The sequence below is a fragment of the Dermacentor silvarum genome, chromosome 4, assembly GCF_013339745.2.
Source record: "Dermacentor silvarum isolate Dsil-2018 chromosome 4, BIME_Dsil_1.4, whole genome shotgun sequence".
Taxonomy (NCBI): Eukaryota; Metazoa; Arthropoda; class Arachnida; order Ixodida; family Ixodidae; genus Dermacentor; species Dermacentor silvarum.
This window is the reverse complement of record NC_051157.2, coordinates 148,324,318-148,396,406: the sequence shown is the minus strand read 5'-3', so window position 1 is coordinate 148,396,406 and position 72,089 is coordinate 148,324,318. Positions and strand designations below refer to the sequence as shown.

At 47.8% G+C, this 72,089-nt stretch overlaps 2 long non-coding RNA genes across 2 annotated transcripts in view; both read left to right on the top strand.

Moving 5' to 3' along the window:
- Positions 1-6,634, top strand: part of LOC125944809 (uncharacterized) — a 26,252-nt gene extending 19,618 nt beyond the window's left edge. Inside the window, exon 2 of the long non-coding RNA XR_007466515.1 lies at positions 6,365-6,634. This is a non-coding gene — a long non-coding RNA (uncharacterized LOC125944809). The remainder of the gene's footprint in view (positions 1-6,364) is intronic.
- A 23,594-nt stretch (positions 6,635-30,228) lies between these two features.
- LOC125944810 (uncharacterized) lies at positions 30,229-63,444 on the top strand. The gene is made up of 3 exons (XR_007466519.1): positions 30,229-30,307; positions 47,342-47,464; positions 63,226-63,444. It is a non-coding gene; the product is annotated as an uncharacterized LOC125944810 (long non-coding RNA).
- Positions 63,445-72,089: the final 8,645 nt, after the last annotated feature.

Here is a 72,089-nt window from a genome sequence, read left to right as displayed (position 1 = left end):
GGCAACTGCAGCTTATGTAACCGTAATGTTTCCCGGGAAACGCTGGCGGTTAACGCTATGCACGAAGGCGCGCTTTTGTGTGGGCCGATCTTGTGTTATTAGGGCAATAGCCTTATATGTCTCATCGTTCAGTCAACCTTCAACGTCCTTGAGCGAAAACCGTGCCATCGAAGCGAAATCGTACAGGATGACGACTCGCTGTAGTAATTCACTTTTTACGCCAACCCGGCAGCATGTCTCACCTATATGCAAACGCTCCCGCCACAATTGTGATGGTGCGCGGGTCACCGTCGTCATCGTCTTCTATGAGTAAGGAAGCAACGCTCGCGCAACAATTCTGATGGTGCGTGGGTCACCCAAGCAACGCTCACGCAACAGTTTTGATGGTGCCCGGGTCGCCGTCGTCACGATCACCCGCGTGACGACGGTGACCAGTTGATACTTGGTCACTTGATACTGTGATGACTTGTGATCACTGTATCACTGTAGTGATCACTATTAAGTTATCACTATTAAGTGATCACTGATCAAGTGCTCGCTGTACATTGATCACTTGATACGACCACTGCATCAAGATTAACTATGTACCAACTAGCCCAAGCATCAGCACTACTGCAATACCTTTCTTAGTTCAGGTTTGCGTGTAACATCATGCGCCATTGGTGTACAATGCTATGCTGAATCCAGGAATGAACTGAACAATTTCATCGCAAACGACGCAATTTCGCTTGTGAAGTGGAAGGTATAGGACTATAATTTGTTACACCATGAATGAAAACCTTGACTACATGGATGCTTTTTCTGTGCTTAAAAGGACACTAAAGCAAAAGAATAAGTAAACTTAGATTGATAAAGTACTCTTCGAAAACTCTGCTGTCGTTAATTACACTGCAATAGGCCAATTATTAGAAGAAAAATGTCACAGTTTCGCCCTAAGGGCGAAGCAATGAATGCGATAGCAACACAGCAATGTCATACGAAGTAAGGTGAGCGGCTTTGGTAGCAATATGAATTGTAGTAAACATGAGCTGATTAAGTAAGCAGGTGTGCTGCGGCGTAAGTAGACCGACATGAAGAGAGACTCGATGACCACGAGAAGGCGCGTGTGAAACCGTGGTGTTGATGAGAAGCGCTTCCCGTGGGCAGCGCGTGCGAAGGGACACACCTGTAGTGCTGCACTGCCGATCCGGGCAGCATTGCATGTGTAGCGTGCGTTGGAAAATGTGGCCCGACTATTACTAACTGAATGAACAAGCGTGGTGTGAGAGCGCACAACCAAACATGAATAGATCATACTGAATGACTGCAGACAACGACCGTCAAAACTCTGGCAGCAAGCGGATACGCCGCAGCGGCGAAGGTACGTGTGGTCTATCGCTTCAACGGAAACTGAGCGGCGAACGCACGGCGCATAAAGGTCAGAGCCATGTGGAGATAAGAGACGGTGCGGACGAGCGACGAGCGCGGTTGTTGGCAGCGTAAAAGTGCACCCCCCCCCCCCCTCCGCGCTCCCTCCGGCGCTGGCTTCCCGCTTCCTTGCTTGGGCGTGGGTGATTGAGCGCGTTCGCTCTCCGTGATAGCGCGCGTCCCCGCACGCTTCCGCTCGGGCATACTGCGCGCGGCGAAGATTTTATCTATAGGGAACCTCACGGCGATGGCGACGACGACGGCGACGGCAGAAATCCGGTAGAAGTGTCCATATAATTGCTATCGCAATAAAATGAAGCTCAAAGTTAAATTTTTGAATTTCGCGTGGTAGACCCAATGTCAGCACAAGTAATTTTTCGTATTAGGGCCACATTGGCTCAGTAAAATTTTGCTAAACTTGTCACCATTCAGTCTTGGGTTCCTTTAAGCCCGGGATACACGGAGCGAACTATCACGACGAACTTCGCGTGTCAAGTAACAACGCGGCGACACGACGCAGGATGTTCGCTATGTCGCCATACATGCGGCGAACGCCGCCGCGCGTTTGCCGCCGTGTTGGCGGTGGTCCCGGCCGCCCGCTTCGAACTTAATTTGGCGTTGTCCTTGTAGAATTCACTTCGTTGGTAGCAAATGACTGTGTAAACGGCTTTCGCTTAGTCTCAGGCCTTCTACGACAGAGTGAGTGAGTGAGTGAGTAAAAACTTGATTGAAAATAAATAAATAAAAGAAGGCACGCTGGTTGGGGCCCCTATTTCAGGGCTCCACTGGCACGAGCGGCTCGCTGGGCTTGGTCCAGAAGAGCCAATTCGCTCTCCCGGCCCTCGTCCGCAAGCCATGCCTCCCACTGCCTGTTCCTCATGAGTGGATGTTTCAGTATTATTGGGCTGTCTATGTGCGGAGGCCTCTTGGGACACTCCCATGTGATGTGTTTTAGTGTGGGTACTTCTGTGCACCACGGGCACTTGTCAATGAACCTCGTGGGGTGTATTCTGTGTAGGTGGTGCAGGTTGGGGTATGTATTCGTCTGAATACGACGCCAGTCCCTCTCCTGTTGGCTGTTCAAATTCGAGTGAGAATGTCCAAAACGTTTTCGCTGCTGCCTTTGCTGTAAAAGGATGTCACGAAGATTCGGTGGAAGGTCGTCGCTGGGCCCTGCCGTTGCTCGGACGTTTAATCCTCGAGCAATACGGTCTACCCTCGCGTTCTCTGCCAGTCCCTCGTGAGCTGGGCACCATATGATAGTGTGGTGCCCTTCCAGTCGATTGCCCAAAATTTTTATTATTGACTGGGGTGCCGTCCCATTTAGAAACAGGCGGCAAGCTGCTTGTGAGTCGGATAATATGACAGCCAGATTTACGACAGAGTATTATGGATAACCTTGGGGAGTTTTCGAGATCGCTTCTCGTTTCGAACGCGTCTTAGCCTAACAAAAAAATATCCGATGCCAGCGCAATCTATCGGGGAAGTCGGAAGATAGGCGTGGCGACGGCACGTGGCCTCTGAGATCAGAAGATTTCTGTTGAAAGCTGTGGTAGACAGCTTGCACTGCTTGTCTGTTTCCCCGCAGATCAGCGGATATGGAATGTACAAATACAACGCAATTCCTGAAAGATCATACTGGGAACTACTGAATCAGTCAGAGACACGCCGACACGGCAACACCAACGAGATTGTAGACGACACGAAAAGGCACGCGCGCGAAACACCAGCATGCATAGCGACCGGAACTAGTGCCTGTCGTCCACCGCTGCGCGCTAGACGCTTCCGGCTGTGGCGTTCGCCCGACGAAAATGTCTGGACAGGCAGATCGGCGGCAGACGTCAAATTTTTTGACGCCGACCGTCGGGCGTTCACCGCCCGACGAAGTTCGTCGCTCGGACGCTGGTTATTCGCCCCATGTACTCCGGCCTTTAGTACACAATGTAGTCAATCTTTACCGCTAAAGAAATAACTGGAACGTAAAAGATGCTGTCAAAATCAATGACGTCACTGTGAGCTGGTGCGGGAACTTCAAGGTAGCGTCGCCACTTGCCTTCTGTGATTTTCGTTTTTGTAGCGAAAGCTACAGTACGCCAGGTTTTCCCCATCTTCGCCGTCGCCGCACTTTGAGGCGTGACCGACGTCACACCACGGCCCTCGATTCTCCATTAACTCGGCTCGTCGCGGTCGCCGTGCGGCCACCGTTCCTGCCGGTTGGCGCTCGCCGCGCCCTCTATGTGACGTCACACCACGGGCCTCAATTCGCCGGCGACTCGGCTCGTCGCGATCGCCGCGCGGCCACCGCACTGGGGGAATCCGGCGTCTACAGCGAACGGAATTCTCCTGCCACCGAAATTCGCACTGCTTGCCCACCGCGCCGCCGGAACGCGATACAGCGCCATCTGCGGTGTAAAGCGCTAACCTCCAAACAAGTGCCCGCAGCCTCGAAACTGCACAGTTATCTCCGCTGGCGTAGAGTTCGCGTGGTTTTATTTTGCGCCTCATCGCTGCAAGCAACGACAATGAACCCTGAGCAAGAAGAGGCAGTACTGCTAGGCTTGTTGGGAAGCACATTTCTGGCGATGCATGACGCGCAGAAGCGTTCGCAGAAGAGATGACGCCAGCGGCGGTGGTGGGTTCGTCCTGCTTTGCAAGAGCGCGAAAAGCTTGGTCACGCCACCAAACTACTACCTCTTCTGCTGGATCGCGACGTGGAGTACTGCCGAGAGTAAGTTGAGATGTATTGTTATTCGTGACAACAATTAAGTTTCGGACCAATTCGATCAGCATTTCCGACGTCGCGACAGACTTCGACGACTGTGACAACGCGCGCGCGTCCGACTCGGCCGCCATCTTCGAAATTCTTACTCGCGCTCCTATTGGTCCGCGGTGAGGGAATCCGGCGGCAGCTGCCGCAAAAATCGGTCCGAGACCGATCGGCGCGGAAAGGGCTATTCCGGCGGATCTCGCCGCCGCCGAACTGGGTTCCGCACCGCTCCAGACGCCGAATGTCTCAGTGTGAACGCGCCCTTACAGGCGCGCGTCCGCCGTTGCCTGGCAACAGCCACAGCTGGCGCGCTCGCCGCGCCCTCTGTATGACATCACACCCCGCGCTCCCCAGCTGTGATAACCGGGTGTATAGAATGGGAGAGCTCGCGTCGCCGCAGCCATAGTTGAGGCCGCAGTATGGATGGTGAGAAGTCGGCCGGCTAGCCTGAAGAAGGCTAGAGATCGCCGTAGAAATGAAGAGGAGACAGCGCGCTGAAGAGACTCAAGAGGAGCGTGCCGAATGGTTGGCACGCAGTAAACCATTGTAGGTTTCTAGCAGGAAACCACTAACTTTAATAACATGTCTAACTACAAGCGAAGCCTAAGCGCAGCCGGGGGTCTAGCTATCGCTACTCGACTAGGTTTAACCAGAGCTAAACCACAGCCAATTTTTCTGGCTTACCAAGCGCCTTATCGCGGTAAGAGTGGTGTTTTAACACGAAAGTGTTTTATGCCGGGGTCCACCAAGACTTCACTGACGTATTTCCGTCACGGAAATACGTCATAGAACATAATACAAAGAAAGAAACCAGAAGAAAAAGTTCCACAAACATGCAAAATTTGGAAATCGAACCCACGACCTCTCGGTCCGCGACGATAGATCGCCGAGCGTTTAACCCATTGCGCCACAAACGCATTTGCAGAGCTACACAGACGCGCCTTATATATCTAACACTCCTCCGTGTACCCGCGCTCTTGCTCGGGGCGGTGCCGCCGCCTACGAGCAGAAAAGAGAAGTACTGCATTATGACACTAACGCGCACCGACAGTGAACGCTTCGGTGGTCTCAGCACTACGACGCCTCGATGCCAGCATTCGAAGGGACGCTGGCATCAAGAAGCACTACCAACGCCACCTAGGTGGCGTTCACCTGTACTCAGCACAGCGGAGCGTGGCCTCCGCAATTAGCTCTGAAAATGTTTCTGAAGTTGATCGCGGAGGCTGCAATTACGACGCGCTGTACGCGCTGATTTGACTCGGTGACGATTCAGTTACGTGCTTTGTCTTGCGCGTTGTATTAGTGTGTCAGTTACGTGCTTCGTCTTTCGCGTTGTGCTAGCGTGTGCAGCGTAGTGCAGCTTCCATATGCACGACGGTTGCTCATGGTCATCGACGTTGGTAGTCGTGATGGAGGAGACGTGCCACCAGGCGTCAGCGTGGGTGCATCAACGCCTAAGGGCGCTTTAGCCACAAAACACCAATAGACATTATATATCAATGTGCAATAAACATTACACTACTTCTGTGAAGACACGTTTCACTTTCGTGTTCTATACCGATTCCTATATAAGAGGGATCAACCACATTTTTTATTTGGTATCACAGAAGGGTCATCTACTGGTACAGAAGAAATCATTTTCCCTTTAGTGTCCCTTTAAGACAAACTACAGACCCATTCACTTAAGTGAGCACAGCCAGAAGCTCTCGTTTTTACAACAGAGATGTGCATTTGTCGCGCGCCCTCAGAGCTCCTTTACTGTACAGGTCTGGAAAAGTTGAAGGGTATTCACGTTGCAGCAAATAACAGTTCCATATCCCCAACGCCCCTCAGAGGAATACTTTCTAACCGGAAAGTGGCATAGCGTATAATCCACCTGTCTTTCCGGCCCGCCTAGTAGCCTACAAAATAATTTTAGCATTTTATAAAGTATAATATAGAAATTATAGCTATCTATTTTTACCCATGCGAGTGAGATACCAATGTGAAATAGGAATAGATATCTCGTAAGCAATCTATTCTTCAAAAATTGTCAATAATATGGTCCACAAGCCAGAGAACGGCAGAAAAGCAATATTGGACTCTCCTGCGTTTTCTTTGGGAAGTCATATAAAAAATAACGATTCATAACTCTCGAAACGTTATTTCTTTTTCGCTAATGCTAACATTTTGTGTTCCCGTACTATGCAGGAAGAATGAATGCCTGCTCTTTGGCTGGAGGAACTTGTGAAGTACAGTGCAGAACCCGAATTCCAAAAGTCAAGTGTCCTGGATTCAAGAAGTGCTGTGCCAAGGTGCCTAGTTAAGGAAACGCCATTATAGTATGCAAACATGCCATATTTAACGCTGTAGTAGGGCATAAAAACAGCATTAGGCATTCTCTTTACCTTTCTGTTCATCACATGTCTGAAACGAAGTATTAAATGAGCACAAAAAGATGAATAAATTTCAACACAAGCGTAAACACGTTTTCCATTTAGTCGTATTATGCGTCCAAAAGACTCCCATTTTGACATTCGCGCTCAATGTATAAAACCTTTTTTACGTGTCCTATCGGTTAGCATTCCACTTTACGCAGTCATCGCCACTTACGAAGTGCAAATAAAATAGTCCTATTTCCGACTAACATATAGCAGCACATTAAATAATTACATATGTTCAACAGAATTGCCTTGCCGCATACATCCTTCAAGTCATAGGAAATATTTCACCGAGCTTATTTCGATTCGGAACCGTTATACCGAAGGAGCGGCGCTGCTCCGCAAATCAAAGGTGTCGTGGAAAACCCGTCCCACACCTCGATGTTGTGGAGAGGAATGAGCGTGGGCCGGGTAACAAGGTGTGCTTTTTGTGTGGACAGCGTTGCAGGGTGGGTCACCGATGTTCTGCATTCTACCCGCACGGTGCCGAGGAACGCGGGACCCTCAAGACAATGTCAACCCCCATCAACGCAAGCTTTCGCGCTGTGACTCCGGCGCATTGCGTTGCCTGCTGCCAGCTGATTCGTGGATTGCTGAAACCGTCGGCGCCAAATCCTGCGCTCGCAACTGGACGGCATGTTAAACGAAGTCGAAGGCAATACCACGAGGACAGCAAGAGCTCTCTGCCAATTAGGTGAGCGTCCTGTGTGACCGGATCGATACGCTCTACCTGCAGATCAAGAAGATCGATGAGAGCGTTTTAGACGAGGCACCTGAGAAGCTGATCGAGAGGGAGACCTTAGATGCTAGCAAATATAGAGACAAGGTTGTCACAACGACATCGAAACTATAGTTCGAACTTCAATACAGCCGTACGTCACAAGCTTCGCACCCGACTAGCAACCAAACTTTGATCAGCGCCAAGTCTAAGCTGCCGCAACTAGAACTGATGAAATTCGATGCAAACAGAAAATAATGGCAGAGATTTACAGCGTAAGCGGTTATGGGCTCATCCCAATAGCCGTTTCGGTTGGCGATGTTGTCCGCCGCCGCCGCCGCCGCCGCCACCGTTGTCCGTCGCAGCTGTCGCCAGGCTTCTACCTATTACGGGGGTTGGCCGAGAAATGGTTCGATTTTCTTGAGGAAGACAATGAAGATTAGGATGTATAAAAATGCTATAATCAAAAATATGTATGGCATTCATAATTAAATCAAGCAGGCTAGGTGACTGTTTGTCACCGCCCCGTTGCAAGAGGGATGCCAATAAATCACCAGTAACATCATCATCATCATCGGTGTTTTCAACTGCTGAAATCAACATTAGCCCTGCCGAATGTCGCCCTGACTTTATCAGGGCTGAGCCCATGGCGGACGTTGTATTCGATCAGCGAGGAATTGTGTCGCTCTTAGAAAGACTGAAAGAAAACAGTGCCACCGGACCAGGTGGCATACCCACGATCCTGCTCTCTTCTTGTGCGTTCTCTCTGTCAAAGTACCTCAAGATTCTTTTCGCCAACTCATTACAGGACGGATCTCTACCTGATGAATGGAAACTTGCAAACGTTGTGCCTATACATAAATCTGGACCTAGAAATATTGTTTCATTTTATCGAGCAGTGTCTTTGACCAGTGTGATATGTAAAGTTTTATAGCACGTGTTTTATACTAATATTATGAGCCATCTTAGTGCATACTCATTATTAAATACCCATCAGCATGGTTTTCGCAGTGGTTACTCGGGTGTCACCCAGCTTACCGAATTCGTTCATGATTTAACAAGCGCACTGGATAAAATGAATTCTGTTGACTGCTTATTTCTTGACTTCCTCAAAGCATTTGATGTAGTGGAACATTCGTTATTAATAGAAAAATTGTCTTGGTACAACATAAATGAGAACGTTATTAGATGTATAAAGGAGTATTTGAGCCTGAGGCGTCAGAGAGTTGTTATCAACGGGAAACAGTCGCATGACGTTGATGGGACCTCAGGGGTGCCTCAAGGATCCGTCCTGGGTCCTTTACTCTTCATAATTTACATGAACGACATTGTCACAGGTATTTCTTCACACATGCGACTTTTCGCGGATGATTGTGCTTTGTATAGAATTATCAACGATCGAGGTGACTGCGCAGCATTACAACAGGACTTACGTACAGTAGCTCAATGGTGTGATATTAATTTACAAAAGTCTGTACATATGTGTTTCACTAAAAAAGACTCCTCATGATTTCACGCATAGCATTAACAGTAGCAAACTGCTGTCAGTCTGAGAATTTAAATATCTTGGTGTATATTTGACCAGTGTAATGTCTTGGCACCGCCATGTCGATTTTGTTACTGCCAAAGCCTGCCGCGCTTTGGGCTTCCTGCGTCGTAACGCCAAACATTTTCCTGTAAAAACCAAAGAACTGTTATATATATCAAATGTTAGAAGCATACTTGAGTATGTTTGCACAGTCTGGGACCTGAAATCTCTACTTGACATACAAAAGCTAGAAAGAGTTCAGAATTTGGCCGTTCGTTCCTTTTTAATGACTATATGGTAGGTTTTTCAGCGTATCGAGTGCGAAAAACACTTTGCGCTGGGACCCACTTCAAAAACGTAGGGAAGTTCTTCGGTCAAAATTTTTTCATAACATTTTTCATTCAAGAACTGGAATTGACCGAACCCAATATATATTTAGCCCAGATTATGTGTCCGTCCGAAGAGACCATTCGCTCAAAGTTAAAGAATACAGGTGCCGGACTGACCTCTTCAAAATGTCTTTCTTTCCCAAAACAATTTCTGACTGGAACAAATTGCCTGAGGAGATAGTGTCCATAACATCAAATGACTCATTTTCTTCCTTGCTGTGAAATTTTTATGTTTAATAATTTTGTGTTTTTCCTATCTCAATGTTCTTTTTTTTTCCGCCGCGTGTGCGCGGTAGTACTTTGTGCACCTTTTCCTTCTTCAACTCCCCCCCCCCCCGCCCCACTGTAATGCCAGAAATGGCGCTGTGGATACTGTGATACATAAGTGAATAAATAAATAAATATCATCATCATCGTCATCATTAGCATCATATTGAGCCACTTGGCACGCGATGTGAGATGCGCGCCGTATAGCGTCGATACGTGCGCACTTTGCATTGCAGTTGCACATTATTAACCAGCTGGCACGCCGCGCACAAATAAACGCATACGCGCAGGCGCAGCCCCAAGCTCATTGTGGCGCACTCCCGTACATTTGTGTATGTGTGCACATACGTGGGAAGGAAGAAGAAGTTTGGTTCGACACAGTTGCACTGCTGTCTCTCTCCCTAGTGTTTTTGCATTTTTTCGACGTTTCGTGAACCAGAATTGTCGAAGACGTCGGACGACTCGCCAAGATACCTTCCCTACCGGAGGCCGGGGGCACCTTCGCCTCCCGCCGCTTCGATAGGAGCCTGCAGAAGAGCCCGATCTGGTAGCAACGGGCGCTCCGTCATGACTACGCCTGACCTGACACCGGGACAGAGGCAACCAACTGACCCTGAGAGCAACCGTGAATGTAAGAGCCGCTGCCCTGCTGAATGTGCAGCCGCTGCCCGGCTCCGAGGATTATATGTGGGGACTTTAACGTACACCATACTCTTTGGGGCGACAAGGTGACTGATGCACGTGGGAAGAAAATTGTTAGTGCTTTAGATGCTGAGGGACTCTGCGTGGCGAATGACAAACAACCAACGTTTTAGGGGCGAAGCTCCTTACGCCGTGGGTCAGTCTCTCCTCCGTCGTAGCCACCTCGTCTAGTTCGTGAAGTGATCACTAGATGGCGTTGGTGGCGCTCGCTCCATGTATACATGTACATACATACATACATACATACATACATACATACATACATACATACATACATACATACATACATACATACATACATACATACATACATACATACACACATACACACATACATACATACATACATACATACATACATAACATGTATAGTATACCTGATTAAATCAAGCAGGCTAGGTGACTATTTGTCGCCGCCCCGTTTCAAAGGGGATGCCAATAAATCATCATCATCATCATCGTGCCAAGTCCGTGTACCGGGCTTGGCAACCAAGTACAGGATAATCGAAACTGTAAATAGACAACCAGGAGTCATCAGAAAGAAAGTGAGAGAAATAGACACCGTGAATTGGTTGCAAAGAATGGAAATAAAAAGGACAGTGGAGATTTACAAGAATGAGAAGAAATAAATTGGGAGGGAAAATGTGTACGTAACAGAATGGGCAGTACCTTGCTATTTGAGGCTCGAGCCGGTTGCCTAAGCACCAAAATATACCGGAACTAGAGCAAATATTCGGAACTAGATGAGGCATGTGTATGCTGCAGTAAAGATACAAAGACCACTCAGCACATCCTAATGAAATGCGACGGGATCCACCCAGCGAGAACCATAGGTAACGTGCAACTCCCATAAGAGCTTGGGTTTAAAGTGGAGGAAAACATCAACAGATCAGCCGTAGAGATAAGCAAGAGACGATTAGAGTACTGGTGGAAAAAAAGCAGGGAGAAGATGGATACGACCTGATCTCTTAAAATCATAGGTAGCGGTACAAGGTAAATTTTTGAAGAAGAAAAAGAATTATGAGAGGTATACAAAAATGCTAGATAAAGAACATGTATAGTATACCTGATTAAATCAAGCAGGCTGGGTGACTATTTGTCGCCGCCCCGTTTCAAAGGGGATGCCATTAAACCATCATCATCATCATCATCATCATCACCACCATTCTGATGTATTGGAGCGCATAGTGTGATGAGCGATCACTAGATCATTGGATGGAGGCGATCGTTCGAGATGTTTCGATGCAGTGCGATGGGAGACCGCTAAGGGTGAGAACTATAAAATGCGCTCGCTCTTCGCGCTTCCTCTTTCGCTCGGAGTCGCTGCGCCATATGGAAGACAAGGCGGCGGAGTGGAGGGCACGGAAAGCGGCTGCAGCGCGCGCTCGCAGACAGAACCCGGAGGTGAAAGCCCGCGAAGCCGAAGCTGCACGGAGGCGCCGAGAAACGGATCCCGACGTTCGAGCCCGCGAAGCAGAAGGTGCAGGGCGACGCCGAAAAGCAGATCCAGAAACTGTGAGAGCCCGAGAAGCGGCGAGGAAACGCGCGTACAGGCGGGCGGATCCCGAGGCTGCGCGAGCGCGGGAAGCTGCTGTCAAGCGCCTCAAGCGAGCTCTGCCCGTAGGCGCAAACGCGCGTTTCAAGCGCGACTTTCTAGACAACAGTTTCGGCCACAGCTGCAATGTCTGCGACAGATTGTGGTTTGCCAACAACTTCGTCACGTTATCCGCCATCAGGAACGAGCAGGCTCGGGGCAATGCCATCGCCGTTCTCCATCGCGAGTTCCCCGCCGGCAGCGGTGAGTACAAGATATGCATTTCACGGACCCGAGCAGGCTCGGGGCAATCTCAGCATCACCGAACGTCCAACTGCAACCCATACAAGAACCGCTCTGCTTGCATTTCACGGACCATAAAGCCGTCATTTGGAAGGGACAAGGGAAGCCAAACCTCATCTAAGAAAATGAATTAAAGTTCTTATATAACCTCACACACTGGTTCTCACGTCTTTCATGGTGATGTAATGGGCGAATTTTCACATAAGAGTCATGAACCTCCGGAGCTTCGCCCACTCATCATCATTCACCCCGTGGATATGCGGTGAAATTTTTTTTCGACCACCGGCCTCTTACATTGTCATTGACTTGACATTATACTCAGCAGACATCCTCACATCGTCAACGACGAGTAAAGATAGAATGGGTAGTGACCATTTTCCTGTCTTCGTCAACATTACTGGATATAGAACCAACGGCCGAAAATCCTGTCCTGTGACGCATTGGGATACATACAGGGATAGCCTAAGTGAATCATCTGGAGAACTGTTCGCGGACATGCTACGTAGCAAGAGATTAGCTACCGCTGAGCTCAAGCTACCCGACCACTTTCCCGCTCCGGATCTAAAGCTAAAAAATCTATGCGCTGCTCGTAGAAGAGCGGAACGAAGGCTGATGAGGACGAAGGGTGACCCACCAATTAAGACAGTATACAACAGAATTAACGCAGTGATTCGACGTTACACGAAGAAACTAAGAAAAGATCAATGGGCAGCATTTTGTGCAAGCCTATCGGTCTTCACGCCAGTTCCAAGGATATGGTGGGTCGTTAATAACCTTGCTGGAAACATTCGACCAAACAAGCCATTTGAAGCCCTAGCATTTAAGTTAGGCAAGACGCTCGATTGTCTTGCGAATGCCTTTGCCCAAGTATACTCTTCTGGAAGGTCAGCCGGCACAACCAACCCGCCTCCGACGCTATCGTCGTCTCCGATGGATGCTCCTTTTACACTGAGAGAGATGGAACTAGCTATGAGCAGCCTCCGACGTTGCTGTGCGGTGGGACCTGACCGCATCAGTAATCAGATGCTGACGAACCTACCGATTGAGCAACGACGTGACTTGCTGGCATTTTTTAACAAAGTGCGGGCCAGGGGCAATATCCGACATTTATGGAAGGTAGCATGGGTGGTACCGGTTCTGAAGCCTGGAAAAAATCCTGCAGCTCTGGACTCATACAGACCGGTATCGCTGACCTCCTGTGCAGCGAAGCTAATGGAGAAGATGGTGTGCGCAAGACTCACTTGGTCTGTCGTGCAGGGTCGAAAACTACCGCCGTGCATGACTGGGTTTCGCCAGCGTCTAAGTGCTCAAGACAATGTGCTAGACCTGCTAAGCCACATAGAACATTACAGTGCGGATGGCCTGTCGACACTTGCTGTTTTTATGGATATTTCCAAGGCTTACGACTACGTGTCTCCAACAGCCATCATCAGCCAGTTACAAGTTATGGGCGTCACGGGTCATCTCTTGCACTTCATACATACGTTTCTCAATGATCGCCGCATCAGAGTCCGTCTTGGTAACACTGTGAGCGATGAAATAGGTATATTTCGCAGCGTGCCACAGGGGAGTGTTTTATCTCCCTTATTGTTTAACATCGCCATGGTTAGTCTCCCAAGAGTACTAAAGTTATCTATAGTTAAAGAGTACAAGAGTTATCTATATATGCCGATGATATCTGCATATGGGTCTCCGGCTACCAGCATCGGCGCCTCGCACGAATAGCCCAGGGAGCAGTAAATGCCATTCAGGGCCACTTGGCAACGCTTGGACTATCACTATCAGCAGAGAAATCATCATTCGTACTATTTCCTGGAGTTAAAAGAAAATCTACACTCTTGAAGCTGAATATGGACGGATACCACATTCTACAAGTCACCAACGTCCGATTTCTTGCCGTTACCTTGGACCACAGGCTACTCTGGCGCCGCTCTGTTGACCACGTTGTGGCGTCATCGTCACAGAGGCTACATGTGCTCAAGCGAGTCGCTGGCATAGGCTGGGGCAACCACCCGACGTCGATGCTACGGCTACATACAGCGTTGGTTACCAGTCGGATCCTATACCAGCTATCCCTGATGTCACCCTCAGCTAGCCAATACGAGCGCTTAGAAGCCATCCACAGAAAAGGTATTCGACTTTGCCTTGAAGTCCCTCAGCCAGCGTCGAACAAGAAAGTGCTCTACGAAGCTGAGTCACGCTCTCTGCGACTTCAGGGTTCCCAGAGTCTCATGATCCAGTTACTACGATTGAGTGAGTCTACGGCCGGCAAAGCCCTGTAAAGACGCATAAGTAACAGGCCGCGGTCACATTTTTATGCAGCACTGAACACACTTCGCGTCTTAGGATTGCGCTGCTCGAGACAGAGGGAAAAGATAGAACCGCCCTGGACATTCGAGGACATCACATGCGACTTAAGTATACCACGATTGAGCAACGACGTGACTTGCTGGCATTCTTTAACAAAGTGTGGGCCAGAGGCGATATCCGACATTTATGGAAGGTAGCATGGGTGGTACCGGTTCTGAAGCCTGGAAAGAATCCTGCAGCTCTGGACTCATACAGACCGGTATCGCTGACCTCCTGTGGAGCGAAGCTAATGGAGAAGATGGTGTGCGCAAGACTCACTTGGTCTGTCGAGCAGGGTCGAAAACTACCGCCGTGCATGACTGGGTTTCGCCAGCTTCTAAGAGCTGCATTCCATCTGCAGAAGCCAAGTCATTAGTCCTGGAACATTTGCACACGACTTACCCGGACCACCTACAAGTACACACAGATGGCTCTGTCAAAGTAGACGAAGACCGCTGTGCAGCTGCATTCTGTGTTCCCTCCCTGAGATATACATGCTCTGGCCGTCTGGACTGTATGGCCTCGTCGACAGTTGTGGAAGGCGTAGCAATAGTTTCTGCTCTGCGCAAACTAAAGAATCTACCTTCGCAGAAGGTTGTTGTCCTTGCGGACTCAAAGGTCGCGTTACAACAACTATACCGCGGTCTGCCATCCACCAAAGTTCCCACGCAAATCACTAGCCCTTGTGAAAGAACTCAAGAACAAAGGCTTCACGGTAAAGTTTCAGTGGATTCCCTCCCACATTGGTATTACTGGCAACGAAAAAGCTGATGCGCTTGCACACGCAGCCCTCTATCATCCTCCCAATATCAAGGCTCCAAAGAGTAATCAAGTGAAAAAAATCGGACATTCGAAATCACTTTGGGTTGCTTTGGGTTCAACCACATATGCCCTGCGTAACCAAGAGATTTCATCGAGAGGAAGCATCACTTTCATATCCAATCAGGACAGGATCGGCTAGTACACCGGCCTGGTTATTTAAGACGGGACGAATCAATTCTCCGAACTGTATGGCATGTGACGGGACAGGAGATATTGAACACTTTCTGTGGTCGTGCCAGCAATTCCAAGTTGAAAGGGACGCTCTCCTGGAGAATCTACAAAAAAAGGACCCTTCCGCATGCGTGCCTGCAATACCTTGTATTTCCCGAGGGATCAATTATAGCCCGCACAGAAACTTCTCGTCTCCTTATGGAATTCTTAAGAGAGACTGGTTTGATGGACATATGATGAAACCATTCAGCGATATTGTAAGAGACGCTCAGGCGGAGCAATTGCCGGCCTTGTTCGTCAGGCTAAACCCGCCTGTTGCTACAATTTCCCACCACCCCCTCCACCACTACCACATACGTGCACACATACACAAAACTAACCGAAAACACGCTGAAGAAAGACATCCGGTAGGCAGCAACAGCAGTACACGACCGCGCGAGAGAGAACCAATATGGCGCCGGCGCTGTCGAAAGGCGGCGAGTTAGCGGCGATACAGTGTCCTAGAAAAGGGTAGTGTGTTCAGGGAGTGCCCGTGGTGGACGCTCCTCTTGTGGACGTCGCGAGGTGGCACCACTTCTGCATGCGCTGTATGGGAGCCGCTTATTTCCCCCGATACGCTCTGCAAAGACCGCAAAGTTGCATTGGTTGCACTTGTGAATGTTTGAAGTTTTATCTATTTATTTTATCAAAGATCATCACAGGCTCCGTGGTGGAGTGATGCATGAGGGGGTTTAGGAAAGGCTAACAATAACTAAAGGGAGTGTACGTCAACTTGTTACATAAAAGCATGAAATCAAAGTTATACAATACTTAACAGTAGAAGTTACTATTGTTGCTTATAGATTGTTAGGCTCCGTAATATCAACAACTCTGAAGATGCGCATACAATTCTTACAATTACGTGTGGCACTTGAAAAAAAGGTATCAAGGCAAACCTACTCCTTTCTATGCAGGGACAACTCAACCAATTCACTGTGTAAAAATCCTGCGCTTGTGTAGTTCAAATCCAGCGCTAATGCTGCTCCACTATTGTGAAACCTGGGGAAGTGCGAAGCAGTGATGCGCCAGCGTTGTCGCTCGATGCGCGCCTGCAGCTCGGCGTCCATGGCACAAAGGAAGTTCCAGAGCGCACCAAATGCTCATAAACCCCTGTTCCTTCTCTCTTGCCACACGGCGCGCGCTGATCTAGCGCAGGAGTAGCGCTGGAGTAGGAGGAATCGAGCGCTTGTTGGATGGTTGCACCCTCTCTTGCGCTGCGCTTGTACCAGACTGGCGTTTGGGAAACGATTTTCGCGAGTTTCTGCTAATTAATGCGTTTAATGCTTGATTATTCCTATCTTTTAAATTATTCTGCATCATTTTAGTTTATTTTGAACCGGTTTTGATCAATCCTGCACTTGTTTCGACCCTGTTTTTGCGCGTGACAACGACGACATGAGATCACATTACACGCCGACAGCCCGGGCCACTAAAGTGCGTCGCACATAAAAATGTCGCAGCTTCCCCGAACGTCGAAGCATCTATTGCAAAGCAAATTAGTATACAGCTATACGACGTAAGGATATTAGTTTTATCGGCAGTATAAACTTCCAAACATCCGTTTAAGCACGGTATCACGCGCGCACAGTTATACATGAACACGCCTCGCTCTATGACCGCCGAAACTCGCTGTCAAAACGCTGCAGCCAGGAAGCGCGGCAGCACCAGCGAGCGAATTGACCTTTGTGCTGTCTCGCGTTTCAACGCAGCTAAACGTCGAAAGCACAGCGCATACGAAGCTACCGGAACTCGGCGCATGTACTTTGTGCGCACCGCACATCGCTTTGCGCGCGGGCGCGCACTTTGTGCACGTCGCAGATGGCTGTCAAGATACGGCCCGCGTGGCCGCGCCTTAAGCAGCAGCCGCTGCCGGAGTAGAAAGCACCCCCCCCCCCGCCCCCTCCACCATCGCCTCTACCTGTGATTCCCGTGTGACATAAGACGGCGCGCTTCCGCCCGGCTTTCTCCCTCGCAAATAAGCACGAGATTAAGCCGCGATCGCCGGTTTACAGCTTTCATTCGCACATACAGCGTTCGGTGCACGGCGACGATATTATCGTGCTTGGACTTTACATGGAAAATCGCGGCGACGACGACGGCGACGGCGAAAATGCGCTTGGGGTGTCCATGTAATTGCCATCGCAATAAAAGATTGCTAACTCCATATATATAAGTCATAAGATCAACATTCTATTCGATATGGCAAAAGTAAATAATTACAACACGAATAATTAAGAAACTACTCAATCATTTTGTAACTTCAATATATCGAGCCAATAGTGCATTAATAATTGATTGATTAATCAGTTCGGCGTGAATGGTCCGGCGTCCAAGTGCCGATCTTTCTAAGCTTGCCGCCTCACGCGAATGCATGGCGCACGCCGCTTCTCAACACACTACCCCCTTCTGGTAAGTGTGACGCAATGCACTGTCATGCACACGCGCACTCAGTTGGCTGTAACGCCCCCTTTGGTAGTATGTATATAAGAGTGTGTTTCGTTCAGTAAAGCCCCTGTTGACGCACTTCTCGTGTAAACCACATGGTGTCAGAAGTGGTCGGACTGCTGCCGATGTCCGGTGAAAGAAAAGCGGACGGGTAGCAAGCCAACGAGGGTGGCTCGAAGGTCCAAACTATAGTACGAGAACGGGGAACAGCAACAGCGCCAGCAGACCAGCGCCCCCGTAACCACGCTACTGCCACCTCCGAGAGTCCGGGACACCACAGGAGACGTATGGCAAAGTTGGAAGACGTGGCGGCAGGCGTTCGAGCTCTTCGCAACGGCAACGTACATAAACTAGCAAACCAAACAGGTACGGGCAGCCGCTTTTCTTATGATTATAGGAGAGGACGCGCGCAAGACGTATAACACTTTAGCTTTTGCACCGGATGAACAGAAGTCGGACGTAGAAGTCCTTAAACTTAAATTTGAGGCATTTTACAAGCCGGCACTAAACCTAGCCTATCATGAGTTTCGTTTTGGAAAGCGCGACCAAAATGAGGGCGATAGCTTCAGCGACTGGTTAACAGACTTACGAGTGCTAGCAAAAAAAGTTTCTAGTTTGGGGAAATCGAAGAACGTATGCTCAGAAGCCGTATTATTCTCGGAATAAGAGACAACAAGATGGAAGAAAAGCTCGTCTCTGAAAATGATTCATTCGCAAAGATGACAGAAATGTACCGCTCGCGAGAACATGGCAAGGAACAGTGCGAAGAAATACAGGCATGCCCAAAAAGTCATTACGCTGCCGATATGAACGCGCTATCTGAGGCAAAAGGTCGGCGTTTCACAAAGTGCGAAAAGGTTCATCAGACTGACCATGTCTGCCCCGAAAAAGGGCGCACATGCAGAAAATGCAGCGGAAGGAATCACTTCGCCATAGCCTGCAAGATGCCCAAGAAAATTGACCCGAAAGAGCCAAAGGTATTATCTATTGAAACGCAAGACGGCGAAACGCTAGGCGATTTCTGGTTGGAAACAGTATCTCATGCCCGTGGGAAAGATGATCGCTGGAAGGCTACCGTTCAGATAGAAGGAAAACCAATTTTTTTGTAAGCTGGACACAGGCACAACCTGCACAATTATCGCGCGCAGCCAGCTGCTGAAATTAACAAAAAGCCGCCACACGACTGTAACGTAGTTTTAAACACATTCTTTGGCTTCCAGAAAGAAGCAACGAAACAAGTTCATCTCGATCTTGCAACGAGAGAAAGCAAAATTCAGATAGACTTTTTTTGTTGTGGACGACGAAGCTGCCGTGACGTTGAGCGGCGCAGTTGCTGAAGAGTTAGGCTTACTCCAAAGAGTCTCTTCTGTCGAGCAACTAGAGCTTTACGATGCTGCAAAGCCTTACGAAGACGTGTTCGAGGGCCTAGGTCAATTGGAGGGTACAGTTTACGACCTGAAGCTCAAGCCTGGTTCCCAGGGAGTGGTGAAACCAGCACGGCGGATTCCAATAGCATTGCAAAGCAAGGTGAAAGCAGAGCTGGACCGCATGGAGACATCGGGAATGATCGTGCAAGTGACAGAGCCGACGGAGTGGGCCAGCAACATGGTCGTCGTCACTAAAGGAGAGAAGGTACGAATTTGCCTACACCCTTCTGATCTGAACAAAGCACTGTTTCGCGAGCACTCCTATGCCAACATTGGGAGACATAGCATCTTCGATCAGTGGCGCGCAGTACTTTACAACTTTGGACGAAGCCTCCGGTTTCTGGCAAATAAAGCTAGATGAAGAAAGCTACAAAATCTGTACAATGAGCACTCCCTATGGCCGTTACAGGTTTTTACGCATGCCGTTTGGAATCTCGTCCGCATCGGAAATATTTCAGCGTACCAAGCAACAGGTACTAGAAGGCCTCAAAGGCGCAGCGGTTGTCATAGACGATGTTCTAGTGTGGAGCCGAACGAGAAGCGAGCATGACATCAACCTTGCAAACGTCCTGCGACGATGCCAAGAGTACAACCAGAAATTCAGCAGAAATAAATGCCGTTTTTTACAGGAATCTGTCCAGTACCTAGAACACGTTCTGACACGTGACAGGCTGAGTTTGGAAACACAGCGGCTAGAAGACATCTTGCAAGTCCAGACGCCAAGCAACCAGAAGGAGCTGCAGACGTTCCTGGGCATGGTAAATTTTGTCTCGCGCTTTATTCCGAATATGTCAAACCTCACAGCCACTTCGAGAGCTACTAAAGAAGTAGGTCACGTGGGTTTGGGAAGACCGTCAAGAAACAAGCTTCACGGCTCTACAGGAAGCGCTTGCCACCGCTCCTGTATTAAGCTATTAAAAGAAGGGCAAACTGACCAGGCTATCGGTAGACACCAGCCAGAACGGAATTGGGTAGTAATTATACAGGATGGGCATCCGCTAGCGTACTCGTCACGTTTGTTGACAGAAACGCAGCAAAAGTGTGCCCAGGTTGAAAAAGAAATGCTGGCAATCGTTCACGGCTGTGAAAGATTTCGTGACTACCCTTTCGGACAGCCTGAAGTTGTAGTAAAATAGGATCATAAGCCACTGGAAATGGTATTTAAGAAGCCGTTATGCCAATGCCCTTTACGACTTCAGCGCATGCGCCTCAGCTCACAAAGGTACCCAATAGTCGTCAAATACACACCTGGAAAGCAGCTGTTTGTCGCTGACGCTTTATTGCGATTCCCGAGCAAAGGGCTACTGAAAGAACAGTGCCTGAATTACCATGTGAATACCATTGCTTGTCTTCAGGTTTCAGAAAGTCGGCTGCGCCAAGTTTTCCAAGAGACTAATTAACGAGGACCCAGTGATGATGCGACTTCGACAGTATGATAGCGCGCAGTGGCCGGACAGCAAAGCTGGTGTCAGTGGCAAACTGCGTTGCTACTGGAGCTTTCGTGACGAGCTACATACGCAAGACGGTCTCGTGTTGCGGAGCAACCGCCTCATTATTCCTGTCAAGACGCGCATAGAAGTACTCGCCAGCATTCATGCCACGCATGGAGGAGCAGGCAAAATGAAGGCACGTGCCCGAACTGTGCTCTTTTGGCCTTCTATAAACAGCGATATAGAAGTTGCCCGACGCTGGGAGACTTGCCAGAAACACAAGCTACGAAATCGACGCTTGCCAATGGTGAATCATGAAATTTCAAGACTACCTTGGGAAGTTGTAGGAACCAACATTTGCTATCGCAATGGCATAGAGTACTTGGTGGTTGTTGACTTTTATTCTTTCTTTTTCGAACTAAGGCCCGTGCTGACAACAGCCGACAAGGTGATTGCTGCTTGCGCCGACTTATTCGCCGCACACGGCTTCCCGCAGCGAATATGCACCGACAATGGGCCGCCATTCAGCAGCCAGAACTTCCGTGGTTTTGTCGGTATGATTGGCTTGCACCACATCTGTTCCAGTCCTTATTACCCCCCGATCAAACGGAATGGCTGAACGTGCCGTTCAAAAAGCCAAAAAACTACTGAAGAGGTATCGGTACGGTACAGTGGATTTTTGTGCTACATTGCTTGAGTGGAGAAATACGCCTCGCGATTCCTACTTGGGGTCTCCGATGCAGAGACTTATGGTCCGACAGGCGAGCACGCTGCTACCAGTGACAGAAATCCACATGCGACCGCAAACCATACCCCCTCAAGACGTGCAACGGCGGCTCCATGACATCAGGAGTAAACAACGTTCCTTCTACAACCGAGGCACAAGGCTTCTACCAGGTCTTCCTCACAGTGTACAGCGTGCCATCAAAAACCTGGTGCCCTGCTACAGTTGTCAAGCCTCCCAACAGCCCGAGGGCCTACATTATCGAGACCGAAGATGGGCTCCAGTTGCAGCGCACCAGAGAACACCTCCGTCTGGCACCCACTACTGCGGCAGACTCATTGGCGCCCACACAATAACATCGACTCACAGTGGGAACCATAGAGCCACAACTGCGTAGAAGCGAACGCAACCGCCGACCACCACGAAGATACCCGATGCCAGAACTGAGTAATTTTGATTTAGGAAAAGAGGGAGATGGGACGCAATGCACTGTCATGCACACGCGCACTCAGTTGGCTGTAAACCACAGTAAGTACGCCGTAGCGGCGATGACTGGATCAGAGGGTGTCTCCACTCTGAACGGCGGCGCTGCTATCGAGGCACCTTAAGCTTAGAGTTAATAGACGTCTCCCTGTTTGCAAACAGCGTGACGTCACTGTGGGGGCCCTTCCCTTCTGCCACGCCTCTGAAGCAGGCGCGGCAGAAGCGCGCCTGCTTGTAGTTTTACGATGTTTTTGCTAGGTTTTGCTAGGTGTTTTGGTGCTCGAAACGGCCGTACGCTCCTCCCTTGGTCTTAAGAGCTCGGCGTCGCGATGCCTCGGCTACTCTGTAGTCTGGGTGTTAGCGCATGTTCCGCATACCTATCCGCCTTCGTTTCCTTTCTCGATCGGCGTACTCGGCATCTTCGACTCTGCGCCGTCGCTTGGCTAAGGCTTCCTCGGCTCTCTGTGCAAGATCAGCTCGACACCGACGATTGTATTCTTATTTGGTCAAGTGGCGTGATTCCCAGAAAGCGGCCTCTTCCTCGGGAGTGCGGTTCTTCCTCGGTCTCCCCATGACTGCTACTACCACCCGCACACTAGCAACTCCGCCTTCACACCTGCTACACAGAACGTTTATGGCAAGCGGAGCAGACGCGTTGCGCGCAGTGTCTAGGCGCGGAGTATTGCGAAGCTATCGCACAGCTAGTATAGGGTTGCTAGCACGGTGGTTGCTAGGCAACGCAGTGACGTCATCGTGCGGCAGGTTTTGCGGCTCGCGCCACAAATTATGGGCGGCTGAAACAGCTCCGTTGTTAAGCAGTGTCTAGACGCGGAGTCTTGCGAAGCTATCGCACAGCTGTTATGGGGTTGCTAGGCAACGCAGTGACGTCATATCTCGGCGAGGTTTTGTGGCTCACGGCACACATTACGGCTGGCTTAAACAACTCCGCTGTTAAAAACGACATGCAGAAGTAACTACAGAATAGGTTCTGACCAGGCAAACGCTTAGTTCAAGTGCTCAGAATAGACCTTTATGAATAGCTTATCTATATATTAAGGGATCTTTCGACAACGTAGGCAGGTCCCTGTTATGGGATTTTTTCAAGCACGAGAGCATAAATGAAGATTTCAAGGAGCTGTTGATGGAGATATATAGAGACAACTGAGAACAAATTATATGGGAAGGCAGGAAACGCCATGAAGTTCTAGGAATTCACCGAGGACTGAAGAAAGGGTGTCCTCTGTCTCCATTGTTGTTCACGCTCTATTTTCACTGCCAGATTAAGGTGGGGGCTATGGGGCCTGCAGCCCCGGGCCCCAACTTGCTCGACCATTTGAAAAAAAAAGTTGCAGGGCATCCTTGCTGCCCACATTTTCATCGAAAACCGACGGCCGGGGCAATGTCTTGACAGCCATCACGTTCGTTTCGGCGAAAGCCCCAAGCTCGGCTCCGGTCTTTTCAGTACAGAGCCTTTTGGCAAAACATAACTCTGAGCATGGCACCAGACCACCACAACGTATACCTTTGCAATTTAAAAAAATTTAATTGTGTACGCAACTAATAAAGCTTCAAATTACAATGTCTAGCAGTAGCAACAAGCAGAATAACCAGAATAACATCTTGCAGACGCGACAGAATCGCCAGAGGACGTGTACGTCATTTAATACTAAAATCACGCCAATAAAGTAGTTTCCCGAACCCATAAGATGATGCTTATTTTATCACTAATCGGCAAACGTAACATGTGGGCTTCGAAAAATTCAGCGTCTTAAACCACTCGTTATCACCATCATCGTCGTCATAAGGGCCCCAAGGATGCAGTTAGCCCCGGCCCCCGAAATTTCTTTATCCGGCACTTTCTATGTTAAGAATATAAAAAGACAACTCGAAAGCAGTGAATTAGGTTTTGATCTAACATCTGTAATGAGCCAAAGGCGCAACAATATCTCCCTGGGCTGATTATGCGGATGACATAGTGTTATTAGGATACAATGCAACTAATTTACAGAGATTTTCGAATATAATTGGCAATGTTGTGACGAATCTAGGCCTTAAGTGTAACACACAGAAATTCGGACCTATGATCCTTTACGAAGAGTCGAGCAGTGACGACGTATCAATTCAGCAGGAAGTCATACCCATAGTCAGGCAACATAAATACCTTCATGTATGCATAAATGAAGGAAATATCAACTCAATCGTCCACCAAGATAATCTAAAAATGTATGGGAAGTGGAATGCAGAAACAATGAAACACAGAACACTTTGGGGCTACATTAAATACGATAAGTTGATAAACCAGCGAAGCTGTGACAGTGGTGGGTCTCCTCTAGTGAATATTGTTATAGTGAATTTATTTATTATCATTATTGACTATATTCAGCGTGTTCGGCATGTTCGTCAAAGAGCAAGGACACCGACGTTTTGTTTTCGCCCAGCGCGATGGTGAAGTAGTGCGTTTGAAGGAGGAGGAGAGAAAGAGAAGGCAGGGATGTTAACCAGAAATGCGTCTGGTTGGCAACCCTACTCTGGGGGACGGGAAAGAGGGAATAGAAAGATGAGATAGAGGAGGGGGGGGGAGGACGTGGTAAGCTCGCGCACGCACGCGGGGGGCCTGAGCAATTCAAAGGCGTTCACACAGGCCAGTCGTCCTCAAGTAAGACAACAGTGCCTTCACAACTTTGTGGGCCGACGAGCGATGCACGGACAACGGTCGATCGTCAAGTCGTCGGAATGCGTTCGATAAAGTTTGTCTTTCCGACTGAAATAGATCGCAGTGACACAATAAATGTTCTATGTTCTCTTCGCTGCCGCAGACGTCGCACGTGGCACTTTCGGTCATTCCAATCAAAGCACAGTACGCCTTCGTGAAAGCCACTCCAAACCACAGCCGGTATAGAAGCGATGCCTCACGTCGGTGAATCCCAGGTGGAGGTCGGAGTTGGAGCGAAGGGTTCAGTTCGTGTAGCCTCGTGCGCCGTATATTTGGGGTGTTCCACTCTGTTAAAAAGAGCTTGCGTGCCAGGTGACGAAGCTGCCTTCCAGCGTCTGTCCTGCAAAGAGGAATGGGAACGCTGTGTTGTTCTTGATGTGACTCTCGGGCAGCTTTGTCAGCGAGATCGTTTCCACTGATCCCGCAATGGCCAGGTAGCCATTGGAAGATAATTTCGTGGCCTTTCTATTTGACGTCGTGGTGAAGTTTGACAATTTCATACGTTAGTTGTTCGTGAGCTCCACGTCGGAGAACTGCCTGCATACTTTGTAAAGCCGGTCTCGAGTCGGAAAACACGGCCCATGTACCAGGACTTTCTGCGTCTATGAATTGAAGTGCACTGCGCAGAGCCGTGAGCTCTGCAGCCGTGAACGTCGTGACATGTGAGGTCTTGAATCGCATTGTTACCCACTACGGCGTGCCTCATAATCAGAACTGGTTTTGGCACGTAAAACCCCATAATTTAATTTTAATTTTCCTCTTAGTGCGTTTGCTGCGCCCGAGGAGTTTATATACTAAAACTACTGGAGTGGAGGTCAGTGGCGTAGCCAGAAATTTTGTTCAGGGAAGGGGGCTCAGGTTGCAGCGCGGCCTCCTCCTCATAGAATTTGTCGAGGGATCAAATACATAAATAATAACTGTATTGTCAATGCCAATGCCGTTGTATGTTAGATGCTGCAAACGAACTATTGAACGCTATGCACTGTCAAGTAAAATATGTATTTTTTCATAAAAGAATATATTCGTATGCCCCAAAAATTGTGGCAGAAATAACTGATGTCAATGCTCCCGCAATTTTGTCTATTTAATAAGTAAAGAAAATATCACACGAACTTTAGGACTATATCAGTTCGAAACCAGCAAAGCAGTGCATTCATCTTATATGAAAAACGTAAAGGCCATGAAATGAATAAGTTGAGGACTAATATTTTGGCCTTGTTTACATTTTTGTACATATGCAAGGGCCAGGAAAAAACCTCAATGACGCTGTCCCTCGTTGCAATAGATTGCGCAGGAGCAGGTGTAACCGGTCGTGTATTGTAATTACACCGAGATTATACTCGCAACGGTGAGTACAAATAAAAAGTACGAGTTCTGCAAAATGTACATTAGAAATGCTAAGATAGAATGGAATAAACAAATGCGAAGATACAACTCACTAAAGGGCAAAAAAGAGTCGCTGGAAACAAAGTTCACTGCTTGTATACACAAAACCTCGCAACAAGATATTTAAAATTACGTATAAGTCTCCAATAAATTTACGTATTTAAGCAAACGTCACTGTATATTATGCGTCAAACAAGACAAATAAAAATGTTGCGCAGTCACAGATAGTAAACTTTGCGCACAGCAAGACAGATGATTCAGGCAAGAACGAAACTATGATCGCAGAAATCGTGTTATGTCCTCGGGCCATGCGGCTGTCGCGACAGCGCCATATGAGTAGAATAATACAGGAATAATGGAGAAATCAGTAAGAAGATGTGTAATTTAACTGCCTGCACAACGCCAAGAATTATTCTGCACCCAAAATTAAAGGAGAGTATTGCTTCGTTTCAAAAAATAACTAAAAGTAGGTAGCTAAACAGGAAAGAAAAGGACAAACGAAAGCCACAGATGATGCGGCAAGCTGAACTACCCGATATCCGAGTGTGTTTTTGGCAAACGCCGCGTGGGCCGGGCTTTCAATGAGCAAGGTCGGTCAAAATTGGTTATTGATGTCCTCGTAATTTTCGTATTCGCATGATAATTTTGATCATGATGCTAACTGCTAGAATAAACGGCGAAAATTTCTGCGGTTTTAAAAGCTAATGAACAGTCATACGTTTTCATAATTAAAAGCTTATGGACCTGAAGGAACAGAGCTTTTTACTTGCATTGATTTTTGCTGCTTAGCTATCTAAAGGAGAAACTTCTCTCGGCGGGAAAGTTGAGCGAAGCGGTCAATGACTTCGGACACGTTGATGCCGACGTCTCTGTGGCTGTATAGAAGCGCCAGCCTAACCATGCGTTCCACAGACATTGTAGAGCGCAAGTAGTTTTTTAATAAACTCTTGTTAAAAAATACTCTCTCTGCGCTGGCTGGGGTCACTGGAAGGGTGACTAGAGTCTGCAGTAGCATTTACACATTTACATAGAACCTAGAGTGGCAATGAGAGATGGGCATCTGCTAAAACCTTAAACACTCCCTCGATGTCGTTGGCATACTTGTTTAGGTACCTTGCACAAACAGTAGGCTGTTCGATTCCAGCGGTGTCCGTCGTTTCGTTAGGAAGTATGGAGAAGCAGCCTGCTTTTGCATCTAGGCTTTCTTTGATAACTTCACCACAAATTTCTATAATTTGGTTTTGTGCATCTGGGCTTAAATACGAGACATTACTGGGGTAACCTTTCAAATGGTTCTTCAGATATGTATCTCCACAATCAGCTCCCATGCGAAGAAACGCTCTGAAAATACTTCTATTTTCAGCGGGGGCTATGCTTAAATTCATAGGGCTACTGTCCCTGTGGCCACGGAGAGCCAGACCTTGTCGCCCGCGAAAAAAAAATCCTGAATAATAGTCGTTTACTTTGTTCTGTTTTCTCATATTTTACTTTGCCTGCTCTGGTCCAGCTGATCGATCACATTGGGCACGCTTCCTGGAAATGTTTGGAAAAAATTATCAGCTGCTAGCTGACAGTCACCGTGATCTTTAGTATTTTCGTGTGTGTAAAGGATTGCGAGCGCGTGCTTCCATTTCTGGAACGGCTTGGACACGAGGGCTCCAGTGCGCGCATGTTGGCCCAAGTTAAAAGAACATTAACCCCATAAAGTTCCAGAATTGAAAATATTTTAAAGCACGTCTTTGGAAATGTCAGTGCACCTTTCGCGTCAAAATTTTATGAGAACTTTATACCCATAAAGTTTTGTAATTGAAATCCATGCGCTCCGTAGATTCCGCGGCCGCTGCGAGATGCCGCAACCCGCTCGCTCGCTACCGACAAGCCCTTGAAAGTCTGTGCTTGGATGGGGCTCCTTATGTTACGTGACTCCAGGTGCAAGGGCGTTGCCACGAAATCCAGCCCGAGTTCGCAATGTTCGCGCCGAAATGTCTTTTCGAGCATGAAAAAGACATTGCAGACAAAATCCAGAATGATTCCCGGCGTCGGTGGTAGTTTTTGTCGGCGGTGCATGCCAGCACGAAAAAAATTTCGGGGGGGAGGGGCTGAAGCTCCCTGAGCCCCCCCCCCCCCCTGGCTACGCCCCTGGTGGCGGTGGTTCACCGAAAAAGAAGCCGGTCGCCGCCATCTTGCTCGGGGCAAAAAACCCGCACCACCTTGGTTAGTCGTCGTAGCAGAGCATGGAGTGTACTGCTGTGCTGCTCTTGTAATGGTATTTAATGACCGTTGCATGCTTTTCTAAAGCATTGCAGCACCTCAGTAGGCCATAGTGAAGTCGTGCGTTGCTTTCGGCTATTGAAATCGGCTTATGAAGACGCCGGGAATAACATTTCATCTGTAAGTACACCTTTCTATTTGTTTGCTTACGGCCACCTGCATGGTGTGTGTTTTCTTCAGTTGGGGAACCATTGGGTAGGCCCACGTACATGATGTACTACATGACACGTATTTGATGTTAAATTTATGCCTTAAATAATCATTTATGCGTCGCTGCTTGTGGCTGGGCTGGGATTTCACCGCCAGCTTATTGCGCGCTCAAATTGTGCTCAAATACGCGTACGGTCTGATTGCATGTACCGCAATGTGCCTGCTTGTAATAGGACTTAAGCACAAGGGCGTTTACGTACTAGTAACTGGGTACTAGTAAGGAGGTGTGGACGCACTTTAAATTTTGAGTTTATTAATGCGCAAGCATTCTTTAGCGAGTACCCCAGCTTCGTCACGTGAAAACTGTAATACCTTGTATCCGCACAAAAATGCGTAATTTCCAAAGACATTTAATCCCTACAATAGTGTTGATTTCTAGCTTTATAGAAGATTAGAAACAATTCATCAACAAAAATTCAACAATAAAAAAAATTCATCAGAGAGAATACCCATAGTGATACATACGCGAGGTATCAATACGTGCTACATAAAACTGTTTTACGACCATGAAAGAAGCCCGCGAATACACGCGAAATTGCCCCTCGACTGGCCACTCGAGGCACTTTGCGTGTATTAGCGTCCATCTTAACGCTGGGAAAAACACTTTTACGTAGCACATATTGAGCAACAGAAAGCGGTATCGGGAGTTTTTCAAGTTGCTCTACGTCCAATTTTCTCATTCACACTTTTCATCTAATTATAATAATTGAGTAGTTGAATAAATAATTTAGTATAATTATCTAAATAGGTGGAATGCAAAAAGTAAACTCTATCTCCAAGCGACGGCGAACAACGCTGCCTTGGTTCTGTCCAGCTACGTAGCATTTGCATATTTTTCAAAGTTTGGCCAAAGTGAGCACTCTGTATGGCAAGTGCGTGCAGCCCTGTTCTTCGACAAAAAACAATGATCCTAACCGCTCTAGAAGGCACTCGCATGTCACGAGACATAATATAACTTTTAAGCCACAGGCTCAGGGCAAAATAATGCTATGCCGGTGAAGCACGCCGCTAGAAATAAGGGTGAAACAAGATTTAAACGTCGAAGACAATGCGCAGTGCCGCGTACAGTAGCGATTATTCTCATTGCTTCTAAAAATATTTTCTCTCCTCCTAAGAGAGCCAGTTGATTCTGCGGAGTGTAAAATGAAGCTGTTTGTTCAAAACTCGCAGAGACTGCCGACACCTGCGTGCATCAAGTAGGCACCGCACATACAACCTGCACGATAACACAAATTTAGAGACCTACTCTGTATACGTTTCCACTCTCTTTTTCCCTCTGGCATAACCTTCCGGGTATCAAAATTTTTTCCGAAATCTGGCCTGAACGGCACTCGCTGAATTAGCGTATCGAATCAATGGCGTTCGTGAAGGACAGCGTCTATAAGATGGGTGCCTATATATTGCAGATGGCCCAACTACGTGGGTTCAAACCCGCAAGTTTATCTTGGAATGTTGCAGTTACACATACCGGCCATAAATGTTACGTATATTTTGACTGTTTTCCTTCTCGGAACCTCGCGATTGCCTCAGGCAATGCTCACTCAGCAATAGACCTCGAGCAAAAACTGCTCGTCGCTTTGTCTGCTCACGCGCATGCGAAATGTGCAAGATGATGGTTGCTGCAATTCATTGTGTAGTGCTTCATATGTCAAAAAGAAAAGAAGAGTACAAAACATATGGCTGCAAATAGTTGCATTATACCCCACCATTTCAGTCTGTGCACCGTGGACGCGAGTGAGCTATCTATGCTGCCATGTCAATATATCTTCTATTTGCCCTGTGTTTGTTTTCAAACGTCCTAGGTGAGTAGGTGAATTTTTTTTTATTTCGGATAGCCACACTGTGCCTTCAGCTGAATCATTAAAATTTTATATCAGGTTGCTTTCAGCAACTAAATTATAACACCTTGCAGTGTTTAGCAACTACAATATAAGTTGATGATTTATTTATTTTGTACGCATCGCAGTCTGCTTGGGCGGGCTCCTATAGAGCGTCTTGCTTTTAGGAGACCATAAAAAAATTACATCACGTCAAACACCGATTTCCCTGTTATAATTAAAAAAGGACGAAGACCAGTTATGAGCAACCGTGAAAATAGCTTCACCAAGCTTTAACATAAAAGAAGCTATTATATTTTGTCATCTTGCGCCTTAAGATTCTGCTTAGGCTAGAACCTGCATGTAAGGTTATTAAGAAATAGCCATCTTTCAACCTACAAATGAATAGGTGGCATCGAAATTAAAATAGGTATTCAAGTTGTGTTGAACTGCAAGAAAAAATAGATAAGGATAGTTAACCGATATCGTGAACTTGGACATATTGTCATTTGCAAGTTTCATCACGCGAAGTTTGAGAGGGTTAATTCACGAAGTACCGGAGTTGTTATAATAAAATATACCAGATAAATTATCTAGATTTTTAGAATTGTGAGTTGGAGATGAGCATTACGATATTTCTGCCTATCAGTGTTCGAAAAGCGCACAGTTGCCCTTTTAAGTTTGAAAACTTCACTAGTTTAATCATTCTAGTTATTTCTGTTCGGAAAGAAAATTTGTGCAACTGCTGGTCTAGCATTTCATTTCTCTATTAAGCTGTAGCAAATTTATTAGACATTCGTTCATGAATTGACAAAAAGCTTTAGCGATTTCTGCAGGTGTGTTCATAAGTAAATACAACTTGTGTCTGATAAAAAGCCTCGATAACTAGCAAAATCGTTCCGACTAGCCAGACGGCATGTAAAAACAGTGTGCATACACCAAAGAAAAATTAGGCATGGCTTTGCTGTCGCAAACAAAAATGACCACCGGAGATGAGGGGAAGCCTCGGCAAAGTTGTGCAAAGCTAGGCGAAGAAGAGCGTGGTTTAGGAAAGCAGCTAGGATAAAAGCTAAGCAAAGTTGTAGCGGTCGGCTACGCCATAGCGCTACCTCGAGAAAGTACAGGGCGAGAAAGAAGCCCGCCGATGTGAGAGCGTGCCTGTTACAAGAGAGCGCTGATATAATTACCAACGTCATACCACGCGCGCTCGACGCGGCTGGGCATTGGCTCCGCTCCCGCTCAACTCCGCCCTGCCGCCTGTGCCACCGGTCCTTCTCTCCACTCAACTACCTCCTCTCTCCTTGCCACAGTCTCTTCCCTCTCGAGAGCTTTCCCTCTCGCTATACATTTGTGCCCCTCTCCCGACTTGGCTATGCTGCGAACATCGCTGCGCACGGACCAAGCTGGACTTTAACACTTCGGCTGTAAAATAAAATGGAACCAGGGCGTTAACCCGGGAACGACACCTGTCGCACGTGCTCATACGGCCGAAATAAGGTAACTTCACAAGCAGAAGTAGACGGACGCGCATCCTACTGGATGCGCATCCGTATAATTCTGATGTCGTTCAGAATAAACACACTTCTCTATTTGAAGTCATGTATAGTCCACAAGAAAAGCAGAAAGTTACCTATCAAGAAAGGGGTCAGGCAAGGAGACACAATCTCTCCAATGCTATTCACTGCATGCTTAGAAGTTTCAAGCTCTTAGACTGGTAAGGCTTAGGAGTGAGGATCAACGGCGAATATCTCAGCAACCTTCGGTTTGCAGATGACATTGTCCTATTCAGCAACAATGGAGACGAATTACAGCAAATGATTGAGGACCTTAATCGAGAAAGTGTAAGAATTGGGTTGAAGATGAATATGCAGAAGACAAAGATAATGTTCAATAGCCTGGCAAGGGAACAAGAATTCAGGATCGCCGATCAGCCTCTATAGAGTCTGTAAAGGAGTACGTTTATCTAAGTCAATCACTGACAGGGGACTCTGATCACGAGAAAGAAATTTACAGAAGAATAAAATTGGGCTGGAGTGCATACGGCAGGCATTGCCAAATCCTGACTGGGAGCTTACCACTGTCGCTGAAAAGAAAAGTGTACAATCATTGCATTCTACCGGTGCTAACATATGGGGCAGAAACTTGGAGGTTAACAAAGAAGCTCGAGATCAAGTTAAGGACCGCACAAAGAGCGATGGAACGAAAAATCTTAGGACTAATGTTAAGAGATAGGAAGAGAGCGGTGTGGATCAGAGAACAAACGGGGACAGCCGATATTCTAGTTGACATTAAGCTCAAGAAATGGAGCTGGGCAGGACATGTAATGCGCAGGATGGATAACCGGTGGGCCATTAGGATTACAGAATGGATACCAAGAGAAGGGAAGTGCAGTCGACGTCGGCAGAAAATGAGATGTGTTGATGAAGTTAGGAAATTTGCAGGCGCGAGTTCGAATACGCTAGAGCAAGACAGCGGTAATTGGAGATCGCAGGGAGAGGCCTTCGTCCTGCAGTGGACATAAAACATAGGGTGATGATGATACCGACGATGATGATGATGATGATAGTCATGAATTGGCGTAATTGCTTAAAGCACGTTGGAAAGTCTGTCGGTAGACAGGGGGTGTAAGCCAGGTATTGCCTTTCTGAGGCCCCTTATGCATGTTTGAAACTTTTGTACCACCAGTGTGCTACTCCACCTGTCGGCCCCCTTCTTTATTTTCGATATGTGTTTCCAAATCTATTTTTTCTTGTCCTTCCTCGTCGATATTGCATCAGATAGTGTAGTTCAATTTACGGTTGTTGCAATTTCAAGTGAGCTTCGCCCTGAATTCCCCTCGCATTTGGCCAGTGACACGGCTGGCATTTTTGCAACATTTCTCTTGTTTTTCCTGATTCTTTTTCGGCCTGCACTGTAGACGTTGCTATGCGCTGTAATACACGTCACTTTTCACGCTGCTGAAGCAGTCAATTCGTGTAAACGTATGTCTGTGCCACCGACTGTTCGCGTTCCTCCGCTAACGAATTGAATGCTTGGCGGCTCGCCGTGTGTCGTTGTGCTCAAGTTTCTGCGGGGTCATTTCGGTCGCTCGACGTTTCGCCGTGTCGTGCATCTGTTCCAAGCGCTATCCCGCTTGACAACAGCCTTGGCTGCGCAACGGCACCCTTCCACAGCTGCGCGATACTTCTTTCGTTCTTGAATCTCGTGATCATTCTTGGTCTCTTCGAAGTGATCTGCGCAAATGGCCGGAACACCCCTGCGCTCGCTTTGAGAAGTTGTGTAGGTTAATTACATATCGCGCAGAGCCACACGCATGCTCACAATACTAATCGTAACGAGATATATGGAGGTTTCGCTAATAAGACGTACCTTGTATCTGCGTCCCATCGGGATTGCCTGCATCACATTATGAACACCCATTTAAATACAGTGCAATATTCGCCTATCTGAAACCGTAAGAAAATTTGCAAGTAGACAAAAATTTGTACCTGTTTCACATGCACAATTTGTCTTTCCCAAGCTCTAAGGCTGCTCAAAGTAAAATTCACCGGACAGGCACATATGGAGGCCCCATGTGTGCATGGCGTTCTCGAGCTCTTAACTGTTTTGCATGCAAACGGTCTCTTCAGTTGCCATATGAAGAACGTCGTTTCAGAAAACTGGTATTATTGCCAGGAGAAATCATTCGAACAACAAATGGTCAAATAAATTATATTTCGGGAATTCGTTTTGCCAGAAACACGATCTCGTTATGAGGCACGCCATAGTGGGGGGAGGGGGAAGACCTTCAATGAAGTTCGGCCATCTGCATGGTACACGAGCACTTTTGCGTTCCGCGCTCATCGAAATTCGGCCACCAAGGCGAGGACTGAACATGCGAAATCGGGTTAAGCAACGCACTTTTATAGCCACTGAGCTCCCGTGGCAGATTCCAGATGTCAATTCCAGTATCCTTAACAAACCGTCATTGTCATACTACATATAAAAGGTATTCAGAAATGTGTTAGTGTTTCCTGGTTAATTGACGGCTGAATCCGGAGCTAACATAAAGTATGTTACTGTGACGAACGTTAGCTTACAACGTATTGCAGAAAAATGATCCGCCTGAAAAACTGACTTCCTAAGAAATATGCTGTTGAGTACATCGACGTTAAAAGTTATGACAGGGAAGATAAAACGCCATCTATTAATTAAATATATCCCGTTGCAATGTTTTTGAACGATCGAATAAAAGACAAGCTGAATTTCAACGCCTTTACCCTTGTAAATCATGCATCGACCTTATAGGCACTAAAGCGCGTTCTCGTGTTCCTATACCTATATCAATCTGAAAGTAAGAGAAAAATGTATGCCACACGAGTCGGAAAACGAACAATTTAAGAAAAGTCGAGCATCAGCAGGCAGTAACATTGCACACGGGATCGTGAATTCTTAGCGTGATAATCGGCTAGCTCAAGAAACTATGCTACAATATTCTACCGTTCTAGTGGTTTTTTTACAAAGTTTTATGTTCCGCCTATTTTTTTTCCATCTTCACGCAATAACAAGTTTACGCGAGCTGTATTTGAAAACAAACATTGCGCTCAAAATATGAAATTCTTCTTGTAATGGGTATTCCAGTGGGGTAAACTTCTTCCTGGTAGTTAACAATGGTCAGATCAATATAGTTAACGCAGAAACAGAGACCATCGGAGGCACTAAATTATATGCAAAGTTTTGTGCCTGTTTTTTTTTTTTTTTTGCCTTCGTTGTTGCTAGGGGTAGCTTGCTTTGATAGTGCCTTTTCCTATAAAGCTAGATCACGAACGCAAGACCGAGAAACGCGCAGCTATGGCTGAAGCCCGAAGTGTGCTCTTTTGTGCGCCTTTCAATAATAGCATGGGCCGTTTTACTCTTGTTTTTTTCTTTCTGCAGCATTGCGCATGCTGTATTACAAGCACCATTATTTCATCGGAACAGGTAAAAAAACTTTTTTGAAGGCGTAAGGTAACGTTTCTTCACAATACTCTCTCCAGACGTAATTTTCATGTATGCAATGTATGCCTCTGCCAAGATCTGACAGCCCATAACTTTCAGAAGCACCTAAAGCTTTGCAAGTGTTCCATAACTTACTGTGATGTGGACAAAAAATATACAGTGCTCTTTGTACTGAGAGGAGGCATTCTGATATGAGCTGTAATGTTAACATGCACAACGTGTATTGCTGAAACAATATCAACACACAATGGCTACACCAAGAAGCTTGAATTGAGATCGCCAGCTGAAATGTGGTCTTTAACTTCAGGTCCTCAAAAATTTTTGCAATCCTCAAAGGAGGTCGTCAAATCTGTAACGGCCGCCTTCTCCGCCCCTACTTTATTCTAGTCACATTAACAGGAATGGTACACGCCTACAGCATTTGAAATTAATCTATCAGTTTGACGTAGAGCAGCTTCTATAAACTTCACAGAGGATTTTCTTCCAGCACGATTGCGCACTACCTGATCTTACCGCTCATGTAGGCTCTTCCGTGATCAAACCGCTACCCGCATAAGTGTACAGCACAAAGCAGAGCAGCCGCTTGTCCGCAAAAGCTCTCAGATTTCTGAAGTTCACTTTCATTGCACTATGTGACAAGAACGTTCGGAAACTGATTCTACAAGCATCTATGATTTTAAGCAACCTGTCAAGATTTTTTGAGAACATTCCATGAAAGATAGTTCTGCGTTTTGTCGGCACAATAAGAAACGACTTTGTTCTCAATTTTGATAGAGAAAAACACTAAACATTTATTGTGACCATGCATGTCAGGGCACTAAATCTTCAAGGTTAAGAATGACACGACACAAAATACATGGACATTCAGTGACGGGACTAGTGCAACCTTGCAACTACGCCTCAGTGGTCCAGTAAGAGTGTTGTGCATAGCAGTACGCACTGAGCAAGTCGTAGCGAAGTCGTACTTGCCGCCATAGCTCCGCGTTGAGAATCTCCCAAATTCACTTTACGTGGCCGGGGGATGGCTTGAGGGGCAAGAACAGCATGAGGACTTCTAGATGCAAAATACTTTTCGTCAAGCAAAAGCATCAGAACTTTGCACGGCATGTAGAAAGGGCGATATGACTCACAAGTATTGAAGCTTGGCCAATGGTTACGCAACATATAACGGGGATCACTGTAGAAGAAATATAATTGATTAAATGCGTGCGTGCTGTTCAGAGGTGGGCTGATGCCCTCATTTTTTGTTTTCTTCGCTCCCCCTTTAGTCCGCAAGTACCCCCCCCCTCAAAAGGCTATCCACCCTTCCTCACCCTCACACTCAGAAGGCTGCCATCCTTCTGTTATTTTCCGTTTTCTACAATTTCAAATCAACCATTTGCTCGACCAGCGGGCTTAGTTTACAACACTGATTGTCTAGTGTCATTCTTATTGTCAAAGCGTGACATACTGCTTTGCTTTTAGGTGGTTTACCATAGGTCAGCAAAATAAACATACCTCACTCAGACTCACTAACAAATTATATTTTTGGTCAGAGCTCACTTGGACTAAGACTCGCCGAAATTTTGCTCAGCTGGAATCCCTCGGACTCAAACTAATCGGAACTATACTCAATACTCAGTCAGGCTCACTCGGATTCAAAGTCACCAAATTTAGATTGAGCTGGGCTCACTCGGAATGAGACTAACGAAAACTGTGCTCCGCCGGGCTGACTCGGACTCAGAATCCCGAAAATTTTACTCAGCCAGCAACGGAAAGCCACATTACGTTATTCACTGGTAACGGCTCCCCCGTTCCGCGGGTGGACGCTATCAGGGTCCTAGGAATGTTTATCCAGTCTAACGGGGTCAATGGAGCCGCCGTCAAACGCATTTGTTCCAAGACTGAAAGCGCCCTCAGGGTGATCCGAAGAATGGCCAACAGGTACCGCGGAATCAGGGAGGACAATCTGATCCGGATTATCCACGCATTCGTGCTATGCCACCTCGCTTATTCGGCGGCAATGCACAACTGGCTCGTGTCGGAGCGCAACAAGATCAATGCCCTAATCAGAAGAGTATTCAAGCTTGCCCTTGTCCTTCCCGTCTGAACGCATACAGAACACCTCCTCAAGCTGGGAATCCACAACACGTTCGAAGAAATCGTTGAAGCCCGAGAGTTCTCTCAGTTTGTCAGACTCTCCGGCACCCCAGCGGGCCGAGCCATACTGGGCATGCTGCGACGCAACCCCACTGTCGTTGGTTCCGACGCTGTGAAGCTGCACAACAACGTAAGATCCAGTATTTCCATACACCGGATGCCACGCAATATGCATCCTACCTACAACGAAGGACGAAGATGAGCCAGGGTAAAGATCTGCTCGCCAATGCCCGCTTGAACAAGGATCGAACATGCTTCGTGGACGCTGCTTCGTGCGCTCAAGAAGAAGCCTTCTCCGCAGTGGTCATCGACTGTGATTCCAAAATCATCAGCTGCGTCACCACCCGCACTTCTAGTTTCAGCGTTGCAGAACAGGTTGCCATTGCTCTTGTTTTGACGTACGGTGTACATGATACGATTTATTCGGACTCGAAGACCGCTATCAGGGTCTTTCAGATGGGAATGGTCGCACCCCAGGCCCTACGTATCATTCAAAATGTGAAAGACATCAAACATCACTCATTGGCCTGGTTCCCTGCACACCTTACAACCATTGAGGGTGCCTCGCTCAACCCCAACGAGGAGGCACACTCGGCTGCACGAGGTTTGACTGACCATGCGCCGGGTAACGCGTCCTCTCCTGGGCGACCCGAGCCTCTCTGCTCGTACAACGAGATCTGCAAACACAATTACCTATCAAGAAGACTCCTGCCTCTGCCGCACTCCTCTATGTGCAGGGCCCAGGCGGTCGCTCTCAGACTTCTAGAAACACGCACTTACCCGAGCCCTGCGGCACTTCACACAATGTACCCCGAACGTTTCCCAAGCCCGGACTGCCCCATGTGTGGTGGTTATGCGGACTTCGAGCATGTCCTGTGGGGCTGCGTCTCTGCCGGTCCCTCCTTTCACCCAAGAGGAAATGATCAAGGAAATGATCACCACCCAGGATCAGACCTCTCAAATCCTGGCAGTCCAGAGGGCCCGCGAGAGGGCCGTCCGGTTTGACCTGATGGTCCCCGAGTGGGCCTAGCCAGGTGACGTTTAGTTTATTTGCGTCTTTTGTGGACCGATTAAAGTTGTTTAACTCACTCACTCACTCAGCCGGGCTAACTCGGGCTCAGAGTCACCAGAATTCGGCTCAGCCGTGAGTACTTGGACTCGACCGCACTAAAATTGTACTAAGCCGGGTTCACTCGGACAAACTCAACTGTACCCAGAAAGGTCTTCTTGGCCGACAGTTCTTATGAACTCAGACTTTCTCTTATGTTGAACATATCAATGACAAAAATACCTTCATACCACGCTAATATATAGGCAATTCAGTAGGATTATAAATAATAATTATTTAGAAAATAGTATGCACGTTTCATTAATATACAAGAAATTTCATTTTTTTTCTTGTTCATCAAGGTGTCTTATAAGAACCAAATGACTATAACACTCGAGCAATTGTGAGGGCTGGATTTATTACAGCGAAGCTGCTTATGGCTAGGGTTCCGTGTATTTTTTCGTGTGTGTAAGCAAAAACTGAGGTTCCGCGCGAACGCGCTCGTCGTCTTCTTCCACAGCTAGGTCGTCAGCGTGAACGCGCTCGTGCCTCTTTCTAAACAGTCTAAATCGCGCGTTCATCGCCGTCTTCATCCACAAGTTGCTCCTCGGCATTCCGCGGATATGCATATTGATTAGGTCAGTAATGAATAGGCACCATTTTCAGGATTAGTAGACTCCTAGGTAGATAATAAAGGTTTCTCAAAGATTTGCCACTCTGCGATCCGCGTCGGCCACGTCTACGTTCACACCGCCCTCTCTTTGTATGCGTTCCAAGCCCTTGCGTATCTAGTTTCCTTTCCTTCCGCTCTCCGGTGGTGGGGGTATATAAACAAGCCAGAAAGACAAGTTTTCGTTTTGTATCTTGAATTTCACTTCTCTTCTGTCGTCATAATGAGGAGGCCGCATACTGTCAGGACACCCGAGGAGCAACGAGCCCGAGAAGAGTGACGGCGAGAACAGATGCGAGAGTGCAATCGGTGCCGGCGGGCCGCAAACAACAATTGTCCACCAATCAAGACAGTAAATGTGTGTGCTAACCTTTCGTCACGATGACTACCGATCAAGACAGTAAATGTGTTTGTGCCTTTCTCCAAAATTCTGTGTCATGTCCGTGTCGTGTGCTAAACAGCTTCGCTGGTCATCAGCCATCCCCGAGTCGTCATTCTACAGTCATCACTCCTGCTTCGTCATTAAATTCTCATCATGCCGACAGCGTCACGCCATTGTCGTCATACAGTCTTCGTGATACAGTCGACGTCGAACCATACTCATCATACAGTCCTCGTCAGCCCATTGCATTCACACCATTGTCATGGCAATCGTCGTCATTATCTCGTCATCACACAGTCGCCGTCATACATTCGTTGTCATACCATCGTCGTGATGCCGCGGTGGTCGGTTCATCGTCGTCATTCTGACTCCGCAATCTGAACCATGTGTTGTGGGAGTGTGAAGCCATCGGCTCCGCCTTCAGCGAGGATAGGTGGGCTGCGCTTTTGGGCAGCCCCGACCTCAACGACCAAACCCTAGCCGTCCAGAGTGCCCGCGATCGGGCCGTCAAGCTCGGCTAGCCGGTACCTACGTGGGACTAGCCGGGTGGCGCGGGGTCTCCCCTGCGGATTCTCTGGACCTCAATAAAGTTATTTCACTCATTCACCCCACTGTGGGACTCCGTGTATGCGAAGCCTTCACGAGCCAGCAAGGCCAAATGGCGCATTACAACATGAGACGCGCCGCAGATTTCAGTGACGGACGCGTCCCTCAGCCCCATTGCAGAGAAACAGAAACATTTTGTCAGCATTAAAACGCATTGAATCGCAAGCCACTATCTTCATTGTTAGCTAGAAGATGTGGCCTCTCAATTTTATTGCGATAGCAATTATATGGACACTCCAAAGCGTATTTCTGCCGTCGCCGTCGTCGTCGCCGTGAGGCTCCGTAGGACGTGAACGGCGATGAAATTGTCGCCGCGCTCCGGGCGCTGTATGTGCGAGGGAAAGGGCGTGAGGGACGCGCGCTTTCACGGGCAGCGAACGCACGTCGGAGAGCAAACGCGCGTTCTGCACCGTGCTCCCTGAAGGGCTGTAGAATTAATCGTATCTTTCCTCCTTTCCATATGTAGAGATGATGATGATAAAAAAGTTGCAGTGGCTTAGCTCGGCTATGCCAGGATATACGTAGCGTTAGCAAAGGTTCAGCTGATTATTCTTAGCTTTCCTGGTTGTCTAGATTGTCAAGGATTAGCTTGATTGTCATGCTTACTGCTGCTCCAATGACACACACGCGGTATACGTATTATGTGGCACATGTATATTTATTTTTGCTCAACGTCACGTTGCTTCTCTATTGCCACAAAGACGGCTCGGTGATCAGTGAAGTAACACGCTGCCGTCTCTATGGCCCCAACACAGTATTTGCAGTTGTCTGTCTGTCTCTGATAGACAAGATCAATGGTGCTTCCCCATTGGGTCGTCTGTGGAGTTGGAAGACTGGCTAAGTCGAGGTTAAACTTGTCCTTCAAAGGAACACAAAGAGAGTCTGGAGCACGATTGAAGTCTCCAGCCACCACACACAGTTCACTTGCCGCCCGACTAGGTATACACGTAGCCACTACGTCTATAGTGTCTTTAACGGAACTGTTCGGTGGCACATACACGGCTTCGATTATCACACCACTTTCGTCAAGCTGAACGGCACAGGCTTCACCCTTAGGCACCGCTACGTTTGGCAGTTCACTGGCAGCAATCCCATTCCTGACATAGATGCAGACTCCCGAGCTTCTGGTAGCATCAACACGACTGGCATAATCATTTGCGCTCTCCTTCTCCATGGCTATACCACACTGGCAAACGCCAGTCAGAAGCGCAGCGGCTCCAGCGCAGTGTCAGACGGCGACTACACAGCGAGCGCGCGCCGGCGCAAGTGCGTCTACCACGGCTACGACGTCACTCCTCTGGAATGCGCAGACCGGCGGCGGTGAGCCGCGCGCCGCGGCGGCGGAGTGCGCGAGAGGTGCCCGCTCCGGTGCGCAAGCCGTGTGACATCACTGATCCTTGCGCATGCGCAGCACTGCTCTTGATGTGCCGCGCGAAACGGGCTTGGCTAGGCCAGTGTAGCTAACGCTATAAAATCTGTTATTAAAGAATTGGCGCGTATCTGCGTGCTTCGCTGCAAATGTCGGCGAAAGACGACAGTCTTCTACCGGCCGTACTACATGAGTGCTGGTCTGATCCGCGGCCACCCGTGATGCTGTTCTCGTACCATTTACGTCCTGGCATGATAAATGCAATGGAGGTTTGTTTGAACAGATTTCATTTTACCGCATTATTTCATCAAGCGGCCATTTATGTTTTGCCCTGCCTCAGACAGCACTTCCTTTATGTTGAATCGGCCACATCTGGCTGGCAATGATAAAATTGAGGAGGCGCTGCGTGAGACATGGACGCCATCTGGCAATACATCGGGAAACATGAGCTTGTGCAGAGGGTTTCCTTCCTCCATGGCAGAGGGCGCTCGTCGGCGCGCAGTCGGGGAACGTCGTTCGTCGGCGCCCATAGCATGGCATTTTCAGCGCAGCTTAAGAAACTAGGGTCTTTAGAGTTACGTATATATGTATTTTCTATTAAAGGAACACACCTCCTAATACTTACCTAGTGATGTTGCGCCTCAGATATGCGTAATATTTACTTTGTGATCGATAGCGTTCACAAGTATGAACAGCCGTACCAGTTTAAGTAGTGTGGGCGGTAAGTAAGTGGTCCAACTTTGGCCGGGTGGCTGAATCGGGTGACAGACAGACAGACAGACAGACCAAATTTTCAGCGTTTAAGTTCCCCAAGAAAGACTATCGTCTTTAAAATAAGAAAGTAAACCTTGGGTTACGCGAAGACATGGTCAGGTCCCTAGGCGGGACACCGTTGGCAAAAGCCGCTGCCCGTGCTCTTTCGATGAGGGCTCGTTGCTCCTCGAGGTGCGAGCTAGACAGGGCCGCCTCCCAGTCCTCCCATGTTGGCTGATTTATTATGGCAATACTGTTATTTTTCTGACAAGCCCATACCATATGGTATAAGTCTGCCTCTTGGCCACAAAATTTGCACTGCGCCGAAAAAGACTCGGGCTCTATGGCGTGAAGCCTAGATGAATTATTTAATGACACAGTGTCTGTCTCTCGAGGCGCAGATGCTGTACCATCTCTGAGAGCAAACGCGACTTTTTTCGTCGCGCGAAAGGCTGTGGGGGGGACGGGAGGAAAGGAGGGGAGGCGACGTTTAGCTGGGGCACCAAATGCGCATTTCTATAAAAACGCCGCGCACGTCCGGTGCGAACGCGGGCAACACGGCGACGGCGTCGACAACAGTTCTGCGTGTTGCTGGTGCTGCTGCATGTCCAAGTTTATACAGCTGATAAAACTACTATCCTCACTCCGTGTAGCTCTCTACTAATTTGCTATCGCAATTGATGCTTCGCCTTTCGGGTGAAATTGCGACAATTTCTTCTCATTAATCGTTCTGCTCGCTCTCTCTCTCTCTGTGTCACCTAGTTTACGAATGCATGAAGGGGCCGTACATGTTTTATTTTTAATAATTGTGATTTGTATGCGGTATTATAATATACATCCGAATCAGACAGATTCTGATGTGCCTACGTAGCCCAAATGTTTCATTTATTAAGATAGCAATTATATAGACACTCAAGGCGCATTTCTGCCGTTGCCGTCGCCGTGAGGTTCCGTATAAAGCCCAACGGTGATAAAGTCGTCGTCGCTAGCCGCATGCTGTATGTGAGAGTGAAAGTGTGCGAGGGGAGTCAACGATCGCAGCTCAATCTGGCGTGAGCGAGGGAGGAAGGCGGAGAGCAAGCGCGACGTTTTCCGTCGCGCGAAAGGCTGTGAGGGGATGGGAGGGAGGAAGCAGGGGTCACACTGTGCTCCGGCACCAACTACGTATTTCGCGGCCGGGCGCAAGGGAAAACTGCCGATTGCGACTCAATCTGGCGCGCGAAAGGAGGAAGCGCGGAAGGGAGGGGTGCAGCTTCTACACAACCAGCAACTGCGTAGTTCGCGTCGGCGCGCGCGGTCGCACGCGCCGCATCTTGAACGCGATCTGTAGACGGCTCATGCCTTTGTGCGCGCTGTGTTTTCGCCGCTCAGTTTTCGTTGAAGCGATAGACAGCACGAAGGTCACTTCGCTAGGTGCTGCTCCCGCACTTGCTCACGCCAGTGTTTTAACAGTGATCGTTTAACAGTGATCGAGTGTGATGTGTTCATGTTTGCTTGTACGCGCCGACACCATTCTTGTTAATTCAGGTAGTAATCCATGTTTACAAGTTTTTACGACCGATAAAGCTACTATCCTTACATCGTATAGCCATAGAGAAAGAAATTCAACAAGAGGGGACACTCGGCGAAAGCTGGCAACAGGAAACATGTCACGCTAGCGTTCACATCAGCCGATAGCTGCCGTGAGAATCGAAATAAAAGAGTCTGAAGTGAAGTTAACACGCATCGTTTTATCTATTTTTTATTCTTATTGCGCTGAAACTAAAAAGTTTTGCGTTTAAATGAACTTATACTTTGCGACTCATTTTTCTTGCGTTGCCTAGCGACAGGCCAATGACGTGCCAGATACATGCGTAATGCGTCAGACACCACCGAAGCGAGCGAGGCTGGCTGCGCATGTGAGCGTTCACCTGTTCGGTGACCGTCTTCTTCTTTATTTTTGGAAGTAGCCTAGTTTGTTGGGCTCCCAGCGCATTCGTGCGTTTCTTCTGTACTTCTACATGGCACCACGGCATTATTGGACTACGGCAAGGTGAGAATTTTCTTTGACAGTCTGCGACGCATTTCAAGCATTTAGGCTCATGGCACGGAGCAGTGATTTGTAACGCAATTAGCAAAAACAGCTCGGGCGTCTTGGCGTACGTAATTGCATTTAATGAATCGTAGTGGGACATGTTTGCGACGCTTTCTATGGGCCCAAACATTATTGTCTTATATTTCAGTAGTTTGAGGCCCGCTCGCCGCACCGGGTGTTGTGACGCAGTTGACGAAAAGCAGCTCGGCCGTGGTAACAAAGTTAGTTTGGCGTGTACTGAATCTTATGGTATCTTCGACTGGTCGCCTCGGAGCGCTCTAGATTGCTCTGGCGAGCGGCGTTGTCTTCGGCTGGTTGAAAGAGAGTGCGCGCCTTGCGTTCGGCTGGTTCTTTTCGATCGCTCTCCTCCCGCGTCGAGCGCTCTGAGGCGCTACGCGCCCTGTCGTCGGAGCAGTCGTCGAGATGAGAGCGTTTCCAGCCACGTCATCACAGCACAGCGTCGCCGTTCTTGGCGACGGACCACCTTAGCCTAGGCAACTTAGGCCACAGCATGCTGGCGGCTCAACGAACAGTCGTCCCACCGGCGCGTCCGCCGGTTTAGCGTTGGATAGGCGAAACATCGGACGTTAGCAGTAGTCACGTGGTTTCGCATCTGCCATTTCCTCCTCCGAGAGCGATTCACACGTTCGGCTTGCGCGCTTGTCCTCTACCTCTGAGTTCGGGGAACGCCGGATCTGCACGACTTTGCTTCGGGGGATGGATGCGACCAGTCGAAGATACCATTAGTGAGACAAGTTTTTGACGCTTTCTATGGCCCCGCAACAACATATGCATTCTTTCTGGGCTCACGCGTCTCGGAAACGCGACGAGCGATTGCCAAGAGTGATATAACACGTAAGTGTGTTGGTTGCGCCGGCAGCGCGAGCAAAAGATAACGCCGAGGAGCTCAAAAACCAAAAACAATGAACGACTGAAAACAGGCTTTGCATCCACGCATTTGTCTTGAGTGCGAGTATAAGGCATTCTGCGAGCGTCTCGCGTGGTCTGGCTCTAAAGCCTGTGTTATGGCCACCTCTGTGTACGTAGCGTACCGTCGCATCGGCTGAAGCCAAGTTGTGTCGAAAACGTGCAGTCGCCCGTGTATTTGTGCTCTTAGAGTGCAGGAAATTATGCCTGGGAACAGGGGAATGCTTGGAAATCAAATATTTTCTTTATATTTTATGGTATTCTTTTGGATGCGTCGGGTATTTACTACGCCATGTACGTGAAAGCGAATTGCTTTTGTTTGTAATGCTGCCCCTTCACCATTTTCGCATGTTTAGCCTCTACACGCAGTATTCATATAGAGTCTAAATACCAAAATGACATATGCTTGTAATTTACTTTTTTCAGCTGATGCCATCCGGTGAAGCTTCATACGGGAACTACTGCTGCTTTCCTGGTGCCACAACGCTAGATAAATGCACAAAAATCACGGAACAAGCATTTATGCAGAGCTAAATAAACATTTCTTCATTTCACAAGGTGTCTTGCGGCTACTTTATGAAATTCCACGCTGCACAAATTCGATAGAGGCTTGTACAGATCATTCGCAATCAATTTTACTAAATAATAAAACGATTCCGCAGCAAGACCGCGCGCGTTTGAGCAGCAGAAGCGAAAACCAAATGCCGCACCGATCAGCACAGCCGGCGTAACGCGTACCAGCTAGCGTTCAAACCGCGCCCGCCAAAATCGAAACCGGAAATGAGGTTCAGCTAGCTTGAGCGCAGAAACTTAGTAAATATGTTTTATTCCGTTTCTTTTTTTCGGGCATGCGTCCGTGGCCTTATTGTTAGGACATTGGGCTTCTGGGCTGACGGACCCGAGTTTGAAACCAAACGACAAAAGGCTGACACAATCAGCCTTTCATGCATTGAATGCCACCCGGGGGCCACAAGCATGACACTCGCGCGGTTGTTTATTCTTTCACAGCCAATGTCGTTTGGGTTCTGAGAACAGCGCTGTTTTTCGAGACAGGGACCGCTGGGGATAGCGCACTTCTACTGCAGTGCGTAAGATATACGGACATTTAACGGAGAAGCGTATGTAACGAGAGGCCAAGCAGCCGCCTCGCCGCGCGCATGTCATTCAGCGGCATATAGGCGCGTTCTTGGGGGCTAACACAAACACAGGCACTGCCGGGTGTGTCGAAGTTCCCGTTGCGGTATAGGAGATACACGGCTTGCGCCGGCGAGCATGCGTATGTAACGGAAGATCTGGTAACAGCGCCGCGCGCGAGCACGATTCTGTGGCATGTCCGGAGTTAGTGGCTCACTGGGCGATTTATGTGTTCGTGGAGCATGCCATTGCACCGGGCCAGCTGCACCGAGGTGTGTGAACCTCGAGCAAGGAGGCCATGTGGCGTTCGTTTAAGTGACGTTGGTCTGTGTGTTCCAAAAACCGGACTAAAGAAGGAAGGCGGTCACAGTGTATATTGTTAATGGTCCCGCTTATACTTTGAAAAGAACTCATTGGTAGGATGTTAGCGAGGAGACCTAAAATAGGCGTACCGCCCCAATTCGCGAAGGTATTTAACCGAGTGTGTAGAGAGGAGAGGGGACGTGAGCGAGCCGAGAATCGGCGGCCGCTAGTCGATGTATGCTTCTCTGTCCTACAATAAACTGATGTATTCCTAAGTTGGCCTCCCTGAGTGCAAAGTGTCACCGGACGGCTACGAGGACTCTTTGAGGAATCGTCTGCTGGAAGACCTGGAGGAGGAGAAGAAACTTAACTCCAACCATCGAAAATGTAATATAATACATGTCAAGGTCACCGTCAAGGTGACATAAATGACCAGACATAATCGTATATACAAACCGCGAGCTAGGGGCAAGAGTCAAGGGAAGCTATCGCTTCAAGAAGCAAGGGGTGTTATTACTACTAGCTCATGAGGTGAAACGGCGTTGAAATTACCACCCTAAGCAAGGTTGTTTCTTGTCAGTAGCTGTTGTGGGTATTATTGCAGATGCGTAACAATTCCCTCTGAATTCGTTTGCAGCGCAGTGGAGCCCCAGGACTTGCCAATCTAGCGGCTTTAAATGCTGGCCCTTCGCTCTCTGCCCTCTACAGAACATGGTGTTTGTGCATGGCTGTAAGGGCCTTACAGTTTGCTGTGACCTAAGTAAGACGCAATCATGTTTTCCATTACCTCGCACGTACCATATTTGAGCAATATGCGCCCAGCTGCGATTGCTTAGTGACAATTGCATTGCGTGGTTGTGCTTGAGATCACGTGTTTGAGTACTGCCCAATTACGTAAAACTGTGGACAGCGGCGTGTTTTCCATAACGCCTGAGGCCGACCTTCTAATCTTCACCAAGCCCTGCTGTATACTTCTTTTGTTCTTGTTGTTATTATGACATATTCTACCCTTGCTCAATTTGAATCACGTTCTTTATTATCCCATAGATCTGTCCTCCATTTCTATGCACGTAGCGTGCGAAACAAGACCGATAGTATTACTAGTCTGTTATATATTCGTGATCTTTTTAGTCATTGTAACACAGCTATGTGTAAGTAATTGAAATCTATACAGTTTTCCGTCATGTCACTCAGGGTGCTGTCACCGCGGCGAAAAAATCATGGTTGCACAGCTGTTTTGTTTTTCTAACTTAATGTATTTCCACTGACTTGACTTGATACTTACGCTTCAAAATTTGAATCCGTCTGCATCGAACGCCATCAATCATATTTACTCCAGGATAGAAATATGTTAATTGTGGTTTGCCTTTATAGGCAACCTTCATATTCTCTGAATACCTTCTGCTTACGCTTAGGCGAAACATTGCACAAGCTATCGCTGAAAAAAAAAACACCGCATATCCACGGGGTGAATGATGATGAGTGGGCGAAGCTCCGGAGGGAATCATCGGTAAACCGTGAATCTTCCGTGTAATTCGCCCAGTCTCGCCGCTTTAAATCGAACGATTGACTTCCACCAATGACACGCGCCATATGTGACGTCATTCCTATTTTATAACAGCGCCCTTCATTATAATTGCACCATCTCCCGCTTAAGGGGACGCTAGCACAAACGCGTTAGAAACGTGCAGTACTCTCTAGTAAGGGGGAGAGGCCACAGCGTCTTACGCAGCCGTTTACACATGCCGGAACGTGCACCGTGTTTGCCGACGCCATCACACGACTGCTGAGAGAGTATAACCCCCGTATTCATAAACGCTCCTCGACTTGAACTTGACTTGCCACCGCCTTCAACGCGTTTCGAATGCGCTGCCCAAGGCGGTGGCAAGTCAAGTCGAGGAGCGTTTATGAATACGGGGGTAAGGCGGAGAGGCCACAGCGTCTTACACCAGCTTCTAGCGCCGTGCGTTCGGAAGCGAGGGGTCCCTGGTTCGATTCCGCGCTACGGACACAACTTTCGGAATTGTTTTTTTTTCATAAAAGTAGACGTGGCTACCTACTACTACGACGACGACTACTACTACTACTACTACTACATACTACAGAGGAGGGACAGACCCACACCCTAAGGAGCTTCGCCCCTAAAAACCGGCGTCCGGTGCAGCGAAACGCCATCTAAATTCACATTGGCTGCGACGCCACGGCACGAGCACGCCTCGACGGAACAGCCTGAGCGAAAGCGAACACCTCTTGCAGCAGTAGCGCGCCAGGTGATGCCTGAGGCGAGAGGGTATCGCCGCGACGCCAAATCACCTTCGCTCTCGCTCTCAGAACCCTGCGTTATCCGTGCGGTCCTTGACAGCGCAAGTTCTTGTCTACGTTCTAACTGCGCCTCGGTAAGGCCAAATCAAAACGCGCCAAACATCTCAACGCGCTCGCTTGCCCGCAAGGAGTTCATAACTTGAAGGACCGCTCAGCGGCGTTCAACTAGACAATAATGCTTTCGCATTCACAACTAAAAAAGTGCTTAGGTGTCCTCGGGTTTACTTTCAACACATTATTTAATCGTATTTCTCGCTCTAATTTTGGTTTTATTGAATTACCTATAAATGACCGTTATCGTATATTCACTCAGTAATTTGTTTAAAACTGATGAACAGCCTTTCAAGAGCTACTTAAATAAATCATTATTCATAGATCTCATTAGCTGCACACTCTGGTCACCAGTAATAACGACAAAAAATAAAAAAATTCCTTGTTAGATGTTTTCTAACAATATAATTAACGCACTCACTGTCAGCACTAAATTAATTGACTGTAAAAGTATGTTTTTGGTCGCATTTAACCTGCGGATGAGCACAGGCTATTGAAATGTCTGCGAAAGAAAGACAAACTTTCTGAAATAAGAGGTCCAACAAAGAGAGGGTCATTCAGCAATAAGTGACGTAATCGCTACATGACCTCTTTTATAGTTTAGGTTGGCTTCTCAAGGACGCTGAAAAGAATTATTACGTGAACAAAGTTAAAAACGCAGGCAATAATCTGAAACAGCCGCGGAATATAATCGATCTTTCCTTCGCAGAGTTATATCTGATACCATAATGCCCAAGATTCACTCCGGAAATCACACGTACGACAACCCACATGACATCGAAAATGTGCTCAACGATTCATTCTCCGTTCAGGAAGTCGATCTTTATAAACCAGTCAACGTATGCCCTGGTTTTGCCCCATATCTTCTTTCTTTATTATGTTTCACGTGAAGAAGTCTTCACTTTCATTCGTAACTTGAAAGACGCAAGGGCAGGACAAGATAGCTTTCACTTCGTGTATATCACATTTAACCTGTGACATGTTTTCGTGCATCATCAACCGCTTAATTGACACAGGCAATTTCTCAACCGCCTTAAAAGAAAAAGCCGAACTAATCGGTTTTTAAGAAGGCTGACAAATGACTCATCTGAAACTATCGTCCCATTACTATACTTTTCTTTTTCAGCAGAGTTGCCGAAATAATTCTGATGTGTCGTTTGACTAATTATTTAAGAAAACTTTAACTTATTTCTCCAAGCCAGTTAGGCTTTCGGCAAGGTTACGCTGTTGAGCTAGCAGTAATGTACTTAACAGACAACATTGAAATCGCAATCGAGGTTGGTAATTTACCTGCTGCGTTATTCATCGACTTTTAAAAAGCCTTCCATTCCATTGTTCATAGGATTTTGTTTCAGAAAGTAGAGTTCATTGGAAGAACTGGCCAAGCTTTATCTTTACTCCGCAATTACTAACGCGATAGAGAATAGTCTGTATACATACCTGGTTCTTACTCATTACCAAAAATGACTATTTTTGGTGTGCCACCCGTCTGTGTTCTTGGTCCTTTTTTATACTAAGTCTATATCAATGTGCTTTCATTAGGCTTAAGCTAATCTAACTTTACACCCTATGCTGACGACACTGCCATAGTATCTGCAAGCAAGTTTATAGACCTAATGTTATCCAAAATAACAAGGACGCCACTGATGTAATGAACTGATGCAATGGACACTAAGAAATTCATTATATTACATTTTCCTCACACAGAAGTTGCAATCCTGGCACTGAATTTGTTCATATGTTTAATGACTTTAAGTTTTCTTCTGGCGTTACAACCTTCCTGGGAGTACAATTGCACACGCACCGAAAATTTACAATCCATATAGCCTCACTAATGAAGAAATCGGCATACGACATTAAGCCCGGCCCACATGGAGGGAACTTTCACGGCGAACTTCGTGCGGTGCGCACCAGAGCGGCGCAAAGCCAGCGTGCCGCCGCCGTGCTGTACCCACATAGGGCGAAAGACAGGCGGCACGATTTCAGTGCTGCTAGAAACAGCGCGATTCCATTCCCAGTACAATGCAGTGAAAAATCGTTTTGTATCTGCAACTGACCCATTATTCTGCAACTGAGCCATATTGGTCGCGCCTGGACGGCTGTGATCAGGCGATCATTGTACGCGATGCGCCCAGCTTTTGTCGCCATGTTCGCTCTAGGCTCTTTGGCTGACTAGCCGAGTCAATAGCGGCGGCAGGAAGTCGGACGCGACTGCGCCCTGATTGGTCCGCGCTGACAGCCTTTAGTGCACGTTAAAGAACCCCAGGTGGTCAAAATTAATCCGGAGCCCTCCATTACGGCGTGCCTCATAATCAGAACTGGTTTTAGCACGTAAAACCCCAGAAAGAAGAAGAAGAAGAAGCCTTTGTTCACCGCTTCCGGCGAGCGGTTGACCACCTGCGAACATATCTAGCGCGCCTTAATAACTGATCGACTGCGAACAGCCGCCGGCCGCCGGGCGGTCACCGCGCGCGGCCGCGCGCCAGTTTTTTGCAAGAAAATCGCTCCATATGGGTCGGGCTTTAGTGTTCTATTCAAAGATAGGTCACAGTTTGGTTTAAAACACTGCTATCACGTTGTTACACATTTATTCCTAGTGGTTTTAATTACTACATCTCTACATGCGGCAAAACTTACTCCCCAAAACTATCCCCATTGCAGATGATTCAAATGAAGCCATACAAATGATGATTTTAGCATTCGTGCAGCTTATACTTCCTTGTTGCTTTGTGTTTAAAACATGCTACCACTTCATAGATTAAACCTCCTCATTTTATTTTGAGATTTACTCCGTGAAACGCCTCCAATTGTTCTGATATTCTCAATCTGTTCTCACACTTCCCTTTTACGTCATTCGCTTCACAGAATAACACTTAGCTGCGCAAACCATGGAGTTCTTGTGGAAAATTGGCGGCCAATTTCGCTTGAACTTCGCTATGGAATACCTTACCCAGTAATCTTAAATAATATTCTGCCATTAGTACATTCAAATTCTAGTTGCACGCTTTCTTGCAATGCATGTAAACGTGATTGAGCATACATTTTACTCATTATTGTATATTTGCGCTCACATTTATGTCATGAATGTCACAATTTGCATTCAATTGTAACAATACTTCAAGCGAAGCTTCCTTTGCCTACCTATCCCATGGTTTCGCAGGGGTCGAACGATTGGTCACTGGTCGGGTTCTCGCCGAATATATTCCTCCTCAATCTTAAAAAAATGAAACAGAAAGAAGTACGTCCAGCCATGAGATTCGAACCTCGGCCTGATAGCGCAATAGCCCGATGGTCTAACAAGTGGGCCACTATTGCACTTTTCTTTCCTTATTGCCGGGATATAAGGTCAGTAATGTAGCAAACATTTTTTTAAATACGCTTTGATCACACACGATCAAAATAAAGCGCCCGCTACACTACACAATTTAATGAAACTCCAAACATCGGCCTGAAGAAACAAAGGCGTTCAGAAGCGGAAGCCACTGAGGAATGGGATCAAAGGTTCGACCGCGCTACGCACTTGAGCCAGCCTCTCCTGGAAAGACTGGACGACCGAGTTGGCTCGGCGTGTCTATCTTTCAATACGGCTGCTCTATAGTGAATCGTATAGTTCTATCGTGCCACTGACAACTACCCCTTTCAGATGATCGCCGCATGCTGATGATGATTATAATATTCATACTATGACGCATACAAACAACGGGAGATGGGTCAAGAAGCGGCATTCAAAAGAAATGAGAAGAAAATAAAAATATAAGCCAATATTAAAGTTGTCACATTGCGTTCAGATGCAGGAATGAAGTATAGTGTTTCATTACCCGGCTTCACAAAAGCTTCGCTTCAAGTAGATTCCGAAATGTGCGTTGGATCTGCATAATCTTTATTTTTTTCTGTTAATTAATAACAACGAAGTGGAGGTTTGGCCCTTACAGTCTATGGTCTTGAGACCTCCTTTTACACATTTTTCATAGATAGATGTGCTTTCGTGACACGCAATGAATAAAATTGAATTCAAATCGAATTTATTTGACTTCCAGACATACGAGGCCGCAGTGCGATGTGGGAAGACTTCGAAAGCGGTTGATACTTTGTGGGTGCACGGTAAACAACGTCAAGTAGTCAACATTATGCCAAAGTAGCAATTACGACATTCCACACTGTGTAGCTCCGAGACCTTAAAGAACCCAGTCTAATGTAGTATGTGATACCTTGAAACTACGACCGCGTAATCTTTTTAGTATGTGCCCGTTAAACAAAAACAGACCCCGACCAATAATTTTGAGGTCTTTCATAGCTACTTCCACAGGAAGTAGATCGGGGACAGTTTGACACCCACTCACCACTCCAAATTTGTTCTTTTCCGGCAAAATACTCCCATTGTGGACGCAAGATTAGGTAAAAGCAGACAAATTTAGCCTGGTGCACACAAAATAATATGCAAGTTTAAAACAGTAATATGAGCATAACAAAGAGGTAATTAACGAACTTGTAACTAGGCTGACTTCAGAAGCAGCAATTTAAGTGGGAGTTACACAATGTCACGCACCAATGCAACCAGTAGGTAAGCTATCCCAAGTAACAAAGGACCTAATAAATAAGCGACAATACATGAAAGTGTCCAACTGCGGAGATATAATAGAATGCGCTTAACTGTTAAAGCTGATAAACAAGAAGAAAGTAAGAGATATTCGAAATTATAACGTCAAAAATATGAGGAAGCAGTAAAAAATTGCCACAGCATGATATTGGTGAGAAGAAAACTTGGCATAGTACAGGGCAGTGGAAGATAGGCAGGGTAATGTCATCCTCAATTTTGACGATATAGGTAAATCAGCAGAACAATTCTCTACTGACTTGTACAGTACCCAGAGCAGCCACGCAACCTTCATTTGATGTAGTGATGAGCACCATACAGAGGCTCATTTTATAACTAGCAATGAAGTTAGAAGGCCTTGCAAGACATGTCCCGGGGAAAGATGGCCGAAGATGGAATAACAGTATACATAATAAAAGATGGAGGAGATAATGTGCTTGAAAGGCTTGCGGTCCCTTATACGCAATGCCTCACGACTTCAAGTGTACCAGAGAGCCGGAAGAATGGCATCATTACAGAAATCCATACGAATGCAGATGTTAAAGAATTGAATAATTACAGGCCCATTAGAACACTTTTCTTTCTGTATTGTATAAAAGATTCAACAAGGCAATTTGCAATATAATCAAGGCAACAGTTGACTTCAGTCAACCAAGAGAACAGGCTGGCTTCAGCAAGGGCTATTCTACAGAGTATCGCATCCATGCCATCAAACGGGTAATTCAGAAAATATACTGACTACAACCAATCTCTCTATATGAATTTCATAGGTTGTGAAAAGGTTTTTAATTCAGTAGAAGAGCCAGCAGTCATGGCGGCATTGCTTAATCAAGGAGTACAGGAAGCATACGTAAATATCCTAACAAATATCGGCAAATACTCCCCGGCTGCCTTTATTCTCCACGAGAAAAGTGGAAAACACCTATCAAGGAAGACACAATTCCTCCAATGCCATGGAGACCAATGCTCCAATGCTACGAGACCATGCCCGCGGGTCCCACGCCAGGCACGATGAGGGTGGCTAGGCGGAGGAGGAGGCGGAAGAAAATATTCGGCCTTTCCACACCGTGAAGATGGAGGATAAGCGAAGCTTATCACCATCACAAGAAATGGAGGGTATACGCACCCATTCACAGTGCTGAACGCAGGCAGTTCTTCCTATAATAAAGATTCTTTACACGTACCGCAAACTATAAATTTACCAAGGTCTTCTCCACTAGTAGCGTAACGTTCATTCAACACTTGCAAGGCATTGTGTCGCTGTTCGCCGGAGCGGATCACACTGATGAGGGAGAAGCTGTTGTCGAACCACAAACGCTTGCGTTCGATGTTTCGAGTTTGCTCGGCGGCGTGGTTAGCAGCATCCGCCCGCCATTTCCGCTTGTGATTCTTCACAATTAAATTGCTCCAAATTAAATCTGTCCGTCACGTAAGACAATGAATGGTTCATACCCCCTTAAGCAATAGCTCATACCCCCGTAAAGGCGGCCTCCCCATTACGACGATGGGAATGGAAGTGAAATGAGCGGCAACGGAGCTAGCTGTGGAAGACGACAACGACGAACGCGGGAGCAATGGCACGACTGCGTTCGCGCGGTTGCGCCGAGCGGTGCCAACGTGCTAGCTGTAAAAGAAGACGACGACGCTAGAGCCATTGCTGATGATGACAGTTTCTGCTAACTGATACCGAAGTTCAGGCTAGAGATAGACAACTTGTAAAAAGCACTTCTCGTTGGCCGCCACAGCTGAAAATCGTACCGTCGAGGTCGTCACCCGCCAGGCCGGGGCAGGAGCTACTACTGGCTGCCGAATGGGCCGCTGCCTTACCCGCGACCATGGTCCGTTCCGTAGCACAACCGCGGCGCCACTTTGGTCACAAACTGTAGAATGGCGCGGTTCTCCAGTCCACGCCAGCAGGCCCCAGTCCTTGCGAGCCGCGCCCAAGAACGACCGTATATATATATATATATATATATTGTCACGCAGATAATTATTTCGAACTCGCCGAAAGAGAACAGCCTTCTTTAATGATGGCCGACACTCAAGAGAACGCGCGCACACCTGGGCCCTTCGTCGTCTTCTCTCTGGCGATCTTGTGCCTGTAGTGGGCAGCTGACTTATGACGAACGGTGCCTGTAGTGGGCAGCTTACTTCGTGTCATTACTCCCCACGTGAAAATCGACGTCCCGGTCGCCGGTTGGAAAGGGTAAAGGGCGACAGAAGGCGTGGGAGAGAGTTGATCAGAGGGGCACTTCTTCGCGGGCGTAGTACGGCTTCATCCGTACTACGTGGACAATCTCGGCTCGTGCTCGCCGTCGGCTCGAACTCATATTAGTACTCTGAGGGACGACCTCGTAGTTCACGTCGCTGAGTCGCCTGACAATCTTGTACGGGCCAAAGTATCTGCGCAGTAATTTGTCCGACAGCCCCTGGTGACGGACGGGTGTCCACACCCAAACGTAGTCGCCGGGTTCGTACTGAATGTTCCTTCCACCACTGTTGTAACGGCGGGTGTCGGCACTCTGCTGGTTGCGGATGCGCTTGCGAGCAAGCTGTCGAGCTTCTCCGGCTTTCTGTATGATGTCGTCAGCGTTGCCACTTCTTGTTGTTCCGTTGTCTACCGGGAGCATGGCGTCTAAAGGTGTTGTTACGCAGCGCCCATAAACCAGTTCAAATGGTGTGAGTGAGTGAGTGAAATAACTTTTATTACAGGTCCGGCGAGGACGCGAACTCGTCGCCCACCCGGCTAGTCTCACGTCGGGACCGGCAGGTCTAGCCCACCGGCCCGGTCGCGGGCACGCCGGACAGCCAGGATTTGCTTGTCTAGAGAGGGGCTACGCAGAAGCGAGTCCCACTCATCCTTTCTGAACTTGGGGTATCTCGACCCGCACTCCCAGAGCATGTGTGCTAGAGTGGAAGTCTGCCCACAGGGTGGGCAGGCGTCGTCGCGATATACGTCAGGGTAAACTTCGTGCAGAACGGCCAGACACGGATATGTGCCGGTCTGTAAAAGTCTAAGCGAAACAGCTTGCGCCCTATTCAATTTGGGATGAGGGGGTGGAAAGACCCTTCTGGACATGTAGAAAAATTGTGTCACCTCGTTGTGAGTAGCGGGAGCGTCCCTGTGGCCGTAGGGGGGAGGGGTGTCGGCTCTCCTTACAGAGGAAGCGCGGTCGGTGAGGTCGCGCGCAGCCTCGTGAGCAGACTCATTGAGGTTCGGGGGAGCACCCTCGACCGACCCTACGTGAGCGGGAAACCAGTGAATCGAATGATGCGTGAGAGCATCCGGATTGGAGACGCTAAGAAGACGAGCAGCCTGCTCGGCGATGCGACCCTTCTGAAAAGCCCTAACTGCCGTTTTGGAATCGCTGTAGATCTCAGACCCACGACCGTCTAGCAGGGCGAGGGCGATGGCGGCTTGCTCGGCGACTTCGGGGTCTGAAGTGCGAATTGAAGCGCAATTGGAAAGCTTGCCGCTGGAGTCGACCACGACGACGGCAAAGGTCTTTCCATCGCTGTACTCCGCGGCGTCGACGAAGCGTGCTCTGATGCCTTGTTGATAGATCTTTTTTCAGAATTGCTACTGCTCTCGCCTTGCGTCTGCCCTCGTTGTGGACGGGATGGACGTTTCGAGGCACGGGGGCCACTTCGAACTTGTCTCGAATGTACCTAGGGATCGGGGTACTGAATCGGGTGGTTTCCTGCACAGCCGTATTGTATGCGAATGTCACGTATGGTAGAATTTGGTCCCAGGACTTGTGCTCTATGTCAACGTACATCGAGATCATGTCGGCTTTATAGTTCTGTTGAGGCGCTCGGTTAGTCCATTAGTTTGTGGGTGATAGGCCGTGGTTTTCCGATGATTGGTGTGGGTCAGCGTAACGATCTCCTGCATAAATTCAGCAGTAAACGCAGTTCCTCGATCGGTTATTAAGATGGAAGGGGCCCCATGACGTAGTACGATGATGCCCCGCGGAACCGCTACTTCCGTAGCGGTTCCGCGGGGCACAGCTTTGGTTTCTGCGTACCTCGTTAGGTTGCGACGACTATCCATTTGTTTCCTGTGGATGGCGTAGGGAACGAACCGAGGAGGTCCATTCCCACGTGTTGAAACAGTGCTGGAGGAGGGTCCAGGGGTTGTAGAAGACCAGCAGGTTTCAAAGGTGGAACCTTGCGCCGCTGACAATAACGGTAGCTTCTCACGTAGCGCTGAACGGACGAGAATAGTTGTGGCCAGTAATACTTCTGGCGTATGCGCGCTAACTTCCTGGCGAAGCCTAAGTTTCCGGCACACGGGTCGTCATGACATGCCTGCAGCACTTCGCGCAGTGAAACTAGGACGACAAGAAGGAACGTTTCTTGGCTGTTTTCGAAGTTTTTTGTAGAGCACGTCATTCCGGAGGCACTAAGAAGTCAGACCTCGTGATATCGGTCGTCGGACAACAACGTCGGCTCCCTGAAGGTATCTGATGAGGGGAAGCAATGTACTGTCAGCACGTTGGAGGTCAGCCATCTCGACAGTGTCTACTACACCAAAAAACGGGAAATCTTGCTCTACGTCACAGGGATTCCAAGGTATAGGGGCACGTGAGAGGCAGTCAGCGTCGCCGTGCTTCTGTCCGGATCGATATGCCACTTTGACGTCGTACTCCTGAAGGCGGAGGCTCCAACGAGCGAGGCGGCCTGAAGGGTCCCTAAGACTTGCAAGCCAACACAGTGAGTGGTGGTCACTTACTACGCGAAAAGGTCGGCCGTAATAGTAGGGTCGGAATTTGCCGATGGCCCAAACGACAGCTAGACACTCCTTTTCAGTCGTGGAATAGTTCCTTTGTGAGACTGCGGCTCGCGTAGGCTAGTACTCGTTCGGCGCCGTCTTGCCACTGAACGAGTATAGCACTGAGCCCCACGTTGCTGGCGTCGGTGTGGATTTCTGTGTCAGCCTTGTCGTCGAAATGCGCGAGTATGGGGGCTGTTTGCAGTCACTTCCGCAATTCTGTAAAGGCTTCCTGCTGTTCTTCCGTCCATTCGAAAGGTACATCTTGGCGTGTTAGTCTCGTTAATTGTTCGGTGATCCTTGAAAATCCTTCGACAAAACGACGGTAGTAGGCGCAGAAACCTAAGAATCGCTGAACTGCCTTCTTGTCTGTTGGACGCGGGAGCTCAGCTTTGGCAGCTAGCTTCTCGGGGTCTGGCCGAACACCGCGGGGGCTGACTACGTGTCCGAGAAACGTTAGCTCCTGAAAGCCAAAATGACATTTCTCAGACTTGATAGTAACATTTGCTTTGCTGATTGCACGGAGTACATTCCTGAGTCGTTCTAGATGTTCATCAAACGTTCTTGAAAACACCACAACGTCGTCTAAGTAGACTAAGCACGTCTGCCATTTCAGTCCAGAGAGAACAGTGTCCATCAACCGCTGAAATGTGGCAGGTGCGGGACACAGGCCGAATGGGAGGACTTTAAATTCATACAATCCATCAGGAGTCACAAATGCCGTTTTTTCGCGGTCACACTCATCTACTTCGATCTACCAGTACCCAGACTTAAGATTCAAAGAGGTGAAAAACTGGGCGTGGCGTAGACGGTCCAGAGCGTCATCGATCCGTGGCAGAGGATAAACGTCGCGTTTGGTGACACTATTAAGCCGTCTGTAGTCTACGCAGAAGCGTGGTGTGTTGTCCTTTTTAACTAAAACGACGAGTGACGCCCATGGACTCATGGACGGCTGAATCACGTCATCATCTAACATTTCTTGAACCTGGCGCTTTATCACTTCCCTTTTCGTAGGCGCAACGCGGTAAGGATGCTGATGAACGAGGCGTGCTGACTCGTCCGTAGGAACACAATGCTTCGTAACGGAGGTGCGCTGTACTTTACACTCGGTAGAGAAACAGCCAGAGAAGTCATTGACAATGTCCAGTAACTGCTATTTCTGTCGTTCCGATAAGCCGGAGTTAATCTGAATGCGATCGCTAGAAACTCCTTCCCCTAATTCATCGAAAGAGGTCAACCTCTTTCGATGAATTAGGGGAAGCAGTTTCTAGCGAGGCGACATCAGTGAAGGCAACAATTTCATGGAGGAAGGCGACAGCTGTCCCTTGCGGTAAGTGCTGATATTCGTTGCTGAAGTTCGTCAGCAGGACTAATGAGCGTCTGTGCTGAAGCTGAACGAGGCCCCGTGCAATGCAGATGTTCCGCTCAAGCATTAACGGAATGTTTGCCTCAGCGATGCCCTCATAGCCGTCGAATGCGTCGCACGCTACCAGGGTCAGTAGGCTGCTTCTTGGCGGTACTGTTATGCTGTCTTCGATGATGCGCAAGGCGTTTTCGGTGTTATTCTCGTCACCAGCGTCGCTTGCTAAGGCTTTTGCAGCAGATAACGTCACGCTCGATTTTTCCATGTTAATTATGGCTCCATTCGCCTGTAGAAAGTCCATGCCGAGTATCAAGTCCCTCGAGCAGCTGGGCAGAATGATGAAGACCCCGACGTACGTAAATCCACGAATATTTACCTGAGTGGTGCATCTGCCCACGAGAATTAGTTGATGCCCTCCAGCAGTACGGACATGCGACCCAGTCCACTGCGTAAAAACTTTATTTAACTTTGACGCAAGCTCTCTGCTCATAATCGAGCTGTCCGCACCAGTGTCAATTAAAGCGGTAACTTCTTCGTCGTCTATTGTAACCAGTATGTCTGACGTTACCACTTGCCTTTGGGCACCGGATTGTGACTGAACGTCCATGCTTTGTCCTCGTTGTCGTCGTGATGGAGGATATTCGAAGCGCTCGGCGTCAGCGGCCTCACCTCCGGAGGTCACTGGACTCAGTTTTCCGGGTTTGCAGGGCTGGGTGAACGACGTCTGCGAGCGTCTCGATGAAATGAGGGACTTGGCGATCGGTATCAAGCAGGTGATGCAGAACGGGGCTCGTGCCTTCGCTGCTCAAATGGACTGTGGCGACTCGCGATGAAGTTCTCTATCTCCACCGGGCGCTAACCAGGTCGTGGACGAGGTGCACCTGGAGGGAACCCGCGGAGGCCCACGCGTCGATAGGGGCACACCCTGTAGGCGTGGCCAGCCTCTCCGCAATGAAAACACAGGGCCCTGAGGTCAGGAGCCCGCCAGACGTCAATTTTTCTGGGCCTCGACTCCTCGATGGACGGTGGACTGCGACGCCTGAACACTACTTCTGTTTGTTCGGAGGGGCGCATGACGTTTGAGGGGCCGTACAGCGACGGTTGTCGTACGGCTTCCGCATAAGTCATTCGGACTGGCTCCCGCTGTTGTGGTACCTCGTAGCGTTCAGGAGCTTGGACGACTTGCCTAATCTCGTCGCGCGCTATATCCGCCACAGAAATTCGGGCTGTCGGCGCGTCGGTCCCCTGCATTTTGTGGAGCTCTTCTCTTACCACAGCCCTGATCAATTCGCGTAGGTCCTCGGGCTCGTTTTCCGAGGTCATGCTAGAGGGGCTGTGTGAAAGTTCCATCACGTTGCCGTTGTATTGTCTGGCACGCTGTCAAAGGGCTCTTTCCATTGCTGTCGCTTCAGCAAGGAAGTCTGCAAATGTTGTGGGCGGATTCCGAATAAGTCCAACAAAAATCTCTTGCTTCACACCTCGCATCAAATGTCGCACCTTCTTGTCTTCGGCCATTGAGGCATCTGCACGTCTGAAGAGCCGAGCAATGTGTTCAGTATACATGGTGACGCGCTCGTTCGGAGCTCGGAATCTTGGCTGTATTGCCAGCTCCGCTCGCTCCTTCCTGTCCATGTTGGAATATGTGGCGACCAGCTGCTGTCGAAATTCGTGCCATGAAGTCAATGTCGCTTCATGGTTATCGAACCATGTCCTCGCGGAGTCGTGAAGCGCGAAGTACACGTTGCGCAACTTGCGGTCTTCGTTCCATCTGTTGCATTCGGCGACCCGCTCGGAATGGTCTAGCCGATTTTCCACGTCTTCAGTAGCATCTCCGTGGAATGCGATCGGCGTCTGTGGCTGGCTGAAGATGAACTGCGCCGGCGAAACGGCCGCAGCAGCAGGAGGCTGTGGGTTCAGGTTCATCGTCCGGATACGATCGGGCAACAGACCGTGCTCAGGTTGGAGCCCTTGAAGACGGCGGCTAGTGCGTACGTGCACAGGAGTAATCTCTCCCAGACTACTCACTGGGGATGAGTCAGGGGTACGCTGCGTCTCCGGCAGTGGTATCATATACCCAGCACCTCCACCAGTAAAATGTCACGAAGATAATTAATTCAAACTCGCCGAAAGAGAACAGCCTTCGTTAATGATGGCCGACACTCAAGAGAACGCGCGCACACCTGCGCCCTTCATCGTCTTCTTTCTGGCGATCTTGTGCCTGTAGCGGGCAGCTTACTTCGTGTCTCTCTCTCTCTCTCTCTCTCTCTATATATATTATATATATATATATATATATATATAGAGAGAGAGAGAGAGAGAGAGGGAGAGCATCAAAAGTGAGAACAATATCTGCAGAAGGCTGCTACTTGCCACTCCGGCGAAGGCTGGCCCACCAGCCGAAACGTTTGGACAGTGAAGAACGTGTTTCCACGTACGCCGTTTTCATTTATGACGCTATACCAATCAAACCATATATATATAGGCTGAATACTACTGTTTATTGTCTACGTTTCGGCCGGAGACCAACCTTTCTCACCAGACCGACCTTTCCCTATCGTTTCCCTTTCGGCAGGAGACAAAGATCGGTCTCCTGCCGAAACGTCGACAATAAACAAATAAACAATTGTTTTGAAGAAGTGCATCAAGTTTTCAATTATAACGTTGCTGAACCATAGCTACATTGTGCGTTTAATACGGGGTGTTTCAGCTAACACTATCAAAAATTCTTAAAGCTTGCCTGGGGCAGATAGCACAATTCTAGTTCGTGAGTTGGTCTACTCGAAGAGGCGGACATTACTTGCATAAGAAATTGAAATGCATAATCGAATAATTAACAAAAATTCACTAATTAAGTTTTTAACTAATTTTCTGATGGTCCATATGGCAATTTACAAATTGTAGCCGTGGAGTTCGCAAGGCGGATCCACTTGAAACGAATTCTCGGGATGACACCAGTATCGAGAAATTAATTCCCGAACTTTGCGGAGAAATGCATTGGCGTTCCAGTTCGTTTCTTAACAAAATGTCACTTTGTGCATTTAAGCACAAAATTAACTGGAACGCCAATGCATTTCTCCGCAAAGTTCGGGAATTATTATCTCGAAACTGGTGTCATCATGTGAATTAATTTCAAGTGTATCCGCCTTGCGAACTCCACGGCTACAATTTGTAAATTGCAATATTGGCCATCAGGTATTTAGTTGAAAACTTAATTAGTGAATTTTTGTTAAATAGTCAATTAAGCATTTCAATTTTTTGCGCAAGTAATGTCCGCCGCTTCGAGTAGACCAGCTCATTAACTAGATTTGGGCTATCTGCCACAGGCAACCTTAAATAAATTTTGAAAGTGTTCGCTGAAACACCCTGTATTTATACATGCTTGTGTGTACTTAAAGTTTTATTTTTTGTACGATGCAGGACCGACCATTTCCTGCTCCTTGGATGTAGGATTTTGTCACAAAAGCTGCAAACATACAAATATGCGCGCCACTTGCCCTGGACAACAGAAATGCTGCCTCAACTTCCCCAAGTTGTGGCAATCGTAACTCACATCTTCGGTGCAGAAACCGATTAAGACATTACCTTTAACATTTCGTTCACTAAAAGCCTCAAATCCTATAGTTGCGCAACAACAAGAATAAAGTTTTAACATATACATGAACACGTCATAACGTTGTGGCATTTCACGTTGCTGTTGGTATACAGCAGTCTCTTCGTATAATTCACGTTCCAAAGTCCAACAACTTATCGTATTAATTATTTATTGGTTAGTTTTGTGATCTAGGCAAATAAAGAAGCTTGTGTGCATTTTGAACTATGTCAATAAAATGTGCATATTTTATTACCAGCAAACTACAGTGCGCTCTGACACGTAAATATTCTTGATGAAAATGGGATCATCATTTCGCAAATGTCCGCCTGAACGAATTTTGCAAAATTCCATCCAGTGCTTACAACCCATCTCAACAGGAGGCACTAGAGCATTAAGACTAGGTGCTTTCGTTTCGTCCTGGGACCGAGGCCGGCACAAGCTCCTCCTAGAGGTTCGTCAATACGAGGTTTCTCCTGGCCCTAGAACACTGCACGGGCCGATTTTTTCAGCCCGGGCCCGGCCCGGCCCGTTTATATACGTTGGGCTGCCCGCCCGAGCCCGAACAAAAGTTTTATGGCGAGACCCGGACCCGGCCCGGCCCGGCCCGCCACCCCTTTACCTTAGGCCCGAGCCCGGCCCGAGACCGAAAAAGACATGTTTTTTAGATTCGAGACGCGCGAGGATAACTCGCTGCACGTTACATGCACACCACCAGAAAGTCCGAGCCCGGCCCGGGCCTGCGTCAAAAAACCCGAGCCCGGCCCGGGTCAAAAAGCACATGCCGTGCCCGAGCCTGTGAAAACACTGCCCTACCCGGCCCGGCCCGGCTTTCGGGTAAGCCCGAGCCCGTGTAGTGCTCTACCTGGCACTTCGGCAGTTTTCATCATGGCCCTCTGTTATCATGCACGGAAGCTTGCTGTAACTTGCCATTGCAGCCGTGGGCCATTGCTTCCTCTGGTCAATATCAGGTCGCCTTGCTGTATATGCCAATATCTTCAAACTCATTCATAATATCGGTGGGCGCACTACGCAAAAAAGGACAAAAAAGAACAAGGTAATCAGGACACGCTACCTTCTGGGCTGTTTGTCCATCGCTTTGAGTAGTGAGCCGACCACCATCGTGAGTGAACTGTTCCAACTCCCCAGAATCGCCACTCAGTTAAGTAGTATCGCCGTAACCTAACTTGCTTCGTTTGGCTCTTTTAATGCACACAACGTTGTCAGTGCTGCGACGACAAAATCATCCAAGACAATACAAGAGGAAAACATGAGAGCTGCACTTCGTGATACTTTACAAGTGACACCAGCCTTGTGCCGTCCGTGTAGTCAAGCTTGAATGTATGCTTTCCAGCGAAGCTGAACTCAGTCTGTTGGCACATATGAGTATATGTCTTACCAATAACCAACTTCGCCGAATTATCATTGTTATAACTTGCACATTCGTTTCATGGCGACACGCACTCTTGGGTCAGCATAGTCACTTGTATTACGCGATGAGTGCTGTACATAAAGCGACGGGGGCCCGATCTCGAATCGACGCGAGTGCAATCCATGGCTCTGCAACTTATATCATACGTGTCTATATAGCAGGCACAATCAGATCGCCGATTGTGCTGAAGAAGTCAATTGCCCGTCCAAACACTCTTGAGCCTATCTGTCGACTTCAATAACGGACCGAGACATGGTCTAGTGATATTGTTACGCTGAGCTGTAGAGAACGAGGACGGCTTCGAAGACAACGAAAAGTCAACGCGACCTGGCTGGGCTCCCTTTCGTGTCCGTCAACGCGCTGTACCTTTGTATGCACATCCTGTAAATAGCTTTACGCGCGTAACATTGTAATGAAGTTTTACAAAGCAAAAAAAAGAAGTATCGGTACCCCTTCATTTAATCCACAAATTTCAGAGCTCCGCGAGCTCTAGCTGATTCAAGATGTACTTAAAGTATGAGCTCCAAGCTCCTCTCAACCAAAACGACTGCTGTCTGGTGTACGGAGTGGCGTCAAGAACCACCGTGAAGCCGCATGTCGTATAAAATGGAAAGATCCTTCGGCTAAATTGAAGCGCTTACGCGGCAGGTAGACAGAACTATAGTGTACTAGAATATGGGGTAGTGTGCTCAGGGAGGACTCACGGCTGGCACACTTGATGTCGAAAGCCACGAGATGGCGCCACCCGAGCATGGGCGGTCTCATCATGCACCGCTTCCGATGCGCTACGGCGCTTTACATACATCGCGCTTAAGAATATCATTTCTAATTGCTAGCATGTCAATGCTAACACGTCCCTGCTTCGACCGCACCCTGGCACAGCCAGCATCCGTTAGAGAACTGCTTGGCAATGCTCAGAGAACCACTGGGGCAATGTACATGCAATTTTCCCAATTAGGTGTCACACATGAAGAAATGTATAGATTAGAACCTACACAGCGACTCCTTATTAACATTTCATGAAATCGTCTCCCACTATAAAGAGGAACGCAGGCCCTTCCCGCCTCCACACCCAAATCTATGTAGAGCTCAATCGATCACGCTTAGGATGCTTCAGACGAGGTCATATCCCTCGCGAGGTTTCCTAAGCAGGATTAATACAGAAATTGACCCACAGTGCCCGGATTGTGGGGAGGAGTTTAGCACTCTAGCACATATGCTCTGGCAGTGTCCTGCGTTACGGGATACGTCACTCATCCAGCGAACAGGACTGGGACGAGGCCATCTCAAGTACGGAACTCAAGCTTCAGTCCATGGCCGTCCAGAGGGCCCGTGAAAGAGCGGAGAGGCTTGGCCTCCCGATTCCGACATGGGAGCAGCCAGCGGCGAGCCGGGGGCCCCAGCGGGTCTCCGCCAGCTAGTCCCTCAGGACCTCAATAAAAGTTCATTGTCTGTCTGTCTCCTTCCTAAGCAGATATTAGTCCGACAATACATAAATATTATGTAAGTGACTGGCTACTTCATTTCTAAAAGTCACAGGATCAGCCCTCTATTGGATATAGCAAAATTAATTACTTACAAAAAGATTAGTTAATTAATTACTCAATTATGTATGTAATATGAGCAATGCAAACCAACAGCACAATCATTTTTAATTTATTTATTAATTATTCATCATAATTTAATTACTTGAGCTCTTTTAAAGTTGAATAATGAAAACTAAATCAATAATTATTACTGAATTAGACGCATTCGGCTCTTCATATTGCGCGGTGACAACCGCTGTGTAAAATTCAAACTGAAATACCTCAAGGAAAATCAAGCTTTTATTTTGAACAGTGCGTCGTTTGAACTACATAAACTCCAAAACAAAAAACAAACAGCACAAACTTCGACGTACGCGCTGACGGCGTACAACCAGCACAACTGACAACAGGAGGAATGAGCGACGGATGTTGGCGGTGGCGCTGCTGTCGCGTGGGCTGGCATCCAAATGCCGGACCTTTCCACACTTGCCTCCTCACGGCAATGCATGGCGCATGCCGCCCCTGAACACACTACCCCGTTCTAGTACACTTTAACAAAACCTTATCACAAGTCTTTCTTGTCGCCGAGTCTTTCCAGCAGCAGCCAAATGCGACCGAGCTCGAACTTGTTTGACTGCACCCACTATATGCCAGCCCGACATAGAATAGTGACACCAGCTATTGGCCGATTCACCGCTTTAGGCGGTACCGCTAATATTTCAGCATGCAATGTTTCGCCGACAGTGATACCGACAAGAACTAGAAATAATATGAGTGCAAGTGTGGTTGTCTGTCGTGCCGGAAACGCGACTAGTAACAATCTGTCGATCACCACCGGGCTCGTTTCCGATCGTCATGGGAGTCACATCTGAAGGTTACTCGCTACCAAAAACTTAACAAAGAACAAGAACGGCCACTCTACACCATTGCTTGTGTCTGTTTTACGGGCGCTAAAATCATTCGAAACCGGCTCATCAAGCTCAAAAGCCTCAATTCTGAACTCGTCTTTTGCATATTTCGACAGCACTGCGGCGAACGTTCGGCCTAGAACCTCAGACATTTTTTGCTCGACAAGCAGTCCCATCTGGGAAATATTAAACACTTCCAGAGGAGAGACGCTATTTTAAATATAGTATTCGTCACGATGTTTTCAAGCAATCTACTTTTTACATAGTAAGAAGCACAGGCGAGAGACTTATATACTCCCTCGTTATCAAATGGTGTCATCAGTGGTCTATCACAGACTATACTTCGTACACACCGGAGCCTCTCTGAGAGATATGAGGTCGGATACTTAAGTGGATTGACAATGTACCCAAACTTGATAAATTATTTTTTTTTCAGCGAAGCATTGTTTGCGTTTCGCGTCAAGAAAGCGACTGGCAACTTGAATATACCTGTAGAGGTAAAAAAAACATTAGCAGTCACTACAAGGGACGACGTGGGATGCCACTTGTTTTCTCATCAGCTACACGTGAGTAAGGGCTGCTGCGATATGTGCTGTGTTGGCGCTCACACGTAAATGAAGACAATCGTTCTGTAAATTTACCTAGACCATACAATTTACTCATAATGCCGCAGTCGCCATTCCATATGCGAAGAATAGGGTGCCACGAAGGGTCACTTATTTCACTTTTACGCATCTATCAAGTCAACGATCGAATAGTGTTAGTTCTTAGAAACCCCTTTCGAGAGCGCTGTGGTCGCGCGTACTCACTCGACATTCTTGTTTGCGTTCTTAAGCACAGCTTTGAAATGTATGGAGCTAGGAACTGTTGAATCTGATGTTGTTGGCTAGATTGTCAGTTTGTTTGTTAATTAATTGTTTATTTGTTCTTGCTTGCTTGTTCGTTCGTTCGTTCGTTCGTTCGTTCGTTCGTTCGTTCGTTCGTTCGTTCGTTCGTTCGTTCGTTCGTTCGTTCGTTCGTTCGTTCGTTCGTTCGTTCGTTCGTTCGTTCGTTAGTGTAATGGTGAGGAGTGGGAAATAGGCCACCGAAGGGGAGTCTATCTCTGTGATCATAAATATGCTCCAGTCATTAAGGAATGTACAAAATAAGTGAAAGAAGCATAAAAAATGGAAATGAAAAAGGGAAGAATAGCGAAGAATCGAGTATAATGTAACTATGGCCTTGCCTGCTAAGCAATATACAGGGTGTCTCAACGTAATGCTAGCGAAGCTTTTAAATATAAATATAGAATATACGAAAGTGCAAACAATGGTATCCTATCAGCAGTAACGCACCACACCAGGAGGATTTTTTTCATAAATGAATTATCAATAATTAGATTACAATAATTAACGAACTCTTAAATACTCAATTGAGGGCGCGAATTTTAATATAAAAGTAATAATCGTGTTTAAAACATCCAATTCAGTTGTTTTCAGTGTGCTATGTTTCGCGTAATTATTTTTTCCGCGTCATAAAGAACATGCGCAAAATATGAAAATAGCCACATTATCACACGTCCCCGCGCCGCAACACCAGAGGTCCCAGGCGTCATTCGGAAGAAAAAATGTCACAGTTTCGCCATAAGGCGAAGCAATGAATGCGATAGCAGCACAGCAATGTCATACGAAGTAAGGTGAGCGGCTTTGGTAGCAATATGAATTGTAGTAAACATGAGCTGATTAAGTAAGCAGGTGTGCTGCGGCGTAAGTAGACCGACGTGAAGAGAGACTCGATGACCACGAGAAGGCGCGTGTGAAACGGTGGTGTTGATGAGAAGCGCTTCCCGTGGGCAGCGCGTGCGAAGGGACACACCTGTAGCGCTGCACTGCCGATCCGGGCAGCATTTCATGTGTAGCGTGCGTTGGAAAATGTGACCCGACTATTACTAACTGAATGAACAAGCGTGGTGTGAGCGCGCACAAACAAACACGAATACATCACACTGAATGACTGCCGACAACGACTGTCAAAACGGTGGCAGCAAGCGCATACGCCGCAGCGGCGAAGGTACGTGCGGTCTATCGCTTCAACGGAAACTGAGCGGCGAATGCACGGCGCATAAAGGTCAGAGCCGTGTGGAGATAAGAGAGGGTGCGAGCGAGCGACGAGCGCGGTTGTTGGCAAAGTGGAAGTGCGCCCCCCCCCCCCCCCCCGCTCCCTCCGGCGCTGGCTTCCTGCTTCCTTGCTTGCACATGGGAGATTGAGTGCGTTCGCTCTCCGTGATAGCGCGCGTCCCCGCACGCTTCCGCTCGGGCATACGGCACGCGGCGAAGATTTTATCTATAGGGAACCTCACGGCGACGGCGACGGCGACGGCAGAAATCCGGTTGAAGTGACCATATAATTGCTATCGCAATAATAACTCTGCTCAATGCCTGGCTCTGCGGCCACGTAAAAGTTGCGAGACATCGGTATTGGCGTTGGTGACCGCGAACTGCGAGCACTGCATTGGCTTCCGCGTGAAGCGTGAAGCCAATCCAGTGCGCAGCGGCATTAAGAAGGACAAAGGCATTGAACACAGTTTATTCTTCCGAGTAACGCCTGGGACCAGTGGTGTCGCGACGCGCCGACGCGAAATCATGCGGCTATTTTCATATTTCGCGCATTTTCTTTATGACGCGGAAAAAAATAATTACGCGAAACATAGCAAACTCCAAGCAACTGAATAAGGTGTTTTAAAATACAATGATTACTTTTCTACCCAAATTCGCGCTCTCAATTTAGAAATTAAAGAGTTCGTTAATTAATCTGATCTAATTATCGATAGTGCAATTATGTAAAAAACCTCCTGATGCGTTACGTAAACGCTGAAAGAATACCATTTGTCGCGTCATCATACATTCGATATTTTATTTTTAAGAGCTTGGCTAACGATAGCTGGGAACACCCTGTAAATCGATAGAAAGTTTAACATAAAAACCATTATTTTTCTGGAGCATGAGAGCAACAAAAAAAAAAGTCACAGTTTCGCCCGGAAGGCGAAGCATCAGTTGCGATAGCAAATTAGTAGAGAGCTAGAAGGAGTAGGGACAGTAGTTTTATCAGCTGCATAAATTTGATACATTCTCTTACTAACTGAATTAACAAGCGTGGTGTCAGCGCGCACAAGCAAACATGAATAGATCACACTCAATGACCACAGACAACCACTGTCAAAACGCTCGCGTGGGGAAGCGCGGTCGCCGCAGCAAGCGAAGGTTCGTGTGGTCTATCGCTTCAACGTATACTGAGCGGCGAAAGCACAGCGCATACAACGGTCAGAGCCATGTGGAGATCGCTTGCAAGATACGGTGCACGCAACAACACCGACAGACCGTATCGGCGCAAAGTACAAGAACGCATTTGTTGGCAGAGTAGAAGCCCCCCCCCCCCCCCCTCACTCCCGCGCTGACTTCCCGCTTTGCTCTTTTCGCGTTGGAGAATGCGTCGCCAGTTCCCCTTGCGCCCGTTGCAAGATACGCATTTGGTACCGCCACAGCGGTCGCCCCCCTCCCTCCCGCCCCCCTATACCCCCACGGCCTTTCGCGTGACGGAAGTCGCGTTTGCTCTCCGCCGTGCGTTCACTCTCCGTGATAGCGCGCGTCCCCCGCGCGCCTTCACTCGCACATACGGCGCGCGGCGACGATTTTATCGCCCTTGGACTTTAAACGGGAACCTCACGGCGACGCAGAAATCTGCTTGAAGTGTCCATATAATTGCTATCGCAATATAGCATCACTTTTTAAGAACGGTTGCAGTCGCAAATGATTATATCCCGTTATGTGCATAGGTTGTACTTAACCAAACATGAGTACCTGCAAGAAAATAAGTTTTGCGATATAGAGCATGACACCACAACACAATTATAGAGCTGCGCATTGCCTAGTTGCCTTAGTGTTTCCAGGAGCTATCGGCAGCACTAACGCAATGTGTATTCGCTCAGCACAAGATCTACAGAACGCGAACAATGATTTTACGTGGCTCCTCCGTACTGCGTGAGAATTGTTCAATAAATAGTTGACTATGTGCATTGTGAATACACCATTGTAATGAACATTCTATGAGAGTCAGAAATAATGTTCGCGAGTTTTATGAGCGCGGAGAGCTTGCATGGCAACACTTTAGTGAGGAAAGTGCGAAGAGAACAGATATATTTAAACCACCATGAGGTACATTTCTGTGCTACTTGTTCTAGGCCTTGTCTCCAGCGTCCTCTGTGAGTATACGCTGCTTCTGTCAAGTTGTCTTGCGACAGTCGCGACGTCAATGGTACTTTGAGATCTTCATCATGCTTCTGTTTTAGAGAGTAGCACTCTTTATATGCGAAGCAGGCGTTACTTCCACTGTAGACGTAAAAAAAGAATTCACCAGTGGTTTGATTTTGAAGACTGGCCGCCTAAAATTTATGGTGCCCCGATTTTAGGCCTATACACTTTACAAATGAAATTACATTTATTTGTATTTAGGTCTAGTGTATTGCGAACTCGAGATTACAAATAGTTGCGCTGTCAGCGTAAATAGGGGTTTCAGGGACGCCACATCTAAACTAATATCTTTGCAACGCGTGACTTTCCAACACTCACCGGTTTAAAACAATTAGCGTGCACTTCTTCACACACGTCTGCACTCTGTTCAGAGAGGCCATGCATCCTGTTTGCTGCAATAAGAAAGCCGGTCACACTCGATATTGCGTAAATTCAATCCAAATAAAAAAAAATCTATTCAATCTATTCAAGGATCAGTATCCAGCGCAAGGTTGGCTGTGCGGGAAAGCGAAATCATTAGTGCCTAAATAAGAATCCACA